At 47.5% G+C, this 71666-nt stretch overlaps 2 protein-coding genes across 4 annotated transcripts; one reads left to right on the top strand and one right to left on the bottom strand.

Moving 5' to 3' along the window:
* Positions 1–26684: 26684 nt before the first annotated feature.
* Positions 26685–40434, bottom strand: Tyw3 (tRNA-yW synthesizing protein 3 homolog). Of its 2 annotated transcripts, none has more exons than XM_040751563.1 (6): positions 40193–40434; positions 37434–37514; positions 36374–36472; positions 34833–34904; positions 32525–32658; positions 26685–27117 (listed from the first exon to the last, which is right to left on the bottom strand). In XM_040751563.1, exons 1-6 carry the CDS (start codon positions 40364–40366, stop codon positions 26904–26906), a joined length of 774 nt encoding a protein of 257 aa, XP_040607497.1. In that variant the 5' UTR covers positions 40367–40434; the 3' UTR covers positions 26685–26903. The 2 variants fall into 2 exon arrangements, with proteins under 2 accessions (XP_040607497.1, XP_040607496.1); XM_040751562.1 differs by lacking the exon at positions 40193–40434 and adding an exon at positions 37700–37886.
* Positions 40435–40480: 46 nt separating this feature from the next.
* Positions 40481–65972, top strand: Cryz (crystallin zeta). Of its 2 annotated transcripts, XM_040751561.1 has the most exons (10): positions 40484–40637; positions 43216–43322; positions 45587–45710; positions 47877–48029; positions 52502–52665; positions 54304–54355; positions 58838–58987; positions 64656–64757; positions 64846–64941; positions 65380–65972. In XM_040751561.1, the coding sequence occupies exons 3-10, from the start codon at positions 45600–45602 to the stop codon at positions 65542–65544; spliced, it is 993 nt and encodes a 330-aa protein (XP_040607495.1). In that variant the 5' UTR covers positions 40484–40637; positions 43216–43322; positions 45587–45599; the 3' UTR covers positions 65545–65972. The 2 variants fall into 2 exon arrangements, with proteins under 2 accessions (XP_040607494.1, XP_040607495.1); XM_040751560.1 differs by lacking the exon at positions 43216–43322 and having other exon boundaries at positions 40481–40637.
* Positions 65973–71666: the final 5694 nt, after the last annotated feature.

Genomic DNA, 71666 nt, shown 5'->3' with positions numbered 1-71666 from the left:
TGTACGTGTGATGTATGCATGTATGTATGCATGCATACATGCATGTTCAGAGCAGTCTAGGGACGTATCAAGACCATTTTTCACTCACCAGCAGCAGCACTACTCTTCATTCAAGGTGGACAGTGAGTTTTACATCTTCACATTAAAGCACAATGGGAATGTTGACTGAAAACTTAAAAGATGGTCCTGCTAGGGTAAGTGACTCCCAAGGGGGTCTTACATTTGTCTGCTTCTTCCTGAGTAGCTTGCTTGATGATAGCGGGGCAGTGATAAGGCCAGCCTCCAGTGCATCAGATGAAGGGAGACGAGACCAGAAGCTTCAGGGGGGAACTAATTTCCTTTTCCCACACTTCCTTCTCACACTTGGACCCATCACTTTTAAGGGTAAAAAGACTCCCTGTTGTGGTTTGGTTTTATTTTGAGAACTAGCCCCATGGATCAAACTGCGGGCCTCCGCAGGTGGAATCGCCCTTCTACCCCAGGGCTGACTTTTTTTTTTTTTTTGCCACAATTCCTCTCCGTGCCAACAAAGCAGAATGAGGTTCTGTCTCGTCACCCCAGGATCTCCAGCTCAGTTTTAGGTTCTCTTGGAGTTCTGTGGCCCCCGGCGGAGCCGTGGGAAGGCTGGCACTAACCTCATCTCCAGCATCTTGTCACTAACATGTGATGCCATGGACCTTTGAATTTCAAGGATGTGTGAAACTGGGAAGCCATGGAGAAAGTGTGGCCAGGGTTTTCTCAAGGCTCTGTCAGGACGAAATCGAGTCATGGCGTTACGCACTTACAGCAAATCTCGACAGAAACAGTCTTTTAGCATGTTTCCACATGTCCAGTTTTTTTTTAACTGGGTATCCAACTGAATACAGAGGATGTGAAAAAATTAGGCAACAGGTAAAGGGTTTTTGAACTTGCAACCAACAGAAATTAATCAAGCCCCTAGCTCTAGTTAAGCTTGAGGTGTTTCTGGCAGGGCTCCTCCATGTTGTCTTTGCAGCCCTGGCTCTGAGACTCAGCATTCATACTTTGCACCGGGTGTGCAAGCGTATAACCGCCACCAACAAATGCTGCCTGAAGCTGCCAAGGCTCACATTTGAAGCTATTGCATGTTGTTAACTGTGGTGCTTTAAATACACATACAAAGCTTCCTTCTCTATAGAAGCAAGATGTTTTAATTACAGAAAGCAAAAGCTTTTAATATTTTCCTACCATCATTCCTTAGCATGTAAGTATCCAATTAGTATTATCTTTGGATTATATTGAATTAGGATGTTAGATTTTAAAAACTGATGTTTGAGTTGAAAACTTGAGTTTCATAAAATATATCTTGGTGGATTTTTGTCTTAGGATTAGAACAAAATAACTGGTGAGTTCCCTAAATTGCCCTAAAGATACTTGCATTATTTTGCACTACACATTTATATGAAGCAGCAGTCTCATGATTGACAATTAGAAATAAAAGTATTGATTCACTCTGAGAAATACTTAAGATACTCTATGTCCTCCAGTATCAAATACTCAGCCAAGATTTAAGTCTTGATGTCAAACCAAACACTCACGCTCATTTCATCACTCTGCAAATCTCTTTCATCTCTAACAGGAAGTAAGATATCTAATAATTGTTTAAATGAGTTTCCTAATGATCTGTTGTCATTTAATATTTGATTTATGTACCCATCTAGCATACCTATATATCTGGGGTGTCGTAAAATGTTCTCTGGTGCAAAAGAGTCGAGATAGGAGAAAGTTTGAGAAACCCGAGTCTAATGTGTTAGAATCTGATCTTTAAGATAAAAAACCACAAGAAAAATAAAAATGAAGGCATGCTTGCTTGCACTTTAACCCTAGCACTGAGAGGCTGAGACAGGAGAATCACCAGGAAGTGAAGTGCAGGGGATAGATACTTGGAGATTTATCTGGTCTTCATCTAGCAAATGCTTTCCTAAACTTGGCTCTAAATAAATCTAACAAAACATGAAAATAAATCATAGCCGGGAAGGGTTTCCTTTCTTAAAAATAAACAGAGATAACACCATTCTACACGAAAAGTACTTGCCATACTTCTGTAGAAGAAAAGAAGTTAAAAGGCTAATGATATTACTATACATCCATTGAAAGGATATTGTCACAGAAAGTCATCAAAACAAGTGAGCAGATAATTTCCAGTGGAAGATATACAAATGGAACAAAGGCTCAGTCTCTGTAATCACCCAAAACAAGCACTGAGGTGACGCTTTGACTACAGGTAAAGACAAAATTTCAACAACTGCCATGGATGAACTTACAGAAAAATGACCACTTAATATCTAACAGTTGGCATTTAATAAAATTATATGATCACTAACAAGTAACAAGTTAAAATATAAAATATAAATATCAAAATAAAATCAAATCAAAACAAGGCTACAAAATGTTACGAGGGCTGAGTAGCCATGGTAGGGCACTTGTCTAGCAGCCACAGGTCTTGGGTTCTATCCCAACACCACAAAAATACTGAGAAAAAAATATTAAGGATGACATGCTTAAGATAACCAAAATAATTCATGAGACTATCTAGGGAGAATATATACCCCAAATCAAAACTCAGATAGCTGTAAAGAATATATACCCCAAATCAAAACTCAGATAGCTGTAAATATTGTTAGCAATGGTTGCCCGTCTTTGGGGAGGGTGCTCCCAAGTGAGGTTGCTACAACAAACCCATCAAATCATGAAAATGGCACCGACTGCTTTGTCTTCATCATTCTCTATTTTGCTTGTGTCCCCAGCAGGAAAAAAAAAACCTAGCTGACACGTTGCGTTGAGTTCTCACGTCCCTACAGCATGCTGTCTTATGGAACAGTCCAACACTTTCTCAAACTGTATTTGGCACTTCTGACCTTGACTCTTCAGAACTTTAAAGGGCCCTTCCTTGATGTCCGTCTGGTACTCTCGTGGCTGTGCGGTAGTGACAGAGTGTCACAAGACCTGGTGCTCTGTTCTCCTCTTTGCCATCTGGTAGCTGATGAGTTCTGTCTGTGAGCACCTTAGATGGTGCTCAGTTTCATTACTTTGCTAAGAGCTGTGTCCGTCTTTGCGCTTCTAAACCATGAAGCTGCTCTTCTTACTTGTAACCAGGGAGTATTTTTGAAGGGAGATACTGCGTGCAATCTAAGCATCCTGGCCTGCAAACTTCAGGTTATTTTTACCTCCATCGCTGTGGGCATTGTTTCTTATTTTATTGGCCTCTGTTGATGACTCCCTTCAGGCTTGGTGCCACGGTCTGCTCAAACAGCAAGAACACGTGTTGAAGTCATTAAATTTTTTTCTTTTTTTTAAATCCCTCCGACCATTGCGGGATGTTTCACTTCCTGTTCCAAGAAGACATTCTGAGCACAATGCACAATAGGGTCATGGTTCTGTGTCCTTACATGTGGTGACTCAGGTAGTTTTGAGTAGAAGTAGGAAGGCAGTGAGTGGGGTCAGGCTGGAGAACTTGATTGCTAAGGGGAAACTGGTCAAACTGCTCTACGTGTTGATCATGAAGTTTTATGTTTATTTGTTCTCAGCTTAACATTTTATGTTGCGTTAGCTGATAATGTTAATTACTCTGATGGGGACCATAGGGTCCCTTCTCCATGTTGGTCACTATTCTAGTCCTGCAAGAGTGTTGTCACAAAATGTTCATATTCACTGATAACACCAGCTCTACCCGCATTTCATATATGACAAAACTGAGGGACAAGGAGCTTAAATAACTTATTAAAGCAACTACTGGAGCTACTTTTTGGTCATAGAGAGTTCCCAGGTGTGACTTCTTGGTCACTAAGGCGATTTTGCAAATCTATCTACTTTTTTAAATTGTTTAATACCTGAGCTAAACCAAGTGTTAAGGCCTGGCTTAGCTGCCCTAGAATCTCAACTCCATCATTGAGGACATTAGGCTAGTGATGTAGATGAGCTCGTCCTGGCTCTTTCAGGGTGTAAGCAGAAGTTTTTCTCCTTGTATCATCTCCCAGGGTAATCTGAATTTCGCTGTTGAATAATGGCCACAGCTCCAACATGTTGCCCGCAGTTCTCAGGCAGCTCGCAACATGAACATCAGCTTCTCTAAGGCCAACAGGATCATTTCTGTGCTGAGTGCCAGCCAGGCGCAGCTCTGCATGTGTGCAGTTGGGTGAGGCCTCAACTTATTAGTAAGCATACATACATACAAGCATGCATGCATACATACATACATGCATACATACATACATGTAGCGAGAGTGCTTCCCGCCAGCCTAGTCCCGGAGTCACATCAACCCCAAATAACACACAAAGCACTGTATTAATTATGAAGCTGTTGGCCATTTGCTATGGTTTCTCATTGGCTAGCTCTGACTTAATTATTAACCCATAATTACTAATATATATTTCTACAAGGACTTATCTTTCTGAGGACACCCTCCTGACATGTCCTCTCCTCCCAGGATCACATGGTGACTCTCCACTCTTGACTACATTTCCCAGAATCCATCTTGACTTCTAGTCCCACCTATCTTGCTTCCCTATTGGCCAACAGTGCTGTATTTATTTACCAATCAGATAAACATATACACAGAAGTACATACATACATACATACATACATACATGTTCATAACAATAGCAATGTTATAATGCAACTGCAAGATGAACTCATTGCCTTTACTAGATGTCAGCCTATTTATGACAGTGGCTCATCCCCAATGTCATGCCCTGCTCATTGGAAGCAAGTTGCCATTTCACTCATGCCCAAGGAGAGGGGCTTTGCTAGAATGTGAAGCTTGAGGGGTAACCACCCTAGAGTCTGTCTGCCCTGGGTAACACCGGAAGAGTAGACTGGGAAGGACAAATAGAAAAATACCATGTTTGACAAGTACCTCACAGAATTCCAAAAACCAGAGGAAGAAATTCAAAGAGTAAAAAGTGGCCTCAGATATTAAAAATAGAATTGAATTAGTTTTGCATATAACACACACACACACACACACACACAATTTAAAGAACTTGCTGAGATGTGGTTAAAGCTTTGGCCGAGTTTCTGGTCTTCAGTATGGAAGCATCCTTCTCTCTTCCTTCAGTGTCCTCACGTATCTGCTCTGCCGATAGGGTCTGGCCAGATGCCTTGTCCCCAGTGAGAGGTAGAATTGCAGGAAACAGAATACATACATATACATATACATATACATATACATATACATATACATATACATACACATACACACACACACACACACACACACACACACACACACACAGCTGCTGGAGAGACGTCCCAGCAGTTAAGAGCCCATATTGTTCTTACAGAGAACCAAGTTCATATTCAGCACCTACTTCATGTAGGTCACAGCCTCCCGTAACTCCAGTTCCAGGGGATCTGACACCCTCTTCTGGCCTCTCTGGGTGCCTGCACTCAGGGGTACATACCCATACACAGACACACATACATGTGACTAATGAAAACATTTAAAATAATTTTCAAGGGGAAAGCGAGCAGACACCCCATAGAATCCCGAGGGACTCCGCCGTGTCTCAGTTCAGCGGGCAGCAGAGCACAGGGGAAGAGGGGACCATGTGGCCTAGCTGTCATCAGTGGCCATCCCGACTGAAGCCCCGCCTCCTTGCTTGAGTTCCCAAGGCTGTTTCCAGGATGGACACGCGAGGCAAAGGGAGCTTCCTCCCCTCTCTCTTCAAAGACGGCAGGGCTGGCTCCACTGATCCATTTGCTTTCCAGCTTCCAAAGTTGTCTGCCCCCTTCCCCTGTCTCTCTGGCTTTATGATTTATGTCTATTTATTAGGAAGAAGAGTAATGGGCTTCGGGGTAAGAATGAATGCAAATGTGAGCTCAGTGCACCATTTTTAACTTGAAATGACAGCATGCAATTTACATCCCTGATTTCATGCGGTGTCCGGTTTCATGTTCCACCCTATTTCTAACATGTCATGTTTTCCTTGCCTGGGAATGACAAGATGCTATGCTGGGATAGCGCGTCCCTAACCACTTCACCCTCCATCTGAACCCAGATCTTCACATGATCAAAAGAACCATCTCTCGTGGCTCTCTAGGTTTTATTCTTCCTTTCTTTCTCCTCTGAGAGACACACTGTCCCCTACGTATCCAGCAAAGGATTTGGGGTCCTATGCTTTTATATCAGGTATCTTATTACACTGCAAGCAGCTGGCCCTTTAAGGGGTATGTTGGACATGCGCACAGTATGTGGAAAGGGCAAATGAGAAAAGTGGCCTCACAATTCTCTGGTGTAGATTCAGAAGGAGTGACTTTGAGTCCCTAGTCTACTGCTTATACTTGCTGTGTGACGTCTCTGAGCCCAGTTGTGTGTGTGTGTGTGTGTGTGTGTGTGTGTGTGTATGGAGGTCTGAGTACCTTCCAGCATTCTGCACAGCCAAGAGTTGTGAATGTTCAGGAATGTCCACATGTAAGGAGAAAGGGACACGAGGAGAAGGGAAGAAGATGTAACTGGAGTAGACGGTGTTGTAATTTCCATGCGTGTCCCCAGGTCCCATGCTGAAACCTGGTTTGCAGTGTGTTGGCATCAGGAAATAAGTCTTGGTGAATGATTAGCTCAGAGTGGCAGAACATTAAGGAATGGGCCTGGCTCCACCGAGAGGAGGCACAGCAAGAAGGCGCTGTCTAAAAACCAGAGCCTGGACCCTTGTCAGAAGGCAGCTCCAGACCTCAGGCCTCACAGTTTCACAGAGAGTAATGGATTTCATTGCTCATATTGGATTAATCGATAATGTTGTGATATAATAGCCCAACCAGACACAGACAGAGGCGATCACACACACACACACACACACACACACACACACACACACACACTACCCAGGACTTCTTGGTGGCTCTGAGCAGGACAGTGGACATAGCAGCTGCAGAGGTCAACAACGACCATTAGCCCTGAGTCTAACAAGAGAAAGAGTTTATAAAATTAGGTGTGGGTGTGAGGGAAGTAGTGGAGTTCAGGAAGACCTGAATTCTTTGGTCTGGAGAACAGAAAAGATGCCTTTAGCTGAGGCAGGGAAAGCACAGGAAAGTGGGCAGAAAAGACAGGAATTTGGTTTGGGCATTATTTGTCAAATCCCAACTTTGCTTGTTAAATTGGAGATGCAAGAAGATTCACGTCAACTGGATGTGTGAATGTGGGACTCTGGGTCCCACGCTAATGATACAAATTTGGAAATTATTGGACTAGAAATAAGTGAGTATATTATATACTGTAGACCCATAAGTGTGTGTGTATGTGTGTATAAGCATGTGTGAGTGTGTATCTACATGAGTGTGTGAGTGTGATTGCATGCACAAGTGAGTATATGTATGTGTGTGTGTATATATATATATGGGGTGTATGTGAGTATGAGTGTGTGTGTGTGTTTGAATGAATGTGGGTGTGTGAGTTCGTGCAAGTTGAAATGTGTGAGTGACTATGGGTGTGTAAGTATATGAGCGTGTGAGTACAAGTAGGTTCGTGTGAGCATGTGAGCATATATGAGTGTGTGTGTGCATGTGTGTGTACAAGTAGGAATGTGTGAGTGAGTCAATGTGAGTGTGAGTTTGGGTGTGCTTATGAGTGAGTGTGAGTGTGCATGTGTTTTGGTGTGAATGGAAGAATTTGTCATGAATTCTAAGATGTAATCAAAGAGAAACACTGACCACTTGAGGAATAAATCGATTAAAACATCATTATGCAACCAAATCTAGGAATGACAGCGAACAGAATAGTCATACAGTCATCATTGACGAGTGATTAAATCACTAACATAGTGGGTTTTTTTAATAAAAAAAAGAGATTCCAACATCTAGAAGGTGCTGTAAATTTGTACAGCAAGGAGAGTTGCCCCAGTGTGTGGATGATGAGATGTCTGCAGAATCACCCTGGCATTTAGGAAGCCTGACCATGTTTGCTGAATGAACTACCACCAGTGCTACATACATAATGACTTTGTGTGTTGTTTTACTAGTTTGAAAAGTGTACATACAATCAGTGGTGTGTGTATGTGTGTGCACATGTGAATGTGGCATGTGTACTGTGTGTGTGTGCTTGCGTGTGGAGGTCAGGGGTGGATGTCAGGTGTCCCTCGCTCACTCCCCACCTTCCTTTTGGTGACATGATCTCTATCTGAACCCGGAGCTCCCTGACTCACCTGGGCTGAGTGACCAGCGTGGCCCAGCGATCCTCCTTTCTCACCTCCCGGTACTAGGATTGCAGGTACGCACTGCTGACTTTGACATTTTGTGTGGGTGCTGGGGACCCAAACTCAGATCCCCATTCCTTTATGATAAGCAAGCGCTTTGCTGGCAGAGCTATCTCCTCGGTCCATAATTAGTACTCTTCATGGGAAGCTTCCAGTTATTTAAAGATCTACTTTTATATCCTGATCACAGGGGCAGATTTGTTAAAGGTGATGTGAAACACGGTAGGGTTCCACCCCATTGTTGTGTAGCGTGCCCGTGACCCATCAGTGCTCGAGGCTTGACCTTTCCTCGGGTTCACGCAGATTCAGTCTTTCTTCTCCCTGACTGACCACAACAGTGGCAGTCACGTGATAACAGTGGCAAAATCCCATTGAGTGCTGCATAAACCTAGTCTTAGTTTTTTCAACTTGGGATTCCTTTTGGGAACAGTGCCTTGTCTATTTATGTCTTATAAACCTCTAGCTGCCTGACAGTCTACTAGGGATGTCCAACCTCTTACACTACAACACCATGCTGTTGTTTACAACGTCCATGCTTCAGAGCCACACAGATGAGTTTTCAGGATGGACATACCCAATGGACCGTCTTATTCTTGACTCACCTGGCTTTGTTTCTGGCAGGACTTGGCAGTACTTAACACGGCTCCATTCGGTTAATTGTGCTTTATTCTTGAATCCCAGCCGCACTAGGAGCATGGTAACAGGCAACTTTGGCTTGGATATCTTCAATTCAGCCTTCTGTACATTGATTTGAACTAATTGCTCAGTCTTGGCAAGCAAGGACTGACCATGCCCTTTTATATTCTTAGCTGAACTTCAACTGAAAGTCATTTTTAATAAAAGGTTAACCAGTTGAAAAGCAATTAAACAATATGAATTACCTGTCTACTTGCAGACAACAGAATTTGATGGAAGCTTCAACCCATGCCACCCTTGCTATGTTTAACCCTGCATTTGCCACAATCTCATATCCATAAAATAAAACAATGGAATCAATGATTTGTACTTTCGTCTGAATTTTATGTACAAAATGCTCTGAGGATCACTAAATCAAATTAGCGTATTGATGTGATTTTATGCACGTTCTTGGCATTGGCAGCTCAACCCCTAGTAATACAAAGCTTGGAAAGGAGTAACTTTTGCACTCACCGGCCTGCATGGAGCTCATTCCTTTTGTGATAAACACATAGAGAGCAAAAGCAGGTGAGCAGAGAGAAAAAAAAAAAAAAGCAGATGAGCGTCTGGACTTTCAGAGTTAATATTTTGGTGAAACTTAATGCTGATGACAATTTTGTTTATTCTGTTTTCAAAAAGATTCGCTGCTGGGCACGCTTAAACTGTAGGCTCGGGAAACAGAGACGTTCTTGCCAGCAAAAGCAAAGCACACATACCTGTGCTACACTGAAACAATGCCGTAGATGTTGCAAGCAAGCTTTAGGTCTTCCGTACAGGTACTGCCCTTCCCCACCCCCAGCAGCTTCTAAATAGACACCTTTGTCACTAACAGTTTCCCCCACGCCACTATCAAACTTGTCTGATAGGCCTGTGTGTTCATCAGCCTTTCCATTGCCATTATAAAACATTCTGACCCCAAAGCAGCTTGGAAAGGTTTGCTTTATCACATTACTAAGGTCAGAGTGCATCGCCGGGGGGGGGACCACGGAGGATGCTGCGTGCTGACTCCCTCAGAAGCTCCTACACTCAGCTGGCTTTCTTACACAGCCCAGGACCTGGGAATGGTGCCATTTACCACGGGCGTGGCCATCCTAAAGCAATCGTCACTCCCAAAGATCTGTCCCTGCACGGTCACAGGCTGGCCTGCTCTAGACAGCTTTTCCCTCTTCCCAGGTGACTCTACATTCATGCAGCAGTGACCTTCCTTTTCAGGGAGATACATGAGGAATAACTCACCACACTGGGCATCTGAGAACAAAGCTTTTGACATTCCACCCATGAGATGAATTTTCTTGGCTTGCTAATTTTCTTAGTCATTTGCTCTTTTTAGCAGTGCTATGACTACTACAAAGAACAGTCGTTTTCTTTTCTTTTCTTTCTATCCTTTTTTTGCCCTAGTTAATTTTATAGATAAATTCCTGCAGGTAGCTTGTGACCTGGGAAAGGTAAGATTTGAGTTTCTACTCTAGTTCCATGATAAACGCAATGCCAGTAGTGATATCCAGCAAATTTGTTCTGCTCAAAACTCTCGGATTATTTTAAAGATGTAAACAACCAATACAGGCTTTCCATTTCTGTATTTGGATACAAGGGTAATCGTTGATTTGCCTTAAATCTTTAACTTGTTAATATTAAACAACATTGTTTAAATCTATATATAAAGATTTATTTATTGTCATTTCATGGGTATATGTACACAGTGATTGTGGAGGCCAGAAGAAGGCAATGGATCCCCTGGATCTGGAGTTACAAATGGTTGTGAGTCACCATGTGGGTGCTGGGAACCAAACTCAGGACCTCTGCAAAAGCAGCCAGTGCTCTTAATCACTGAGCCATTTTTCCAGCCCTGTAATTGTACTCAGAAGTGGTAGAATATTGTGATCCATTAAGAGTTTAAGAAACTTGCTCAAAGATAAAATCTTTGGGACTTTAGAGAAACTAAAAAGAAAGAAAAAGTCAGCTCACGGACTGGAAGAAAATCCACTAATCACATACCTGGTCACATCTGTGTATCCATATGTTATAAACACCCAGCTTAAATATGTGCAAGGGACTGAAAAGACATTTATTTAAAGAAGTATGCAAATGCCTAATGTGATTATAGAATGGTTGCTCCTGCCATTAGTCACTAGAGCGGTACAGATAAACACTACGAGGTCATTTTGTCACCCACTAAATAGCTGTGATGAAGACAGACTGTCCCAATATCAACATGGATATAGATACTCACACATTACTTGTAGGAATTCTTAAGAACGGAGTCATCTGCAAGAATGTTGACAGTTTCTCTCTCTCTCTCTCTCTCTCTCTCTCTCTCTCTCTCTCTCTCTCTCTCTCTCTGTGTGTGTGTGTGTGTGTGTGTGTACGTTTGTGTGTACACATGCATGTGTTGTGCATGTATCTCCACACAGGTTTGCATAGGAATTCTGTAGGGTGTCCTTAATGATCGCTGACATGGAAACATTGTTACATTCGAGTCTCTTACACTAATGAATTAATACAATGTATTAATTCGCAATGAATACAATGTATTCATCCACAAAAGTAAAATAATTGCCCAGGAGTGAAAAATAACAAAGGACAGAGCATGAAAAATGACTGCTATGTCATGGCAAACATCAAAGACAGCCCAGTGGGAGTACCTGATATAAGAAAGCATATACCACACAATTGCATTTATGAAAAATGTCCTCAAACCTCATATCTACAGAGACAGAAAAAAAAGATTAATGTTGCCCAGGCCATGGGTGGGGTGGAGAGGGTTTACAAAGAGAACCTCTGTTTAGGATGACGGAAACAGTCTGTCTTTAGATTGTGGATACCTAATAGCTGAACAATTCACTAAATATACAAAAGTTTATTGAACCATGCAGTGAATGGATGGCAAATTATATGTTTTTCTTTAGTTTTTAAAATTAGAATTAATATGTACTTACATTATTTCTGAAGCTGGCGAGCATTGCGAGTTCAGAGAAACTAAGGAGCAGCAGGGGGCCCATTTATTCATGCTCTCCAGCCTCACCATGCGCATTGTGACATAGACTTGCACAGTGTGTTTAGAAAAAGATTGTGTTTGGAAGTCTTTCTGGCATTTTAGTTTGGGACAACAGGGGTGGAAGAAGAGTGTTGGACTGGTTGGTTGAATGGTTGGTGCTTGCCGACCGGATCCAGAAAGCTTCCAGAACGATCAGCCTTCCAACTTTGAGGCTCCTGTGTTCTTGGGTTTCTCTAACACACCCCAAAGAGTGAAAGACGCCGAACTTAAGAAAACATCTGCCACTCTTATGACAGAAGTGGTCCCGTGTCAAATGTAACCTTGACAAAATAAAACTTCGAGAATTTTAAATCCCTTCTTACTACAGACTTAACGCTTTGGCGAATGTTTATTAAATGCAGCCACCACACCCCGCATCCCTAGACAAGGATAGCAAAATGTACCCATTTCTGTGCTGCTTCACAGAGAAAACGGTCGTGCTAGCACTGTGGGAAATGTACATCCCGGCGCCACAGTCCTGGCTCTAGACCTCACACCTGTTTATTTCTGAAGGGCTAAAGAAATGGAAAAAAATATATATATACATACATATATGCTTCAGGGCTCTTTCCAAACTTACTTATTGAGTTCAAGTTCCAACATGGTTTGTTACTTCAAGTGAAAAACTTCTCTCTGAAAAGTAGAAAATAGGTGCATTAGGGAATGAGTTACCTGCTCCCATCCCCCACCCTTTCTCTACATGATGGTGGCTAAAGGTGGCAGCTGTGCCAGAGCCCTGGACCCTAAATCGCTGAGCAAAAAAAAAAAAAAAAAAAAAAAAAAAAAACCTGGAGGGGGGAGGCTGTGATTGCTCACAGTACAGGGGTGAATATGCACTCTCAACCACAAATCAAGCAGGCTGGAAGGAAAGGAAAAAAAAAAGGCCCAATCAAGGCAGTAATGGCCTCCACTTCACAATCAGACAAGTGCTTCATACTTGAAAAATCCTACCATTTATAGCTGATTGCTAACCCTGGCCTCATTTCTAATCTAAAGGGCGAGTAATAATTTGGACAAGGAATTAGAACAACTTCCCAACAATTTAGCAAATTGTTATTATTTCAGGGGGAGGGGAGGGAGAAAGGAGTTGCTTTTGTAACTAGTGTCTCTTGTGGGTTACCATTCTCCATGACATCAAATCCCATCTCTGCTGTGTTAGCAGAGTAGCTAACAGATAGTGGAAATAAGTGAAATAAAAGAGGGAGGGAAGGAGAGAGACAGAGACAGAGACAGAGAGAGAGAAAGAGAGAGAAAGAGAGAGAGAGAGAGAGAGAGAGAGAGAGAGAGAGAGAGCCAAGGAATGAAGAAACAGTCTGTGAATTCTTTTGAAAACACCGACCTAGAGTATCCCTGAATAAATTTGGAGAACTGTCACCAGTTATTACCGTTTTAGGGAGGGTTTTGACCTTTCAGATGATCTGACTTCTTACGACATCGTAAAGGCTCCATTGCGTGGTTCCTTCAGTAGTGGCAGATTTGACTCAGGAAGTTACTATTTCTAGCAACCCACAATGTAGCATGTGCATGTGCACTCTCATTTTAATATGCCATTTTGTATAGCATGCTTCTTCCCACGTTGTTGGTTTTTTCTCATTAATCTGTGTGCAGACAATTATTTCATTGTCACATTAATCCACAGAGGGGCCTGTGATGTAGGCTTTATTCTGAGATGAATGCAAACTTTCCCATCAAGCAAAGACACGCGTGCATCAAACGCAGTATCGCATTAAAGAAGTCAGCAAAATGCTGTTTTAATTTTATTTTTATTTGTGTGCATGCATAGGCATATGCCACAGCTACATAGGTGTAAAGGCCGGAAGAGGATGTCAGATCTCCCGGAGCTGGAGCTAACAGGCAGCTCTGTGCTGCTCAGGGTGGGTGCTGAAGACAGAACGGGGGAACCCTCCTGATGAACAGCCCGTGTTCTTAATCGTGGAGTGATTTCTCCAGCCCCTGCGAGGCATTAGAGGATAGACAGAAAGACGCACCAACTCACAGACTCTGGAGACACCACAGAGCTGTCTACTCAGCTTCTTAACTTTCCTGCAAACGAAGAACCAGAGGCAGGAGACAGGAAATTTCACAAAGGCCCCCGATGACAGGACAGACATGTCAGCCTGAGGCCTGATGCCCTTTCCCACCACGCCTTCTTCTGCATTGTGTGTCACTTGCGTCTGCACTTTCCCAAGTGTGCCACTTGCTTTGAACTGTGTGGGACACTGGCTGCAGACAGCAGAGACGATGCTTGTTAGGTTAGCACGCCAGCTTACAGCCTGCGGCCAGAATGGCTGGCTGCCTTTTGTTACTTACCTGGTAAGACAGTGATGGCCCAGGGAAGGGTCAGAATACCTTTGTAATCAGGTCCAAGAATATCTAACCACCGCCTTTAGAAGATATACCTCACTTTGAAAACAATTTCCCAGTGATTTAGAACAGAAACTCGGTAGTAGAATCCCCCCAACACAGTGATGTTCTTCCAGGACGCCCTGATTTTCAAGAGAAGGAGCCTCCAGCAGCAGGAAGCTTCTGTGTCAGAATCCTAGGCTCTGCCTCTGTACCTATGCAGAGTTAAGGACATGTGTGTGAAATTCAGGCCACATTTCCAAATTAGAATAAGGGGAAGACTTGGTGAACTTTTAAAACCATTTGTGGACAAAATAACTTTATTTTGGTACTGGTATGTTTAGCAAACAGTAGGTGTGGGAAATAGATACGGGTTTTGAATCCCAGGAAACATTTTTATTTTTGTTTGGAAACGTTAAACATAACAGGGTCGATTCCCAAAGCACAGCAGAATCTACACAGGTCTAAAACTTGAGTTCAGCAAACAAATATAACTTTTTTTCTTTTTTGATGTGGGTGACTACGGTAAGAAGGCTGTGCCTTTGAGATACCCAGAACTGATTTATGGCTAGCAATTACCCACCCCACTCAATGTAAACAGGATCATAATTCATATTACAGAGTCTGCAGTGCACTCAAAAAATGCCCACTGCGAATCTGAAAACAGCATGTGTATTTCTTGCGTTATTTCACACGTCTGACTCCTCTGAGTCATTATAAAGAAATAAATAATTCGTATTGATAAGTTCCAGGTAATGACAACAAAGGCACCTTCTGAAGAGAGCCTGAACTTTCCAACGTCTTTTGGAGTAGGATGTGTGAAGCATTGTAAAGGAAATGGGAATTGTTCTAAGGTGGGCGAACAAAAGCCCTGTCCTCGAGGCTGTGTCCTGCAACAGCGGTTTGAAATCCAGATGTCCCCGGCTCAGGGGCTCAGAATGTCCGAAGTACCAGGTCAACGTGACTGGTAACACATGGGAGTAGGCACCCCTTGCCCCCAGGCCCTCAGCCCCCAAGCCCCGGGTACCTGCCACCTGAGAGCATATTATTCTTTCTCAAGCGTAAGATTAGAAAAGGTGACAGTGTAGCCCAGTTCAGCCAGCGAGGAGATGAGGGCTTGTGTGTCCCTGACGGAGACAGGCCGCGTCCCTAACCTTCTCCTGTAGCCACTACCAGAAACTGAAATGACCCCTAGTGTTAAAACACAGACTTTCTTTTTTAAGAGACCCCGGATCCCAGGCACCAGGCATTTCTAAATGCTTCAGCGAGGGCAGAGCAGGTTTGCCAGACTCAACTCCACTCACTGCCCAGTCAACGTCAGAGACCCGACACGGCTTTTTCTCCTGCCCATTGAACACAAGAGTTTATAAACCCTCCAGGACTCTGGAGGGATTGAGACTTCCTTTCCAGTCACAGTAGACTCTTAGGATTCTGAGTTAATGCAGCGGCGGTAGCTACAAAGGCAGGGGGAGGAAAATGCCAAAACAAAACAGGAGTTCTTGTAGTATTTCCAGCAGCGTTGTTAAGCTCAGAGTGAGGAAAGACAGCCAGGCAGGACCCGAGCATCTCGGCTGTGTAAATCGTTACTTCCTTCGTAAGAAGGCGTTCAGCATTTGTGTTTAAAGGGCTCCTGTCACCAACCATGCACAAATGAATTCTACAGAATCTCCTCAATTGATTTTTTTTTATATCTTAAAGAACAGATTCGGGGAGAGAGATGTGATAGTAATGGATCTGGCTCTCATTCCATCTCAAAATGCAGCAAAGTCATTAGAAGGCGGTCAGTTGTCTAAAACACGGCAGAGAGGGTGGTGGCCAGACTCAGCAGCTGACCCAAGGCCGTCCTGTTGTGTTTGCAACAAATAAAGCTATTAAATATCGGTGTGGTTTTGAGAAGGAAGAAGTAATTAAACACACACACACACACACACACACACACACACACACAACCCTGATTATAACTACGGCAAAATGAAACCAGGTAAAGTACAGGCATACAAGGTTCTTAGAAACAGTCATTAATGAGACAAAACATTCATTAAAAAAACAAGAGATTCAGTATTTATAAAGGAAAAAAATAGGGAGAAGTGAAAATCAGAATTAATAAAATGCAAGTTTGTTCCAGGACAGGCTCCAAAACAATACAGAGAAACTCTGCCTCGAAAAACCAAAAAAAAAAAAAAAAGCAAGTTTGTAATACAGGGTAAAAATGAAAATTACTTACCTAACATAAAGTATGATGTAATTTATTTCAAAAAATTATAGACTTATGAATATCAAAATATAAAAAACCTACTTTCATATATGTGTTTTGAATCCAGCTACAAGTTTAATTTGGAAGCTTTTCTGGAAGAAAAACATGAATTCCCCAGTGTGCTCATTGCTACCAGAGTAATTATCTATGAAGAATACTCCATGATGATAAACTTCATTACTCAATAATATTGGTAAACATTAAAATATTTAAAGAATAATGTAGTGTATCACAGCTTATTCTATTTAAATGTCACAATCGCAGCAGCCTTTTATGCCTGTATTTCTTTGAATTGCTGGGAATTGATGTGCTCCTCATGCAAGCTGATATTATAGTCATACGACCTAATTAAACATTGGGATTCATATTTTAAATATATAATTACCGGAGTCATTATTTTAAAAAATGTAATTACCGCTTTCTGCATTAACAGCAAAAATTTGTATTCAGTGTCAACAAGGCTATGGAAAGTTCCTGGATAATGTTTGTCTTTTCTGGTTGTGAAGAGACAATGGAAATAATTTTGGTGTAGAAACCCGCTTTAAATAGTATTTTCGTGGAACAGATTCCCTGTCCTTAAACGCTGAGGATTCTTGCTTTCAGGATCTTCCAGAATTATCTTACGCCATTTGCCATCACTTGCAAATTCATTCATCTTTGTTGATGGAGGCACATTTTCATTCTGAGAGTTTGGGAAATCCACACTCAGCCTCAGTGACAGAGAGGGGAGTGACGCAACGCTCTTCCGTTATTTTAAAACAGAGCCGCTTCAAAGATTTGGGGCTCCGGAGAAAACGTCTTCATTTCTGAATCGCACAGCATCCATCATAGCGACCTCTCCGTGATTTTAATATTGCAAATCCCTTCTGATTAGCCCTCTTTAAGAGAGAGGTGAACGGGCTTCAGAAATTGTTCGGCCCTGTTGGAAGCCCTGTCTCAGAGAGCGGCAGATGATGTAATTGAACTGAATCTCGTGCTTTCCAGCAGAAAGAAGGCATGATTTGAGAATTGAGTGAATGATCCACTCATTCCTATATTTAGACTGCTCACGTCAGCAGGGGCAGCAGGCCATTGACCAGCAACAAAGGAGCCGGATCGTATGTAGCTTTTTAATTTTAAGAATATGGAAAGATTAAAAAAAAGAAGTAACTAAAAAAAAAAAAAAGAAGGCCGATGAAATGTTCCCGTTTAAAGAGCTATTCTTCATCCCCTTGAGTGAAAGAATGTCCCGTTTCCCCATTTAGAGGATTGATTTACTTAGAGTGAACGTAGAAATGTCTGGGGAAGCAGTTAAGCTTAGGATCCAATAAGGAGCTAGGCCAGAAAGCGAGCCCTGCAAGTTCATGGAGGAGCGCCTGCCAAATTCCTCTGTCAGTTTGTAAGTGAAAATACAAATGTGATATTTAACAAAAAAAAAATGCTCCTTTGTCTTTTAAATGGGACGTGTAAACTAGAGGTTATGCGGGTAAAAGCCAGGTCTTTTTTGAGCTCCGTCTAGCACACAATAGCAGAATTGGGACGACCGCTCCATTGTCAAGAGTGCTCGACGCCCAACCGTGAAGTCCCGAGTTCCATCTCTGACAACTAAGTGTAAAAAAAAAAAAAAAAAAAATCAGGCGCAGTGGTGTGCGCTTGGTAATTCTAGCATTGGGAAATGGGACAGGAGGGTCCCTGGGGCTCACCGGCCAGTCAGCCCGTTCTAGCTGGTGAGCTCTTGGCCAAGTGAGAGACCCTGTCTCAAAATGCAGGATGCATGGCTCCTGGGGCACAGCACCTGAGGCCGACTCCCATCAGGTCTCCATAAGCACAGGCACACAAGGACATGCACGTTCATGGACCCCACACGCACACGCACACACGCACACATGCATACACACATGCACACACACATTCACACGCACACACATATGCACGCACACGCACACACACACGCACACACATACACACGTACAGACACGCACACACATACGCACACATACGCACACACATACATACACGCACATGCGCACACACACATACACACACGCACGCACGCGCACACACGCACGCGCAAACACACATTCACACACAGTGGCTACTATTTGGAACGAACAGCTGTAGATTGTTTAGATTGGACTGTTGAATGTAGATATCGAAGCTTTTAATTTGCCAAGTGTTAAGCAATATAATGAGCATAAAGATAGACAGGCCCCTAGGAAAGCTTTAAAATCATAGAAGAAAACAATTTAAGGTGAGAATACATAGTCCTGACCAATTAGGTTGTAATTATCCACTCTTCCTGGGACACCCACAGATTTAGTACATATATATTGAGAGAGCAATTTCTCTAGAGGCCTACACACACCACACACCACACACACACCACACACACACCACACACACACAGATTCATCTTTTGAAATTCTACAAATGACTCTGATTATGGACTTTTTATTTACATACCCAACAAATATAATATATTTAAAATATGAAGATGAGCAGAACAATTATACATATTATTTATATACATGCATCTCATTACCCAAACGATATATTATACACACACACATACATGCATACGTACATACATGTGTATATGTATCACACTGAAAGTTGGAAGCAGTTGTTCTCGATTTTTGCTTCTTTTTGTGTGACAATTTCAGTAAGAAGCCTGGCATATCCCGGGTAAATAGCTTTTTTGGTATAAAAATACAACATGACTAACACATCATTTGACACTAGGAAATTTCAGTGTTCACAAGTGTCAACAGAAGCTATCTTTGTAATGTGTGTTTAAAAAAAACACAAAACATTAGAATATTCTAGGGTTATAAAGAAAGCTCAGCCATGCTCTGCACTTCACCCATGACTGAGGCCACAGTGTGGACTGTGTGTCCTACTCTGCCACCTGGTGGCCAAGGTGGGTGATTAGACAATGTCTACATCTTACCCCGTTCTGATCCACTTTCCCTTTATTAAAAAAAAAGAAATAGTTTTCATTTTACATACTAACCCCAGTCCCCCCACCTCCCCTTCTCCAGCCCCCACCTCCCCGTTTCCACACCCCCATCCACTCCTCAGAGGGGGTAAGGACTTCCTTGGGGAGTCAACAAAGTCTGAAACTGGTTAATTAAACTTCACTCTGACTGGGTTCCTGCTCCTGTGGAAGCCATTGATAGTTCATGCAAATGATGTATTCCAAAGCAACAAGACAGGCGAGACAGGTGACTTGAGGTGCCTATTGTGTTTTTGTTTTATGCTTCTTGGTTTTGGAGTCAGGGTTTTTCTGTGGAGGTCTGCCTGGAACCAACTCCTTAGACCAGGCTGGCCTCCAACTCAGAGATCCTCCTGCTATTGTCTCCAGAGTTCTGGGATTAAAGGCATGCCACCACTACCTGGCAGAAACCCACTGTAAGATAAGGAAATTCAATAAAATTCGTTGCTCTTTCAATGGTGATGTCTGAAGACATTTTTAAAAATGGTTTATTTTAGTCTCTTGTGCTTTGGAAGAGAAGCAGGGAGGTAGTCATGAAAAACTGAGAAACAGAAGACCTCATTGAGGACTTCTATGGGCATCACTACAGGACTTTAATAAGAACTTCCCACTGCCTCCTCCTAGACAAGAAAGCAGCTGATGGCGTTCCTGTCAGCGTGTCCTGGAGGTGACACAAACTGAAAAAATCTAACCTTGGAATAATTATCATGCATGATGAACAATTTCATGACTACACATAAAAATAGCCCACTGTCACAAATGTGGAACCTAGAGGCACAAATGTCAAAGGGGCTGGGTTCATGGGCTGGAGACTTACAAGATGAACCTGTAAGTGAGTAGCTTCTCGTGCAAGATAAGAACACCTGCAGAACACAGCAGGGACAACCTGGGGACTCCCTTGGGCTACACCTGGGACAATGTAGCATTAACATAAACTGTAACAACAATGACCTTTATGTCATTGATTGGAATAACCCATTTGATAAACGTGTGTGTGCACGTGTGTGTATGTGTGTGCGTGTGCACAGACACACACACACACATACACACATGCTCATGGGACAAAGGAGAACCTTAACTAATAACAGGAAGGAATGGAATAAAAGAGCAACTGTGTAATGACTGATTTGAATATGATTGTGAGAGGATTGTGAAACGGGTGAGTGAGACTTGGATACAACGTAGGGTATTTACAGATTACAAAATGCAAATGTTCAAACAGATTTCCTTTTTCCAGCACTTTACATCATGTCTTGAGAATTCATACATGAGAACTCTATGTCACTTCCACTTTACGCATCCTCCCCTACCCCACCCCCTTTCATCGCTTCTCAACTTCATGACCTCCTTTTTCTTTAATTATTATTGTTACGTATATACAACCTGCTGAGTCTACTTAGTGCTGCCCCTGTTGGTGTGTACTTAGAAGTGACTGCCCAGGATTGGATAGCCTCCAGGGCCCTCTCTGCTGGAGGGGACTGATTCTCCCTCTCCCTAGGGTCAGTGATTACCTGTAGCTCTTGATCTAGGGAGGGCCTTGTGAGACTTCCCCATCCATGCTGGCCTGAGAGCTGGCGGTGTCACTGCACAGGTCTTGTCTGGGTGGCCATGGTGTTGAGATTTCATGGGTGCTACATCCCTGTCATATATAGAAGATGCAGTCTCATCGCTGATGTCCTGGCCCCTGGGCTTTTATAGTCTGGAAGACACTGTCTCCCACTAGGTCCTCTGTCTCTTATAATCGTCCCGCCTCCTCTTCTGTGATATTCAAATTTCTTATTAGTTACAAGAGGAAAAAGTATGGAGAAATTGAACCAACACCACATTAACCAATGCATTAAAGCAGAGGAAACACATTTGGCCGTTACACTGGTAGGCTATGTTTCTGTGAATTCACCAACTGCAGATCCAAAGTACTTGAAAAGCTTTGCATCTGTGTTGATCACTGAGGCCTTTCCTTGTTAATTTTCTCTAGGCATTTATGGGGACATAAGATATTATAAACCATCTCAAACATTTATGGGGAGACAGGCAGGGGGCATATGAAAACACAATGTCATTTTATATAGGAGTTGGAACATCCACTAATTTTAGCGTCCATAGGGATTCCTGATCACAACATTCACCACAGATGTTGAGATGACTGCGTACATTGACATACATAAGAGCAAAACAAAAAAAAAAAAAAACAAAAACAAAAAAACCCAAAAATAACAAAAAACCCTAGGCTTTATTTGTAACAGCCAGAACCTGGAAACATCCTAGATGCCCCTCAACCAAAGAATGGATAAAGAAAATGTGGTCCATTTACACAGTGGAGTATTGCTCACCTGTAATAAAACAATGACATGAGGAAATTCGAAGGCAAATGGATGGAACTAGAAGAAAAATCATCCTGAGTGTGTAGGGAGAGATGTACCTGTAGCTTTAGCCACGCCCCAATGGGCGTGGCTACAGTATGTGAGGGAGAGGAGATAAATAGAGAGAGAGGGGGCCGCCTCGTGCTCTCTTCTTGGATGCTGGCCATGTTTCGGAGAGTTTCCCAGCTTCCCGTGTAAGTTAATTCTCTCTATCTAAATAAATACCCCACTACCTGTGACCGGCATTCTTAGTGTGAGTCGTTGACCATCCACGTGAGTGAGGTAACCCAGACCGGGAAAGATGAACACGGTTTATACTCACTTACAAGTGGATATTAGCTGTCAAAGACGTCCATGCTACAATTCGCAGGCCTAGAGAGGCTGGGCCACAACGAGGGCCCAAGTGTGTGTGTGGGGGGAGATACTTGATCCCCCAGGAAGGGGAAGGCAGAAGGGATCTCGTGGGTGGACTGGGGGCAGGTGTGATGGGACACACAAGGGAGCCAGCGGGGAGTGCCGCGAGACTGGAAATGGGGTGTAATTCAGGGCCGGGTAGAAACCTGTGGCAAGGGAGACTTCCAGGAATCTACGACAGTGACCCCAGCTGAGACTACCAGCAATAGCGGACACACAGCCCGAACTGTGTGTCTCCTGTGACCAATCCAGAGACTTCCAGTGGAGGGGCTGGGACACCAGCCCAGCCACATAACCTGTGACCTACAGTCTGCCCTACCTGTGGGACGTGCTGGGATTGGTGCCAACCACAATTATCATAAGAGAGCCCTCATCCAGTAGCCAATGGAAACAGACGCAGCGATCCACAGACAAACAAACATTAGGGTGGGCTCGGGGAATCCCGCTGAAGAGAGGGAGGGAGGATTGTACGAGCCAGAGGGGTTGAGGGCATCACAAGGGAACCCCAGAAACAACTCACCTGGGCTCATAGGAGCTCACGGTCTGGACGGACAACCAGGGAGCCTGCATGGGACTGACCTAGACCCTCTACGTATGTGTGACAGCTGTGTAGCTTGGTCTGCTTGTGGGACTCCTCGTGGTGGGAGCACGGGCTGTCCCTAATGCTTTGTCTGGCTTTTGGGAACCTGCTCCCCATTCTGGGTTGCCTTGCCTAGACTTAATACAAGCAGAGTGGCTTAGTCCTATTTTGTTGGTATCCTTGGGAGGTCTGGAACTTTCTGAATGGAAACCGAGGGGGGAGCGGACAGGAAGGGGCAAAAAGGAAGTTGGGGTAGGCAGTGGGGGGGGGGGGAGGGGAGGGAGGGGAAACTACGGTTGGGATATAAAATATAAAGTTAATTAATAAAAAGGCTGGGTATGTGGCTTAGCTGGCAGAGTGCTTGCCTAGCACACACGAGGCCAGGGTTTTAATACTCAGAACCATATAAGTCAGGTGTCGCGGCACAGAGTTTCCACCCAGCACTCAGAGAGGGGAGACGGGGGAAAAAAGAAGCCAAGGTCACCAACAGCTATGTGTTGAACCCAAGGAGGAGAGCTTGGAGATACCCGAGGTCCTACCTCAAGAAGAGCCGTCTATCTGGGAAATATTCCGAGATGTTTACACACACTTGATTATGCGTGTGCGTGCGTGCGCTGTCTATATACTCATGGGAAGAGGGGGCAGAGTCAGCCTGGGTGGGGTGTATGCAGATTCTTCATGACCATTGCTTTTCTTCAGTTTTGAAAGTATCTCAGTACAAAAAAAAAAAAAAAAGGTAAAAATGACTGCTGAAAAAAGAAAAATCAGAAAGGCCACGTCACGTTAAGTTACAAAGCACAGCTTAGAATTCTAGGGTCTGGGACGTTTTGTCATTTTGTCAGGAAAGTGGTTATTATTTTCTTGGCACTCTGATAAGATGCCTGAAGCCAGGGCCTGAGGGAGGAAGGAACTTTGTGGCTCATAGTCTGAGGTGATACAGCCTACCATGGTGAAGCCTGGCAGACTTCACGATGGCAGGCTTTGAAGCTGTGGGTAGAGGACTTGGGTGGGAACCAGGGCCTGACTGTGATCTATAAATCCTCCTTTAAAATAGTCCACTTCTTCCAGCATGGCTCCGATGCCTAAAGGTCTATGTCCTCCTCAGTGCCTGGGCAGCCAGGGACCAAGGGTTCAAGGAGATTGCACGCTCAGTTGAAGACAGATGCGAGCTAATATTACGCAGCAAACAAGTGACCTTGTACCTTGTCAGATCAGCTCAGGGCTTTAATTTTATTAACCACATTATCAAACTTGAGTTTCTAAATAATAAACTAAATAATGCTTCTGAATAATCATCCACACAAAACATTTATTTATTTATTTATTGGTTTTACAAGGCAGGGTTTCTCTGTATTGTTTTGGAGGCTGACGGTCCAGCCCGGCCTCGAACTCACAGAGATCCGCCTGCCTCTGCCTCCCGAGTGCTGGGATTAAAGGCATGCGCCGTGCACCACCACCGCCCGGCCACAAAACATTTATCAAAGCAAGGCGTTTGTTGAGCACCAGCCGTTATCAAGGACAGGGATACGAAAGGACAGAAGCAGTCTACAAATCCACGTTAGCTTGGCCGCAACATGGCTGAGAACTTAGGGTCGCTCGCTGGTTTAGAACTTCAGAACCACAAGCACAACCTGCCCCCTCCTTGTGTCTCAGCAGGCCTGACATTTGTGTCTCTTCCTCTTAGATACTAGCTCGTTCCTTGCATGGTGCAGAGGGTTCAAGCCTTGGGAGCAAGTGGCTGCCCCAGCCTGGGGAAGCGGGAACTTCCTTCTAGTTCAGAGGCTGAAACCTGCGGTGTGTATCATTGCAGCTCAGGTGCCCTGCCTCAGGGTGGCCCCTGATTACTTTTCGTCCCTCCTTCTACCCACGTGCCTGGCGGATCATCCCGATTTTATTCAGTAAGACATGCCCCAGACGTGCTTGAACTAAGTTTCCTTTCCCTGCCTCAATTCCCTACCTGGCAGGGAAACTGTACACACACACACACACACACACACACACACACACACACACACACACACACACACACACACACACATGCACACACACACGTGCACAGCTGCACAGTTTCAGGAGTGTCATGACAGTGCAAGGGTCAACTCCCATAGCGGCACATGGTGCCAGAGTGAAACCCCAGCAGTGAGCAGTATAAAGATGGTGGACAGTACCAGACCCCCCTGCTCACCCAGTGAACACACAGAAATCTACAGGTCTGTCAGCCTCTGACCGTGCGGCTTGCTTTCATGCTGTCTTGAGTAAGGGAGTGAGTGACCAAAGTGCTGAGCTGATTTTATTAGATTCATATATATGTATATATGTATATACATAATAAAGATGACTATTATGGTTAACCTTCATTGACCTTCATTGTCAGTGTGCCAGCATCTGGAATCACCTATGATGTACCAGATGTGTTTGTGTTACGGTTGCCTGCTCCAGGGTATCTGAAACCTCTGGCCTCCATGGGCAACTGTGCTCATGTATGCAAATCCGCACTCATACATACAACTAAAAATAATAAAATCGATCTTAATAAAAGGATAAAGGTAACGTGCTTGGGGCATCAGATAGACAAAGGTTAGACTTGTGATGACAGTTTTGTCACTTGGAGGAGACTCAAGATCACTCAGGAGGCAAACCTCTGGTGTCCTTGAGTTTTCGGAGACGTTTAACTGAGGAGGGGAGATCCACCCTGATGTGGGTGGCTCATCCCACGGGCTGGAGTCCCAGACTGAATAAAGAGAACGGAGCCAAGCACCTGTGACCACCTCTCTCTGCTTCCTGACTATGCATGGAGTGTGACTGCCTCCGTCACTGCTGTCAAACCTGGAGATGCTCTCTGCTGCCACCGTGCTCCAGTTGTGATGGCCGAGTGTCATCTTTTCCTGGAGATCTCTCTACTGCCACTGTGCTCCAGTTGTGATGGCCGAGTGTTATCTTTTCCTGGAGATGCTCCCTGCTGCCACCGTGCTCCGGTTGTGATGGCCGAGTGTCATCTTTTCCTGGAGATGCTCCCTGCTGCCACCGTGCTCCGGTTGTGATGGCCGAGTGTTATCTTTTCCTGGAGATGCTCCCTGCTGCCACCGTGCTCCGGTTGTGATGGCATGAGTGTCATCTTTTCCTGGAGATGCTCTCTGCTGCCATGTGATGGCCGAGTGTTATCTTTTCCTGGAGATGCTCTCTGCTGCCATCATGCTCCGGTTGTGATGGCCGAGTGTCATCTTTTTGACTGGTATATTTGAAAGTGTGTATGAAGTCACCTTCCTTTTTAATGAGCATACGTCGTAACACTACAGTGGACTCCGCTGGTCAATGTTCTCCCACTTCCAATCTGACCCAGTCGCACTGAAGTGTGAATACAGCAGGAGTTGGAATTTCTGTTGTGCAGAAGAAATGGAAACCCAAGGAGCTGATTAGGACCTCTGACAGCAGAGCTCACGCCCAGGGCTTCTGAGTCAGCAAGCTGTTTTAGCACACTTGTTCTGTTTTACAGGGTATCTGCATCTCAGTGCTCATTTCCAAGCGAGGCTAGAAAAAGTTACCCCCATGTGTCTCATGGGCCACCAGGAGCAAGCTCTGGTGATGACAAAGCAGAAAGAAGGCTCAGGTGTTTCCCTGAACAACATTGGCCATTTTTATCCACAAGACCAAGTGGGGAGGAAACACTTTTTCACGGCAAGAAATGCAAACTCAGACCTTCACATTACATAAGCTGGAGTTCAGGAGAGGTCGTTCTACGGTTCCCACTGCAAGGCTCACGCTGCCGACACTGCCTCGGGAGGGAATTAGTCTTGCTTTTCCCACTTCACAGAAACAAACACAGGAACCAAAAAGACAGGCATTAAAATCTGTAAGTTTATTTGTGGAATGCTTTAAAACAAAACAAAACAAAACAAAATTCAAAGAGCAAATACACACAAAGCTACTTTGCAAAGCGATTTACACGTAAGAGTTTCTCTAGGCCAGAGAAACTGACTCTGCCCCTGCAGGGCTGATACAGACCATGGCACTCTTGTGAAGAGCAGCTTTACAGTGTGTCGGACACGAACAGTGCCGGACCTTAGTCATCCTCCAAGAGGAATGCAGCACTGATCCCCAGGCCATCGTCGCCTTCCAGCTCCTTCTCATAGTCTTCAGTGACAGATGGGTCACGAGCTTTTCCTTGGTTCCTGTTAGTCTTATGAGTACAGAGTGCGTTGTTTTTCTCTTGGATCTCAGAATGTGAGCTGGAAGTGGCTTTTCTCTCCAGAGCATGTTGTAGGCAGCTATAAAACCTGTAAATAATTAAATATATGGTTACATATATGGGCATTCTGAAAGTGAATGACTGAAACACACCTAGAACTGATCTATTTTTTATGCTTGATGGTGTCGTGTCCTAGCCTTACAAATCATAAAGTCAAATAGTTAAATCTTTCTTTGCCTTCATCACTATAAAAATGTGTTTTCTCTCTTTAAGAGAGACCCATCTGGTCCAGTGCTGTTCCCGTCTCTGCATGAGGCAAGCCCCCTTCTCTCCTTCAGCTCCTTCCACCACAGGGATCTTCTTAGAAGCCTTGCCCCAGGGCCTGGCAGAGGTTCCCTGCACCACACTTCTAACTGCTCTGGTGACTTTAACAGCACCTCCTCTTGGAGACTCGGTGACTCCCAGGCCCGTCTTGGGCATTCACCATTCCTTGGACAGAGCTGCAGTTCCTCGGTGCCCATCAGAATGCCCAGCTGCGCTGCTGCAAAAGCTAAGGCTCTACCCTGGCCTCATTTCTCAACCACAGCGCTGAGCAGTCCTTCGCAGTTCACGGGTGTCTACGCGAGTGCTTTCTGTAAGAATGCATACGTAGATAGCCATCCTCACCCAGTCTACTTCTTTTATGACAATACATGGGACACTGTTAATTTCTGGCGTCCTAGTGACAAGAACCACACTGTCTAACCTAGGAGAGACTGAGGTCAGCGCTGGGATGGGTTAGCTGTGCAGTTTTCGTCTGATGTGGAGCAGAGATGGGAGCGGCAGCGGACAAAAGGACGGCCAGAAAAGTTTAGCAACGCTTGACTTACTCAGTCACTTACCGGTGTTGAGAGCACCTGCTAGTTACAGCAAATACCCGCAGAGACTTAAATACAAGAACTCAAACAAACAACAACAAAATAGGGAAACGTCACCAGACCGAATTTGGCAATGGTTTCTTTCTTGGGCTTAGTACCAAAAACAGGCAACAAAAGAAAATCAGACAAATAGCTTCATAAGGATCTAAAACTCATGTAAACACACTGCTGATAGTGAAAAGGAAGCCCGCAGGACCTGCCAATCACACATCTGCTGAGCATCCAGCACACAGAGGAAATCCTACAACTCGGGGGAAAACAACAATCCAATTAAGACTTGGACAAGGACTTGAGCAGACGCGAGTAAAGATGACAGATATACGGCATGTGCTGAATATCACGAAACGCCAGAGAACACAAGCTGAGAGTCTACTGAGGCGTCTCCGCACACTACCCTGCTGCTGTTGGCAAGGACGGAGCTTGGAGTTCTCACGGCTGGTGACGAAGCAAGACGGTGCAGCTGCTGTGGATGGCGGGGCGTGGCATGGATGGCATGGATGGCGGGGTGTGGCTCCTCAGGAAGTTAAATGTGGACTTACTACGCTATTCCAGTTCTGAGTGCATACCCAAGAGAACTGAGGGGAGATGAGTGTGTGTTTGGAGGCCAGTCCTCGGGGCAGCGACATTCCCCACAGGTGAAAGCTGTAAGCAACTGTCTGTCAACAGATTGCAGGGTATTGTGGCTTCTTCTAATGCTTTATTATTCAATAAAGCTTGGGAGTCAAATGTTAGATCCACGGAGTGATGGAGGAGCAAAGATCACTTCTCCACCTTTCCTATCAAAAAAGACCACGCATCTCTTCAGCCTTGTTCACTGTGCCCTTCTATCTCCTCTGAGTTGAGTAGGCCAGAAAACTCAATGGACTACTCCATGGGTGGTCCCGGGGTGAAAACACACAAAAAGTCCCCAGCAACAACAGGGAAACTAAATGTGGCCCATAAGCACAATGGAGGTTACCAGTCTGAAAAGGAGTAGTGACTGATGCATGGGACAGTACAGTAGAGCCCCTAGGGTTGGCTGATCAGGGAATGTAGCTCAGTGGTAGGCCTCTTATAAAGCATGCACAAGGCCTCAGGTTCAATACCCAGTACTGTGACAAACAAAATCACCACCACAACTTAAGGCAGTAGAATAACAAAGGACAGATTGCACAACCAAGTGGTAGACTAGCCAAGCTCACACACAGAAAACGGCATGCTCAGAGCAGCTGCAGGATAGAGAGGGAGGCCGTGCTCAGTGGACACAGCTTCTGTTTACGACGATGAAAGTCTGGAGATGGATGGTGGTGACAGTTTCTAATGGTGCGGATGCACACAACGCCATTGGTTAAAATGGGAAATTTCTGTTACACATATTTTACCACAGTAAAAAAGATTAAAAAAAAATCAACCACTGGAAACAGATTCAATTACTTTGCCTTTCTGATTTCTTTATTCTTAATAATATTATATGCCAATATATTCAGCCCTTTATTCTGTTTCATTTAATATGTTATTACACAGTTGACGAAAAGAAGAGCATGGGTAACTTCTTTCTAGTCAGGGCTACATGGCTTCGTCGGACCCAGGTCCAGACCTGGTGTTAACAGACAGAGACCCCTCCGGAGGCAGATCTACAAACTTGGAGTTTTCCACCTGGAAATCATTATGTTTGAAACAGTTTTTGGTGTCTGTTGGTCCCTGTCTCTTCCAGCCTCCAGATGCCACAGGCTCTCGGCTGTTCTGCCGGCTGAGTCCCCACAGAGAAGCAGGCATGGGAGCTATTTTTCACAAACATGACCATGACCTTTTCTCTATTAAAAGTGTTTTAGGGTTTGAGGAGATGGCTCACGAGTAACAGTGCAAAAGCATCAAGGCCTGAGTTCAGATCCCAGCACCCACATCAAAGGCTCGCAACTGTCTGTGAGCCTGCAGCAGCCCCGTGAGAAGCAGAGGCTGGAGGGCAGCTAGGGCTGTCTGTCCCCATCCCAGCCCCAGGTTCAGTGAGAGACCCTGTTCCAAGGCAGACAGTGAGAGAGCAGGACACAAGACTTCACATACATACGCATGCTTGCACACATGTGCAGATACCACACACATACACAGGCACACCGGCACACATGTGGAGATACCATACACACACAGGCACACTTGTACACATGTGCAGATGCTACACACACATATACCACACATACATAGGCACACCTGATCATATGTGCAGATACTACACATACACACATATCACACATACACAGACAAGCTTGTACACACATCATAGACATACCTATCACACAAAATGTACATATCTGCACACTACACATACTACTCTCATTCATACATGTGTGCACACGTGACCAAACAGACATCACACTCATGCAAATGTATGCACACTGACACATGAGCATGCCATGTACACATATGTCAAACCCACATGTATGTATGCACACATCTAACAATACACACAAAATATTTTTAAGTACTTAGCTCCTAACTATGTGGTGAGATGAGACTCTTGTAGCTATCTGAACCATGATGACTTGTCCCTGCCCCCATGCTCACCCACTGGTGTTGATTTGACGGCCTTTCTTCTTCTAAGACCGGCGTTCTGTCGCTGCATCTGGCTGATGTGCAGATAGCTCCCAGGGGAGCACCCTAATTTACTCACATGCTCTGAATTCACACGTAATCTTGTAATCAGGATCTTAAGACACTTTTTACCCTTCTTTAATTTTTCACTGATTTTATATGATGAGTCTAGCTCTCTTGATAGCGGCACGCAGACTATCATCTCAAAATACATTTTTGAGTCAACGGATTCAACTCATAATTTGATTTTATGGTTGGTGAGCATGGCTCAATTAACTTCCCCAGGTGTATAGTTAGTTGGTCTTGGGCTATATTTATAATCTTGTTGAAATTCAGTGCAGAATATAGAGAAACTGAGCCATCACTTCTTGTGTCTGCACAAACAGCCCCAGGGGAGCGCCGCCTACAGACATTAAACTTTGTTGGCCGTAAGCATCTGTGTACAGTTCTTGTCTGCAGTCTGGTGGTATGTGTCAGGTGACTAGCTGAAAGATTCACTTTGGTTAGAACGTCCATACTCTGCGGCCAGGGTTTATGAGCAATTTTTCTAAACAAGTATCTGCCTACGACAATGCTCTGAGATAGCCACTGTGTGTGAAGAATCGGCCTCTGTCCCTGCGTCTCGTCTGGCATAGGTCACACAGCTCTCCAGGGGAAGCTTCATTAATTCTAGGAATTCTATGCTTCCAGGTGGAGATGAAGAGAAGGGCTCTCCTGTCTTGAAAGCCCACAAGAGTCACCGAGCAAGGCCTGCCACAAAGCACACGCTGTTCAATGATATCAGAAACGGTTCTCTGAGCTAGCATTTCCCCAGGTTAGAGATGACACAATCAAAAAAAAAAAAAAAAAAAAAAGACAGTGACTTGGTAGAACTGAGTGACTGAGTGGAGGAACTTGGTGGCATGGATGGGGGAGAACCCAGGCCGCTGTGGGGACTAGATCCCACTGCTATCACTGGCCCCTTCTGTCTTAGCTGCAGGTGGAAATCTCTAGGTAGTTAAGGGGTTCAGGCATGGGTCTCTTTTGCAGTGTATGGACACGACGTTGACACCAAAACTGACATGAGAGACAGATATCCTGTGTCTCGTTCTGAGATCAGGTCTGGGGCATGGGGGCTGCACAGGTCTTGAATAAATACAGAGGCAATGAAGATGGAAAGAAAAGTGAATGAAGAGATATTTAGGCAGTGATGGGATGGGAGACAGGGAAATTACAAACAAGGTCAAAATGCCCATCACTCTGTAACCTGGAAATGTACAGCTTGGGCTGGTGAGCTACAGGGAGACAGCTCACGGGTAAAAGCACCTGCCACACACATCTGATGGTCCGAACTTAGTCTCTGAAACCCACGTAACCCACAAAGTTGTCATCTGACCTCCACCACAGCATGCTTTGGTACATACATACACACACACACACACACACACACACACACACACACACACACACACACACACACACACACAAAGCCCTCAAACGCCAAAACACACATGTACACCCTCACTGGAGGATCCAGAGGCGCAGTTTGCCCACATGGCAGGCAGTGTTCACAGAAAACCCTGCTAAAATGGAGCTGTGCATTAGCCCATTTGCCAGATGGTACAGTGGAGGAGCAAGAACAGAGAGATGTGAATGGAAACCCAGTCTTCCTCCCTATGACACAATTCCATGTTGGCTCTATGGCAACCGCTGCCTGCTGAACTATCCCAGGGTCTAAGATGCAGTGTGCGCAACTTCCCTTCAGTGTGTTCCTACAGCTGTTGGAGACGTTCCCAAATGGTTGGTCACTCTCTCTGTAGTAGTGTCCTGGTGGTCACGTCTAGCTGTCTCTGCAAAGCCTCCTTTGCAATTTTGGAGTATCCATCAACAGCATGCTCCAGCCACACTGATGGCCTCAAGCATCTTTCTTTCCACAGGAGGTATACAACTGCACAAGCAGTTCGGATTACAAACTTGTTTTTCAAGAATGACATAGGCATATATGAATAACATAGAAATAAATCATTATCTTACCTTTCGATTCTTTTCTTGTTTTCCTCCATTTTCTGATTTGCTATAGTTAACAGGAACTCAATATATTCCTCTGTCACCATCAGTTTTCCCTTATGGCTTAAGGGGACTTCTAATCCATGTGTACTCCGGACAGCCTAGAAGAGAAAGCAGCATAGACATGAAGAACAGAGCCCAGGGAGAGAGAGAGAGAGAGAGGTCTGAGACAGGGCTCAGTTAACGCCCATTAGGGCATGGAGGCCCTTGATGTGACATAATTTAGTTAAACTCAAACAAATCAAAAGAGATGAAACAGATTTCTTATCACCTGCAGTGTCTTCTCCAGAAGGGCATCTATACATCTTTTTTCAGGGAATCGGGTAATAGCAACGAATTCAATAACTCTGAACAGTTTCAATCCCACTACAGCTAAGAAAGCTTCAGCCCATGGTTTAAAGGAAAGAAACAAACCATTCGTAGAGGACTCGAGGAAAAATCCGAGTCTCTGGAGCTGACTATGGCAAGGGGCAAGCCATGCTCCCTCCATAATGCAGCACTGTGGTGACATATTGTCTGTGATCTAATAAAGTTTGCCTGCTCAACAGTCGGGCTGCCAACCTTAGGAACTCTGTCGAGGAAACAGTCGGCATATCTATTCCCCTGTGCATCCAAAAGCTGGGAAGAGGGTCGGGACAGAGCAAAAATCCTACAAAACCCACCAGTACTGAAGAATACAAATTCACATAGTGAGCCTTTACTGAGCTTCTCTGTAGCTGAGGCGACCCCCAAAGGAACACAGCCTCGCTCCCAATGTGGGAGGTCCTTCTGTAGGCTGCAAATATATGCTGCTTTTATTGGTTGATGAATAAAGCTGTTTTGACCAATGGCCAGGCAGATCAGAGCCAAGGGGAAATCCAAACAGAGTTAGGGAGAGAAAGAAGACAGAGTCACAGAGAAGCCATGTAGCCGCCAAAGAGGTAAGCCACAGACACAAGGTGATACACAGATCATTAAAAATGGGTTAATTTATAAGAAAGAGCTAGCCAGTAATAAGCCTGAGCCACTGGCCAAACAATTACACTTAGTATCAGCCTCTGGCTGCAGGGACCCAAGAGTGGGAGAGAAACCGGTCCAGGGGGACCAGCGGAAAAGAGAAAACTACATAGTTTCTGTCTCTAAGAGAGACAACCACACAGAACTGCAATGCAAATCGAGTGTTATGACAGAAAGAGCACATGAATCCACACACGCACAAACACAAGTGAAAAGTGCTCATAGCATGGCGCGCGCGCGCACACACACACACACACACACACACACACACACACACACACACACACACACACACACACACACACAGAGGTCAGGGAGGGCTGGGGAAGGCAGCCGACAGGACACGACCAACCACAGAAAGAGGAAATGCATGCTGAGCTCTGACTCAGGCACAGGGCCTGGCTGGCACAGAGGCAGACATGATCAGACCAGTGACTAACTGCACACGGGGGACAAAGGAGAGAAAGGTAAAGAAATGTCTGCGCTTTCCCTTGGGGACCAGAATCGTTGTGGAGCGAAGGCTTTGGTTTACTGTGTAGATGTTTCCTAAGTTCTTTGTAAGCCACCTCTATAGGGGAAATAAGCCATGTGTTAAAAATAGAGTCAGGAGAGCTAGAATATCAGGAATTTGACGTGCTCAAATATAGTGAGTGCTGCACAAACAGTGAACACAACAGGAGATCAGAAAGGGGGAAATTACTATGGACTGGATTGGCCAGAAAAGACAAAGAAGATATAGGATTTATATCTATAAAGGGGACCTTCTAGATTGAGGCTGGCAGACTTTTTCTGTGACACGCAGTGTCTGTTGCTACTCGCTTCTGAGGAAGTGGGCACAAAACAAGCTGTCCCCGTCGTGAACAGGAGGGAAGAGTCTGCTGGACCTCTGAGCAGACAGCGGTGTTAAACAACTCACTCAGATTACAAAGCACAGCTGTGGTCACAAGGTCACCAACACGGAGGACTTGATGCCCGTGAGGCTCTCAATGTGGCACAACCACATTTATTCCATTATCCCTTGATGACCCATGGTGCAGCCAGGAGAGCAGAGAATCAGGTTCAAAGTAAGCAGAGAAGGGGGGAGAGGAAACAGACCCAAATATAAATCCAAATTCAGGACTTTCTGGGGGGGGGGGGGGGGAAGAGCCTGCCACCTAAGGTCTGGGGACCGGATAACATGAGGCCTTCAGAGGAGGGACAGAAAGAGCAGGAGTGACCACAGGCAGCTCCAGTGACCTTATGCCACACCCACAGAACTGCTCTTGCCACCCGACCTTACCAGCATGGTCTTTCCTCGCTTCCCCACTGTGATGCCAGAGTTCCTGAAACCAGACTCAATGGCCACGGAATGCTGCAAGAAAACACAGCACCCCAAGTTACGCCAGCTAGCCAGATCCCCAGTTATGCCCCGTAAGTGGCGGGAACAGGTAACTGCAAAACCACTACTGTGTGGCCTTAGAGCCCCATCGTAATGCCTGCTATACATCCCTGAAGAGCAGTTCCGGAGATGTCACCAAGAGAGGGTAAAACAGGCATCTGGCCAGAGACCACGCACTAAAGCACATGACCAAACTGTTTGTGTTGGCAATGCAGAACGAGGTGTCCAGCTTGCGAACCTGAGTCAGCAGGGCTGATGTCCCCATGAGAGATCCTAGTGGAGTTCACCCACAGAGGAGAGGCCATGAGAGACACAGGAAGTAAGGCAGAGGGAGAGATCTTAGGAGAAACCACCCCTGACCTTTGACCTCCAGCACAGGAGAAACAAAGCATCCTTTGTTCCAGATCACTTACTATGTGGTATTTTATTATGGCATCCCTGCTAGACAGGCGTCCAGCATTTAAGATGCATGCCTCAGACATGCTATTCGCTTCCTACACTAACCCCTTTAAGACACCACCTGGCTGGCAGGTGCTTAGGCCAGACCTAAGACTTACTCCTTCACTTTTTCTATTTCCCAGCAGGCTGTCTGATCCCTGACAAATCAGATCCCTGTCTGATAAACCAAAAACTAAAACTGACTGTCACCTTCTCATGTTCTTTAGTGTCGCCTCAGGCCAGGCCACCACACTCCACGGAGACCCTGACTATACTGTGGCAGAATTGGGCTCTCAGAACACAACTGCACTAACCCCTTGCAACTCCCCCTTGACAGCAGGAATCTGACCTCCTCATTCTGGCCTACAGGACTCAGGTTCCTGGTCTCCATCTTTCTCTCTTCCTTCTAGGCCCTGTTCCTTCGGCTCCGGGAACACACCCAGCCCTGTCTGCTTCTGAGATTCTGCATTAGGAAATCTGAATCTGCTATAGGCCTAATTTTTTCTATTCTTTTCCAGTCTTACCTCCAGGAGCTTTCCTCAGAGGGGTTTGTGAGAGGCGCCTGCACACAGCTCTCCTTAGTTGCTCTGATATGCAAGGAACCGAGTGCTCTTGGTAAATTATATTTGTAATGAAACAACTCTGCATGTAAGCCAGTGACAGGCATAAAAATGCACAGAGAGACACCAAACGTGCAGTCCCTCAGACTGTCCTCCTAAAACTGGGCAAGGAAACCAAAGACACGGGCCTGTGAAATGTACATGTGGGATGCTGAGGAAGATGGTGGCCATGTGTGGGTATGTGTTTTACTTTCCCAGAGACTACCAGGAGTCCCTGCTCTTAATGCTCAATATAAATAGCTAGACTGACCAACCAGATGAAAACAATTAAATCAAAACATTAGCTGAATAAGCCAAAACCCAGTAATTTTACAGGGTGGCATAAGGCCTAAACTTAATTTTACCTGCAGATGTCTAAATTCAAGAGCAGGCATGAAACCTCACCAGGGTCTGTGCGTCCTGCAGTGTCCGGCACTGCACATGGAGGATAAATGGTTCAAACTTCAGGACAGCATTGCTGGTCGCACCCTTCAGAGCTGCCACCTGCATGAACCAAAGGGCAGCGTCAGGCTCCGCCCTGCCCCACCCTGCCCACTGTTTCCCTCTGACCTTCCCTCCGCATCCCTGGAAACTCTCACACTCACTGAGCACACATTGTCTATAGTAACTGTTTCCTCTGCTTTCTTGGCATTCTTCCATTGAAAACATTACTATATTCTTCTTCTTCTTTTTTTTCTTTTTTCTTTTTTTGAGACAGGGTTTCTCTATATTGCTTTGGATGCTGTCCTGGAACTCACTCTGTAGACCAGGCTGGCCTCAAACTCACAGAGATCCGCCTGCCTCTGCCTCCCGAGTGCTGGGATTAAAGGCGTGCGCCACCACTGCCTGTTCTTTACGTTTATTTATTGGATGGGGCAGGGAAAGACACCTGCCTGATACAACCTTTCATGTGCTCACCTAAGATTTCAGTCTCAGAGAACAGACAACTGAGCACAGCCATGAAGGCTGTGAAATCGATCCGCGACGTGTCATTATTTCTGGCACAGAAGCCAGCAATGCAGAGAGGGTGAATCCCTTCTTCTCCTTCCGTAACTTGTCCCAGGTTGCCAAAGTTACTGAATAACCGACTTGGAAGACTTGGATCCAATGTGTCAAATGCCTACAGCCTCTCTGCTGCTGACTCAGAGGCATGCTCTGCTGAGCTGCAGGCACACGGCCACTTCACACCACCGCCGCCTGCAGCCCAGCTCTCCACACCACCACCGCCTGCAGCCCAGCTCTCCACACCACCACCGCCTGCAGCCCAGCTCTCCACATCACCTCCTGCAGCCCAGCTCTCCACACCACCGCCGCCTGCAGCCCAGCAGGGCCAATGGAGTGAAAGCTCTCCAGGCTTCATCATCTTCAACCATTACAATAATACATGTTAATCTTCTATTCTTTCCGTACATATTTAATATAACAATGGATCTTAAATTTTATCCTTTAAACATTAAAAACTTACCACATCATCTTTCACACAAGGTCTGTGTGTGACCAGGAGCCAGCGGCAGTGCTGTTTCTGAATCCCAGAATCGTTTGTGCTCTAAAACAACAGACAACTTAATTATGGTATTTAACAAAACAAGTACACTGCGTTGCATAAGATGAGGGTTATCCTCAAGTTAATACTCATAAGGATTAATAAAAACAATTTGATATATTGTGGGGCAAAAATAACCTAGACGAAAAATCAACTCAAATAGCTTAGGGCGTGAATGGTAGCAGTACTTGTGTTTTCAGAAACACGGCCATGTTTTTTGTTGGCTTCCATTGTGCAGTGATGTTAGGGATGGAGCCCAAGACCTCACGAGTGGTAGGTGGGTACGCTTGCCACGGGGTCACATGCCATTTGGTCATGTTTTTGTTGGAAGAAAAGGATGCTGAAGGGTTACATGCTAACAGCATCTGATCATGAAGGACGAAGAAGGGAGGCGGCCACTAATGCTACATTAGACCCACCTGCAGAACAGTGACTAACCGTACATTAGACCCACCTGCAGAACACAACTAATGCTACGTTAGACCCACCTGCAGAACAGAACTAATGCTACATTAGACCCACCTGCAGAACAGTGACTAGCACTATGTTAGACCCACCTGCAGAACAGTGACTAACCGTACGTTAGACCCACCTGCAGAACAGAACTAATGCTACGTTAGACCCACCTGCAGAACAGAACTAATGCTGTTAGACCCACCTGCAGAACAGAACCAACCCTACGTTAGACCCACCTGCAGAACAGTGACTAACACTATGTTAGACCCACCTGCAGAACAGAACCAACCCTACGTTAGACGCACCTGCAGAACAGAACCAACACTACATTAGACCTACCATTGGCTGATACCTGTGATGGGTACGCCTTTGAACACTTTCCTTATCACTACGGGCGTAAATCTGTGGTTTCTATGACGGGGGATGTCCTGTATATGTTTCTCTTATTGGTTAATGAATAAAACACTCATTAGCCAGTAGGCAGACAGGGAGTACAGGCGGGATTACCAGACTAGGAGAATTCTGGAGAGAGGAAAGCAAAGACGCCAGGGAGTTGCCATGTAGCCACCAGGAAGATAGGATGCCTGGGCATTTATTCTCCAGTAAGTCAAGACCACATGGAAATACTTAGATTGCTAGAAATGGGTTAATAATTAAGAGAGAGCTAGCCAAAAAGAAGCCTGAGCCATCAGCCGAACAGCTTATAATTAATATAAGCCTCTGTGTGTTTACTTGGGACTAAATAGGTGTGGGACCAGGCAAAACAGAAACTTCTGTCCACAAATTCTACATTAGATTGTACTGGTAAAGAAGTTAGGACTAAAGGGTCAAAGATGTGAAATAGGTTATCATTACAATAGTGACATAAGCATTTTTTATTTGCAAATCCTAGGTATATACAAATCCTTCCCCGAGATACTTGGAAATAAAAGCAGGGAACCTGGTACATGGAGATGGCTGTACCTCTACCTATACAGGGGCTCAGGAGGGTACTCTGCCATCTGGTCTCGGGAGCACATGTTCTGAGTAGCTGGTGCTCGTAGTAGACTTCAGTAACCCGTACTTGACCTTGTGTTGGCTGCTGTAAACCTCAGAGTCACGTGAGTGGTCTACATATAACAAATTTACAGACTCTAATACCATGACTTGGGAATGCTCATCTGTGTTCCTCTTATCCTGGTTTTCAACTTTCCTAATAAGTCAGAGTGAAAATGAATACCAGTGAAGTATAGGACACGTGAGCCAAAAGGAGGCCCAAGAAAGGGTGCTAAGAGTAGCACGGTTCAGAGTGAGCAGTCACTGAGTGGGTGTCTACACCTCTGGGTGTTGGTAGAAGGGTGGAGCCGGGGGACTCAGGTCTCAGAGAGTGCGGGTACAGGGGAAGCATTACAGAAGAACTGCTATGCCAGAAGCTGAGGCAGGAGGATCACAGGTTCCAGGCTTCCTTGGTCTCGGGCATGTGTTCAAGACCAGCCTAGGCAACTTTGAAAGGTGTGAGGCCAGGAGGGGCTGGGGAGGCAGCTCGGCCGGGGGGCACCTGCCCGAGCACAAGCCGGGGCCAGGTTCACCTCTCAGGGCTGCACTCCAGGTGAGGACCCGAGCAAGACCAAAGCAGGAGAGGAACGAACGCCAAGGACACAGGAGTGCGGTTTTGGCAGTTAGTTAGAGCGGGGACCCGGCTGCTGGAGTTGGTACAGCATACAATTGGATCTTCTGGAGTCGGAAATGTGTCACAAAGTTCCAGCGAGAAAAAAAAAATCCTGCCTTACAAGGTCAAAAAAAAAAAAAAAAAAGACAAGCGTGCTAATGTGCAAGATGGTTTGGAGCAGAGAAAACAGTTTCAGAGACTCATTAGGAAAGGTCTGGAAAAAAAAATAGATGGGGCAGCGGTAGAGGGGGTGGGGCAGCGGTAGGAGGGACGAGAGGACGCATCCTTGGGGCTTCAGCCCGAGGCTTGGCCGTGTCCCCAGCCGCGCTCAGCCGCAGCCCCCCAGGGCCCGGGCCGGCCCGGCGACGCTCGCCCCGGGAGGGCGGGGAGCGAGGCCCGGGTGTGAGCCCCGCGGGCTGCCCGCACGCCACCCTGCCCCAGCTCCCACGCTCCCTGCGGATGGAGACCCCCTTCCCCCCGGCTGGGGCCGCCCGCGCCGCTCTCCCCGTTCCGGCAGCACCGACTGCCCGAGCCCGAGCCGGGCGGTGACGAGCAACCCCGGGGCCCGCTCACCCACCCCGTCCAGGAGGAGGACGCGGCCGGCGCAGGAGCTGGTGGTGAAGAACTCCTCCCGCGCGTTCAGCCGCTCCACCACCGGCGCCGCGTCCGCGTCCACGCTGCCCTTCCGGCTCAGGTCCGCCCGGCCCAGGCTCTGCGCCTTCCATCGCCCGAACTCCGCGAGGCGGGCCATGCGCCAGACGGCAACGGGCCCGTGGACGCTATGGGCGCGGCCATATTGTCGACCACGGTGGCCGGCGAGGACCAAACTTCACCACTCGGGCGACCCGCCGGTTCCGGCGGCTCGACCGCTCCACCTGCCCGCCCGCTCCCGAGCGCAGAGGAGGCGTCCGTCCTCCCGGCCAGGTGGAGCCTCCGGAAAGTTGGAAAAGGCCGGCCCATCTGCTGTTTTGCCCTGGAGCGCCCGTGGCTTAGGAGGTTTCCGCTTCCTACTCTAGAGGAGGGTAAGTGATTTTATTTTATTTTATTTTTTAAAAAACGTCGATCTCTTCCAAATGAGCGGCCCTCGGGCTGGACGACTTGTCTTTCCTTCCCTCTCTGTCCCGGGACACCGGCTCACCCAGGGCTGCAAGCTCCCAGCCCCGTGTGTTGGGAGGCTCCCAAAGAAGGACAGGACGTAGAATAAAACTTCAGAACCACCGACAGCGGGCGGCCCCGGTGGTCCCTGCAGCCAGCGAGGCCCCAGGCGCTCGCCCAACTCCGGGCTCACAAGTCCCCAGCTCCAGCGGGAGGACTTTCTGTCCTGAGGCCTCCAGGCTGGGGTCGTTCATTGCCTTCCCTTAGACTCCATGGGCACCAACCCACCTCTGTCTGCAGAAAGGAAGAAGAGGGACAGAGAGGGAAAACCTGGTGCTTTTGCTAACCACATCTCGCAAGGTCACAGCTTCCAGAGAACCTCAGCCCCCGCGATGTAAATGATTGCAAGGTGCAAAGGCCAGGTGTGGGCTGCCTGCTCCCCAGAGACACCGTGACTCCCCTTTGGCTCTGCTCTTGGGAATGCTGCCCGCTGCTGCAACCTCTCTCCACTCGTGTGTGTGTGTGTGTGTGTGTGTGTGTGTGTGTGTGTGTGTGTGTCTGTCTGTCTCCCTCTCTCTCTCCCTCCCTCCCTCCCTCTCTCCCTCCCTCCCTCTCTCTCTCCCTCCCTCCCTCTCTCTCTCTCTCCCTCTCTCTCCCTCTCTTTCTCTCCCTCTCTTTCTCTCTCACTCCCTCTCTCTCTCCCTCCCTCCCTCACTTGATCCTGGTGATTGATACCTAAGAGAGCATCGATGACATCACCCAGCCGTGACCACTTTAATTTTGATCATCTGTTGGCGTTTGGAGGTGGATAAATAACCCACATGCTCTGAAGAGCCATTCTAGAACGTCTTATAACGATTGGGTCTCCTTCTTGGCCTTCATTTAAAAGTATCTCCAGAAGTTCTTCATTTGTTTTATTTTGTTCTTTTTAAACATCTGCTTATTTCGTGTATGTAGGCATTTTACCGTGCCAGTGCCTAGATCTCTCAGAGGACAGAAGAGGGCGAGGACCTCTCCGACTGGAATTAGAGCTGTTGTGAGCCCGAGCCACCATGTGGGTGCTGGGAATCCACGTGAAGGCTTCCCAGGAGGACCAGTGCTCTTTGCTGCTAAGCGTAGCCTCAGCCCGCTCTGCCCTTGGCTAGAAACGTGTCATTGCTCTGAGTTTGCGAACTGGCCCATTAATTATACGTTAAGATATACTTCGAACATATTTCCTGCCCCTTTAATTTCCACTTAATCCTATGAATGAGTTCAAGCATAGCCAGAGGTGTATGCTCTGGAAACAAAAGTAAGATTAAAAAAATATACCAACTATAAACAGTTTTCTTTACATAGGTATTTGATAAATTGAAAAGTCACTTGAACCTCAGTGTAGTTGAAAAAAAAAAAACAATCAAAGCAGCCAGAGTGGGTGCTGCAGGCACTAGGAAGGCTGAGGCAGGAAAGCACCGAGACTCCGGTCTAGCCTTGTCTACAAACTGGGTTCTAGTTCGGCCTAGGCAACAGCATGAGATGCTCCCAGAGTGTCAGAAAGCTCTGCGGTGTCCAGCGTGAGACCTCAGGAGCTGCTAAGGCATACTGTGTCCCAGGCATCGCATTCGGGGTTCTCTGTCTGCTGTTGCGGGTGATCCCCACGGGCAGCCCGTGCAAGGAGGGCTGTCCACGCAGAACCGTATCCTGTGTGCCTCTACTGTGTTTCTGAATGTACAGGCATCTGAAGAATGTCCAAGCAGATGGCTTCATTAGAATATATGTGCTCCAGGGAAGTGATCATCAAATCTTCATCGATAAAAATAAAAAAAAAATAAGGAGTCAGATGTGGAGTTAGAACCTGCACGATCAGAGAAGTGACAGGGAAGCCACCAGTGACCTCTCTCTTCTGTTCCTCAACCCAAAAGGTTGAGATCCTGTCTCAGACCAGCCTTACTACTTCCTGTTTCTCTGTCTGTCCTTAGTCCAAGACCTCTATGGTTAATTTTGGTCAGCTCGTGGCTAGTCCCGCCCTCTGGGTCAAATCAAACTTGATTGCCGAAGCGTGATCAAACTATCACACAACACCCCCAGCCTGAAGCTTGGTGACATTTCCCACCCAGTTCTCATCCATTCCAGAATTCATGTCAGAGAAATTTAAGGCCGTCTAGGCCAACATTTCCGACAGTGAATTTGGAAGATCATAAGTTAGAAAAACAAAATCAGCCAACGTTTAAGGCTCAGGAGTTAGCGCTACCTCTGCTAACCTGTGTGACCCTGTCCGGGTCCCCAAACCTCCTCTGCTGTTTTCTCACTCATAAAACGGGGCTTTGCTTTTAGTTCTGCGTAAGGTAGCAGCTTTAGTAACTTTTCGATTTTGCCTGATGTGAAGATAATTAAATGAATGGAGGTTAAAAAAAACAACAAACCATATACCTTTTAGGAAAATCTGGGTACTATAAAGGTTTGAGGAATTTCTTAGTTGCTATTAGTATATCACACTGTTTTATTCTTTGTGATTCCCTTTGATAGGGCACCACTGGGGTGATGATCGTGTGGCTGGGCTCAAAGATCAAGAGAGGCAGAAGGGTGGCGGCATCTTCTGCAGCATCAGGACACGGTGGTGGGCAAGTGAGGAGGTCTGTCTCCTAGGTCCAGGACAGAGTGGGAGTCTCTGCCTTCCATCTCCCCTCTCCCCTCTCCCTCCTTCCTTCCTGCCCTCAAAATGTAAGGAAATAAATGAGTTAGCGACAGGATACAGACCCTGGTTCAGAACAGTTTTGATTTTATTGTCACTATAGTCTTTTCAGGCTAACAATAGGATAGTTGTCTGTTCGAAAGGTAGATGTGTTGGAAACAGGAGCTAAAAGGGGGAAGAGCCGACTGAGGTCGCCCGTGCCTGAAATCACAGCATTCAGGACGCAGAGGCTGCACGGTGGAGACTTGGAGGCCATTCTGCGCTGTGTAGGATGTCCAAGAACCACCCTGGTCCCCATAGCTATATCCTGTCTCAAAAGAGCCAGACTCAGGAGGTAGAGCCCAGTTGTAGATGCTTAGCCGGTTCCAGCCACAGCCCAGCAAGAAAACAAGAAAAAATGAGTTTTGTGTGCCTGCGGTATGTGTGTTATGTGTGTGTGTGTGTGTGTGTGTGTATCCATGTGTGTACCGTTCATAGGTTATGTGTGGTTGTGTGTGTATGTGTGTGTATCCGTGTGTGCACCGTTCATAGGAGCCTTTATGTTTTGGGGGGTTTAGCGCAGTCACTTGCTGTTGAAAGTGCCATCCTCAGGGTGGAGCAGCTGTGACCTGAAGCAGAAAGCTGTGACTACTTACATGAGATCCCTCAGATCATGACTGATGACTGTCGAAGTCCCCTTATAGGAAGCTGGGGTCACTGAACCCTTAGTTGATATTCCAGCCACTCCCCTTCTGTAGCTCAGGGCCAACTGTATGCAGTTCTGCCCTAACTGCTCTTGGCCCGGATGTCCCAGGAGGCATGGCGTGTTTGTCAGATGGAAGGATAACTGGAGAGGGTTTCTGTCTATCCACCCATGCTGGGTGAGACTTCCCAGTGTTGGTTGGTTTGGAGTCATCTGCACCCCTGTAAGCAGCCCCTCCCCCAGGCTAATGCAAGTCATCATTATGGAAGCCGTGTATGTTGCGTGAACAAGGACCACGGCATGTGTGGCGTTAGAGTTTTGTTTGACTTCTTTCCTGATCTGGGTATAAACAACTGCGCTGTTTTTTTAGGTTTTCATTTTCCTTCTCCTTCTGTCACAGTGAACTTCAGGGGGGCTGTGAGGGATAGTCCAGTGGGTACAGAGACTTGCCCCCACACCTCACCTCAGTTAGATCCCTGGGCCCTATGTGGGGAAGGGAAAAACTGACTCTTGGCTGTTCTCTGACCTGCACTCTGGTGCCCTGGCATGCACTGGCACCTTCTTTTACACGCTTACACGCATACCTAAGCGAATGTCATAAAGCATTTAAAAGACTGCAGGAAGAAGCCGGGCGTTGGTGGCGCACGCCTTTAATCCCAGCACTCGGGAGGCAGAGGCAGGCGGATCTCTGTAAGTTCAAGACCAGCCTGGACTACCAAGTGAGTTCCAGGACAGCCTCCAAAGCCACAGAGAAACCCTGTCTCGAAAAACCAAAAAAAAAAAAAAAAAACTGCAGGAAGTCTAATGTCTCTATAACCTGATAGATTTCAAAAAAAAAAAAAAAAAAAAAAACCTGGATGCTAAAGGGAAAAAGGAAATAGCTTAATTCAGTACAAATAAATTCAGTCCAAATAAAGTTAGTAAATATACAAAGTAATTGTGTTTGTTGCTCCTGGATACATATAATCACGCTGGGCAATTACTAACGTTGAATTTGCGGTACCAACCAACTTTACAAGTGTGGCCCAGAGATGATTGGAGGGGGTGTGTGATAGACTTCAGTTAAGTCTATAATGGTTTACAGTATTAAAAGCTAGGCATAAATGTTTATTCCTTGTTTCTCTCTGTATGTTTGCAGCATTTCATAACCTCACTAATGATCCCTAAATCTGATGTTTGTTGGTACAAAAATTTTAAGGCACTGCAGCCCGAGCTTATTCAAACAAACAAACAAAAAAACTGATCCGATATGGTATCCTGCTGTGTTGGTGCAGATGTTTTTGTTTGCATGTTTGAGTCCCTTGTTGAAGGCATTCAGTCCCCATGGGAAGTAGTATAGATTATTTTGCTTTGTAGCTGAGGGATTTTCAGGGTGAAAGTCCTTAAACATGAAGTGAGGTCAATGGAAAGCTCCTGGTTTAAACTGTTGTTTGAAAACTTGTTTGATCTGTCCTCTGGGGAGTGGGGGGGGGGAGAAAACAGTAATAGCCTGGATACAATATGATAATGTTATTTTTTTTTAGTCTCTAGATCACCATGGCGACCGGACAGAAGTTGATGAGGGCGATTCGAGTGTTTGAATTTGGTGGACCAGAAGTGCTGAAACTCCAGTCTAACGTGGCGGTTCCTGTCCCAAAAGGCCATCAGGTGGGGATAGTTACTCACTGCAGACAATGCTTGCCCAGAGCAGAGGCACATGATCTACAGACATGCTGGACTAGGGCATCTGTCTGTCTGTGTGCATCCTGACAAAACAACACACTCGATGACACTGAAGTCGACATTTGAAAAGGAGTACCTTCTGGCCTCCACAAAGTTTCTAATGTTGAAAGTCAGCTTTGTAGTTTAGCCATGGGATCTTATTGCAGTCATGGGAATTCTGGATAAGTTTCCCTGTCACGATTTTTATTTCTGACACGGTGGAAAAGTAGTTCCCCCTCTGCATTAATGCTCTGGCATACTGTGATGGGGGAAGTCCTGTGTATATGTCAATAAAGCACTGTTGGCCAATAGGGAAGCAAGATAGGTGGGACTAGGAGTCCAGAATGACTCTGGGAAGGAGAAACACAGGGAGTCATCATGTAGCCCGCCAGAGAAGTAAGAGGTCTGTCCGGTAAGAGAAATACTTAGATTAACAATTATGGGATAAATACTTAAGTCAGAGCTAGCCAGTAAGAAACAAGCAAGGCCAACAGCTTCATAATTAATAAAACATCTTGTGTGTTATTTGAGGACTACAATGGGGCAGAGCCCAGGAGACTGGTGGGAAAAACCAAGTCAAAGACAAGGAAAAGCCTCCTCTCTCCAGTAACTTGAGAAAATTCAGTTGTAGGATTTAATTGTCTCTAGTGATTTTTTTAAAATCAATATCCTTTTGACTCAAATTGTATATATTTATTAAGGTACATTCCATACCCCTAGTCTAATATAATTAGTAAGCCTTAGAAGAAAAAAGAATTCTTTTCAGCTTGCCCGTAGCTCATCTTTCCAGGTTCATTTCTTATCACCTACTCAGTATATTCTAACAACCTTAAATTTACCCAGTTTCCCACAGAGACTCTCCTTCCATCATTGTGAATATTCCTTTGACCTGCAAAACACCACCCCACCATTCCTACAGAGTTTCTACCTATTTTCCTAAGGCCATCCGTAAGACCTCCCTTCACTCTTACAGCAGAGATCGATACTAACCATGTTCTGTAGGAAGCCGCGCTTTCCTGCAGTACGGGGGCTCGAACCGGGGGACTCCGTCACACTACATAAGCATTGTACTGGCAGTCCACACCCCAGCCCCCAAACTCTGCTTCTTCGATAGGCCTCAGAATCTCAGTGGTTCAGCAACAGAAGATTTCCCCAGACCCTGCAGTGCTGGTGTGGACCCAGGTCTCTTCCGTTGTAGGTTTTGTGGACTTTAGCATGGAGAAGAGAGGGTTTGGGGAGGTTTCACCGCACTGGGCCTGCAAGCGACTCTAAGTCCTTTGGGTCACTTTCCTGTGGCTCCTCACATGTGAAGGAGGACAGGTGTCTTAGTTTCTTTTCTACTGCTGTGAAGGGGCACCGTGGCCAAGGCAGCTACAGGAAAATGAGTTTACTGGGTCCTACGGTTCCAGAGAGTGAGTCCTTCTGTTGCTGTGAGGAAACTTCAGGAACAGAAGTAACGTGGGAAGGGTGGGTTTGTTTCACTCACACTTGCATATAGCGGTTCGTCACCCAAAGCAGTGAGGGCGAGAACTCAAAACTGGAGGATCCTGGACGCAGGAGCTGATGCAGAGGCCAGGGAAGATGCTGCTTCCTGGCTTGCTCCTCATGGCTTGCTCAACCTGCTGTCTCATAGAACCCAGGACCACCTGCCCAGGGGCGGGCGCCACCCACCATGGGCTGGGCCCTCCCACATCAGTGTTTAAGAAAATTCCCTCAAGGCTAGTCTACAGTCAGACCTTATGGAAGCAGTTTCTCAACTGGGGTTCCCTGCTCTCAGATGACCATAGTGTGTGCCAAGCTGACATAGAAACTAGCTGGGACACTGGGAGATCCTATTCCCCACACACACCGAAGAAACGGAAGTGGGTCTTGTGGACACATGGAGTTTGCTGAAACACACCTCCGTGAGCCCCTTCTGTTGTTCCTGAATAGTGTGTAAGCCAGTCTACGTCACTTCTTACTGCAGACGTAGAGAAGAGGCTGGTTGAAGGCAGGGGCTTGCTCAGTCTCGCTTATTTCCTCAGTTTTTCTTGCACCATCATTATCCCTGCAGCATCTTTGTGAGGCAATGCCGCAGTGCTTGGTGTGAACTGTATTGTATTGTCATTGCAGGTTCTAATCAAAGTCCATGCCTGTGGTGTCAACCCAGTAGAGACATACATTCGCTCTGGAACCTACAGTCGAAAACCCACCTTACCGTACACTCCAGGCACCGATGTGGCTGGGGTCATAGAATCTGTCGGAGATGGCGTGTCTGCTTTCAAGGTAATTCCACTCTTGATTATTTCTATTTTTGACTTTACTGCATTCTCTTGAAATTTAATGATAGATTTTAAGGCTTTCAAAGGTACCCGTTGCATAGTTTCTGCCAGTTCTAGTCCAAAAAGAAAACGTTTCTTATCCAGAGGCCTTGTTGGGAATCAGTACTGGGTAGTTTCTGTGTCATCACAACTCAGTGAACGAGTTGTGGTGCATTTAGTCCACTAGAAACTTGTGATCGGAGAAAACAAATAGGGAGATGACAGATGACTCAACTTGTCATACACAGAATCTTTTAAATTCCTTTTCACAAGGTAGAGGAAAGGTGAACTCTTTTGGGGGATAAATAGACCCTGAGCATATGCAGAGTCACTATGCCGTTTTGGGGTCGAGATCGGGGCTTTGATCATGGCTGTCATTTTACTGTCCTGCAAAAGACATGCCCAGCATGGATACTGTCTTCGTAGCATGCTGATGGCTACCCTCTTGCCTCCTAGTTTCTCGACCTGCTCACCCCTGGCACCATATTCACCAAACCTGGACTTAACTGGAGAAACCTACCCTGCCCCTGTGTGGGAAGCGGGCAGACTCCTGCAGCTCTCTGCTCCTGCAAACGTGCCGTCTGTCCCACAGTGCCTCTGACACTTTCTCGCCAATGCCCCTGTTGGTGACTACCCTCCCGGAGCCAACAGTCCCTTTTACGGCATCATCTGCCCTAACTTCCCATGGCATCTGACACTTTCAGTCAGTTAACTTTTTTTTTCTTTTTATTTTCATTTTTTATTTTAATTTTAAATAGCTTGTTTTACATGTCAATCCCAGTTCCCTCTCCCTCCCCTCCTCCCACACTCCCCTTCCCCCCCACCCTCCCACCCTATTGCCAAATCCTTCCACATAGGGGATATCTAGAGTCTGTCATTTCACTCAGGGTAGGGTCCAGGCACTCCCCTAAGAGTCCAGGCTGACAGAGCATCTCTCTTTGTGCTATAGGCACACGATGACTGTTTGTATTCCAGGGATAGACACTGATCCACAACTCAGGGCCCCATAGGTTGCCCATGCCTTCTAGCTGACACTCACATTTGGGGGGTCCAGATCAGTCCCATGCTGGCCTCCCCACTGTCGGTCTGGGGTCCAAGAGCTCTCCCCTGTTCAGATCAGCTGTCTCTGCTGGTTTTGCCAGCCCAATCTTTGCCAATTTGCTCATCACTCCTCTCTCTCTGTCACTGGGTTCCTTGGGTTCAGTTCAGTGATTAATTGTGTGTTTGCCTCTGCTTCCATCAGTCACAGGATGAAGGCTCCCAGATGGTTATAGACATCAAGTTCATTATCAGGAATGGGCATTCGAGGTGGTCTCTCCACTATTGCTTAGCTTGCCAATTGGTGTTATGCCTTTAGATCACTCGAGGTCACTCTGGTGCCTGATCTGTCTTCTTTCCTATGATTCCCTCTTCCCCCTATTCTACCCCCACCCACTCAACTTCCTGATCCCCCATGACCAACTCTCTTCCTCTTCACCCCCTCTCTTCTTCCCAGCTCCCACTCCCCCCACCCCTCGCCGTGTTCCCCATCCATTCAGTTAACCTTTTCTTAAACAGCAGCAGCAGCAGCAACAAAACCAAGGCCCAGCTTTCACTTTGGCGCCTATGGTGTCGCCTGCGCTGCTGTCCCTTTCTCTAGGCAACCCTCGTTTCCCACCCCTGCTCTTCGAATGCTGCCTTAGTCCTGTTGAGCTCTCAGCCCCATCCAGACCGGCTGTCTGTGCATATCCTCTCTCCTCCGTGGTCCATAGCCACAGACAACCTCTGTTTCCTGACTCACCCAAGTCCTGGGACTGTCTGACGTGGCGTTCTCTGGCTCTGTCCATCAAACAGTTAGATTCCCATTATACGTCTAATTCCTATGCCACAGTTGTAGTCTTTCAAGCGCTTAACAGTCCCGTGTCTCTAGCTGCCCCCTTCCTAGACGGGGCGGGTGTAGGATATGCCCATCCCACAGACTCTTCTCTTATACCGTGTCCCGCTGGCTGCCCCCTTCCAGGAGGTCCTTCCTCAGATCATCTGTACTCACTGAGGTCCTCCTGCCTTGGTGACGGCTGGTGTTTGAGGCCCCTCTCAGCCTGCCTGGCACCTCTCCCCACCCCCTGCTGTGATCCCTGCCTGTGGCTTGGTTTAGGTTGTCTCTCCTATTGAAGTAACGTGACTGTAACATGAGTTTCCTTGGCCCGGCTAGGTCCTGCCACCCTTCTCTGCCCCAAAGAAGCACACGGACACTATATTAATTATGAAACCACTAGCCAGTTTCTTATAGGCTAGCTCTGTCTAAATTATTAACCCGTTTCTATTAATCTGAGTGTTTCCACGTGGTCTTCTCTTACCAGAGAGAGGGTCCAGACCTGCTACTCTTCTTGCATCCTACATGATGACTGACTCTGCCTATGTTTCCCAGAATCCTCCCCCTCTCCTAGTCCCACCTATCTTGCTTCCTTATTGGCCAATGGTGCTTTATTTATCAACCAATAAGAGAAACATGTTTACAGACTGACGTCTCCCATCACGTAACCTGTAATTTATAGGCACCTGCTGCCTTCTCCTGTTCCTGACTTACATGTGTTTGTTGCGTGTTTTGGTGTTGATGTGAAGCAGGACTGTGTCAGTTTTGTCCGTCCTTGTCCGGCACTCTTCCTGTGTGCTGTCTTCAGGACTGCATACTCCATGCTCTCCTGGCTGTGCCTGTGTCCGTGCCGTTCCCAACACTCGGCACGGTGGCCCTGGAGCACAAATGTGTCTTCAACGGCCTCGAACCCCCTCTTTTGTTTCTTTCCATGTTATTTCCTGCGGCTATCAAGTGCTGTGCAGTGTACGAAACGCCTACCATTTGGGGTATAAACTGAAGTTCCCAGAAAATAGCCCCTTGCCCCATATTGGTGATGGCGCAGACCCAATGGGCTGGTATAGCCTCCATGGTGGTATAGAGCGAGGATGTTGTGGGCCCTGGGCTGATTTATCTTGGTCTGTCTAAGCCCTGCCACTAACCTTCCATTGCCCACCTCTTTCTTTGACCCAACATCCATCTTTATGAGTATCAGGAAAGCCCTGTGGGAATGCACACACAGACCCACAACACAGCGTCTGAGGCCCATAGCAGAGAACTCCCCGCTGTGCTCTCACCGCCTCCCATGGCGTCCCCACTAACGTGTGAAAAGCGCCTGATTTGATGGCTGTCGTGGTTGCTTGCTTCACGGAGCTGTCAGAGCTGAACTGACTAGAACCTCTGTTCCCAGGCTGTGGTCACTCGAGGCTCCAGGATGAACTCTTGCTCCCTTGGAGGTAACAGCTTTGTTTCTGCACAAACAGAAGGGAATGCTCGCTCTGTCTCAGCATTCGCTATTGGCCGACTCCCCTGCCACCAGGCTCCCTTCACCGTGCTGCCTTGTCCTCGTCCTGTTCTTCGGATCTTGCTGTGACTTCCGCTGCAAACTCCCCGGGGAGCTCCTTCAGCTCCTCGCTCCCCTCTGGGGCCCATCCCAGCACGTTTACTTCCTTTACGACCGCATGTCTTCCCTTCCCTCCCCTCCTGGAGGCGCGCATGCTTGACACTCGGGGCAGTGTGTCGCCGTCACCACTGGTATCCCTCACAGGACTCCGAAGCAACGCTGTCCTTCTAGCAAGTTCTTAATGTTTGAATCACGCGGAAGTCGAGCCGTAAACAGGGGCCCCTCCTGCTTAGGCTTCCTTGCCGTCCCCAGGCAGCACTGCCCAGTGCTCGTCACACTTGCCTTGGCTCTCCGTTTCCTCCCAAGCCTTTTCATGCCTACACCGCAGCCCACCGCGGTTAGCCTTTCCTAGTCTTTATCGCAGGACAGCTGGAGTACCGAGGCCACCACTGCACAGCCTTTCCGCTCGTGGTCCCTCTACTTTCCTTTGTCTCTTTCCCCCTGAAGACAAAGGCCAGGTGTTCAGGCTGCCAGCACGTGGGGCGTGTGAGACTAGGCCGCACACGTGCTTTTCCGTGACCGGGTGCAGCAGGCGGCATTATTGGGGCGTTCGCTTCCTGCTGTGAGAGGTACTGGTGTCTGCTCTGCCTCTCTCTGCTACTTCAACGCGATGCTTAATTGGATGAAAATAGGACACTTGCGTGCACTTCAGTTTCCCCATCTGTAGTGGGGACGGCAGAGCACCCACCCTCCCCAGGTCACCGTGGCGGTCACGTAGAAGGATGCAGCGTCTGTCTTAGCAAGTACCCAGCAAAAGTAAAATAGCACTCCTGTCTCCTTTAATGCCTCTTTTTGTAAGTCCCAGCTCAGAGAACACCTATAGAGGGCCAGGGTTTCAGCTGTGTTCGTGGGACGCTGAGTTGGAGACATCCGTGTGTAAATGGTTAATTCTCACTGAAAGGCTGCCCCTGTAAGAGTCTCCTCCGTCCATCTTGGCCCAGCGGGCGTGGCTGACTCGAGCCTTCGCTGACCTCTCTTTCAGAAAGGCGACCGCGTCTTCTGCTCCAGCACCGTTTCCGGCGGCTACGCTGAGTTCGCCGTTGCAGCGGATCACACTGTCTACGCCCTGCCCGAGAAGCTGGACTTCAGGCAGGGGGCCGCACTTGGGATCCCGTACTTCACGGCCTGCCGAGCTCTGTTCCACAGGTGAGGTGGCGCTGTGACCCCGCAGCCAGCCCACGGAGGCCGCTCCCACTGCCTGCCCGGTGGCTGCTTGTCAGAAAAACGGCTGCTGGGCCGGGCGTTGGTGGCGCACGCCTTTAATCCCAGCACTCGGGAGACAGAGGCAGGCAGATCTCTGTGAGTTCGAGGCCAGCCTGGTCTACAGAGCGAGTTCCAGGACAGCCTCCAAAACAATACAGAGAAACCCTGTCTCGAAAAAACAAAACAAACAAACAAAAAAAGCACTGCTGGTCATTTGCATTTCTGAGGTCATGACCATCACAGAGGGAACAGAAGAAGGAAGTTTGATCATTTTGGGTCAAAAAGAGGAAATCAATCCCTTGAATGGAGATCATTTTCCCAAAAAATTGGGAATCAGGAGGGAAATATCAGAGGGCACCGAGGTAAATGTTTACCTGTGTCTTAGTCACTGTTCTGTGGCTGAGGAGAGACCATGGCCACGGCCACTCTTATGAAAGCATTTAATTGGGTGCTTACTTACGGTTTCTGGGCATTAGTCCCTGTCGTCATGGCAGCAGCCAGGCACCATGCTGGAGAAGTGGCCGAGAGCAACACTCTGATGCACCAGCAGAGGGAGGGGGCGCCTGGGCCTGGCTTGGATTTTTGAAACCTCAGAGTCCACCCCCAGTGACACCCTTCCTCCAAAAAGGCCACGCCCCCTAATCCTTCTAACCCTGTCAAACAGTGCCCCGCCCTGGCGACTAAGCGTTCAAATGTATGAGCCTATGGGGGCCGTTCTCACTCAGACCACCACATACATTTGCCGGATATGTCAAGGGAGTCGGGTTTTCTGATCAATCCAAGGCTGTTTGGTGGTGAGCTAAAATCAGGAGAAGGCAGTAAGAGCTCTAAGAGAAGGAGCAGCCAACGGGGCTAGTTGGTTCTCATTCTAGAAGGGGCAGGGTCTCCACAAAGGGGGTCTTCCTACCGTATTCCCCGAATGAGCTGGGTCACAAGGTGGTGGCGACACGAAGGCTCCTGAGTTTGAGTAATGATGCACGCCCCATGCTGACTCGGTGTCCGTCCCTCACGTTCAGGGTTTTGAAAAAGATGCAGTAACACTGCACAGGTGACAAGCCCGGCATTTTACGGGGTGGCGCGGGGACCCTGGTGGCTCAGCACTGCCTTTTCCGGAACTGCTCAGATCTGATTTTCAGAGGCGCTGAGAGGCGAGGACATTTCCTTAGCCCTGCCAAAAGCAGCCCACCTGCTGTGACCTGGGTAACCCTGAGCCACATGTCTGGGGACACTGTCTGTGGGGACACAATAGGCACGAGGAACCCCAGTCTTCCTGGTTCAGAAGTTCCACCGGTGTACAAGGACTGTAACCTGAGAACTGCGTCCACCCTGGACAGAGGCAGGCAGCAGACACCCATGCCGTCTCCAGAGTGGGTACTGCATGGAAGGCCTGTGTTCATCGCGGCTCCGGGGAGCCTCCCTTGAGCCCTGGGGTCGGGACTTTTGACCCCGTGCCAGGGTGCAGTCGCTGTTCGGGTGCTAGCAGAAGCAAGGGCAGGGTAGGGGTTCCTCAGAGATGACGGGAAACACCAGCTTGTGGTTCGCTGCGCAGGAGAGTGATGGTGCCTCTGCTTTGTCCTGCAGTGCCCGCGCTCGAGCAGGGGAAAGCGTCCTGGTTCACGGGGCCAGCGGAGGCGTAAGTATCTGTATTTTCACGTCTGTGTTTAGGTGAGCATGGAGTTAGGGGGTCCCTATGATAGTTGCTGAACTCTCTTTACCTTCTTGTTTTTAAAGTTGAAGAAGCTATTCTTTGAGGATTTCACGCATGTTCTCAGGGTGTTTGGTCTCACCCCTCACACACCCACGTCCTTCCCAGCTTCATGTCTTCTTCTTTAAAAATAGCCCACTGGGTCCAAAGTCAGTGATGCCTGGATGAGAAGCCGTCTGCAGGAGCACAGTGGGCCCAGGAGTGCCAAACCCCTGCAGACAATTGTCCCTTCCTCCCCCGGCCACCGCCCGCTGCTAGTAGCTCCTCGGCCAAGACACGGCCCTGTCTGTGCCTCTCTCCTCCAGCCAGGCTGCGGTGTGGACGTTGTCCGCAGTAAAGCCAATTCGGAGACCACCTTTACAGTCACGCTCCCCTCCCCTGCCTCTAAGGCCACGAAACTTCTCCAGATGCAGTCCCTGAGTGGAAATGATGGCTGATGCGGCAGCATTTCTCACCCAATAAATTCATCAGGATGCCTCATAAGAAGATTAACTGGTGGGTTTTCCACCCATGTTGGGAGCGCACCAAGACTGGCCTTGTCTTTGCCTTCAAGTGGCAAATGTTACTATTTTTAGAATTATGTGGCATTTTAAGCTGTTCAAAGCTTTAAGTTGCTCCGTATTCCCTCAGATAGCAGAGTAAGGCTCATTAAACCTCCTGGGCAGCGGTCAGCTTCTCTTCCGCCCGCTCCCCTCCCCAGCACACGCACCCTGTGATGACACCCAAGGAGTGCATGGTGTCTAGCCGTGCGCTCAGTACCAGAACCCAAGGCTGCCAGCGCCCACATTAGCGGGAAAGGATTCGGAATTTACCCCTAAGCCCCTTTAGGAAATTGCCAAGCACAGCACTGCGAGACTCCTCAGGATCTTACTGCAGTCTGTCTCCAAGGAACACGGAGGGAATACTAGAGCCACGCATCTGGGGTTTAATACTCCAGCACAGAGAGACTTTGGAAATGTTAGAGACAAGATCTCACGCTGTTGAAACTCAGGGCCCGGGGCACGATGATGGCTCACCTTCAGGGAGCTTGTCACCCCTCAGTCCTGGGAGTTCTGGGGGGACACATGGAAAGGGGAACTCATGGGAACGGCACGCCCCATGGAATGATGGTAGTGACCCTGGCAGCACGACTCTTCCTCTCAAAGTCCCAGGTGACTCAAAAGGTCAGGCCACTTTGTGTCTTTGGAGATGAACTTCCTCATTTCATCTCCGGCTTCTTGGATGACTCGAGGAAATCAATCCTGGGGGATTTCACGGATCAGATTGTTTACCAAGAAGCCCGGGGTGTCTCCACAGCTTGAGAAAACACAACAGCTGGACTCACTTTTTACCATCACCGAAGGCCGGTTTTGGATGAGGCTTAAATTTAGCCTAATAACCAAAGGGTTGAAAAGCGCATGTGTCTGCTTAAATTGCTGTGGCTTCCTGAGAGCCCGGAGCTCTGTAGAAAAGAAAGCTTTTGGTACAGTGGAGAGAGAGGAGTTTAAAGGAAATCTCTTTATTCCCATCACCCTCCCGTAGAAAGCCCTGTCACCTCAGAGGGATTGGTTTGCTTTTTTAAAAGGTAAAATCCAAACTGTTGGTTTTGAGAGCTGGCTCAGCCTGCTAAATCCTGGCTGGCCGGGACGTGCTGTCCGCCTGGTGTGGGAAGTATCGCTAATCCCCCTGCCCCATCTGAGGGAGACAGCACTGGCTTTCGCCTGGCTTGCCTCTGTACTTTCCGTCCTCACGTAATTCTCATTCCTGCAGGATTATGTCGTGGGTTCAAAATGTTGTGGATTTACGAACACAGCCATTGTCCCAGTGTGTTGGTAGGGAGTGCCTCATTTTAGCGTTAGCAAGATGAGTTGGAGAAAAATAGCTGATGGACAATGGCACACAATCTCTTGGAAAAATACTGTGCGTCTAATTGCTGGCAAGAAAATAGCAGCCAGGGGCATTCGGAAGACCACTGAGTAGCCCCTCAAAGAAGAGTATGAGGTGATGTGTTTTTGTTAAATGTGAGCCTTAGCATGTGATTTTATTAGAGTCACGGTGCTAATAGGAAATGTGAGTCATGGGAGTACACTGTGATGACTCCACACTGCAGTGTCTTAGCCGCTGGGCTGGCTGTCTTCTTCGTTAGATGGAGCCCTGCTCACTTGTTTTGGTTTGACTGTGGAAACCGTGCCTGACTTGCACAGGCTCATCCACCCCAGGGGCCTCACAGTCTCTGAGCCTGCTCTAGCCCAGATGGCTAGGAGTCCTCCCGCTCCATCAAGTGAGTTTCTCTCACTTTTTATCGTAATTATCTTTCCTGTTTTACCCAGTCCCGTTGGCCTTCCAGATCGTAGCTTCACTCTTTAATTGATTATTTGTCTGTGGGTCTGTGCACGCTCTGCGTGGTCGGGGACAACTTGCTTGAGTTGGTTCTCGACCTCTCCCACGTGGTTTCTGACTTGGCTCAGTGGAAAGCAGTCTAACCCGCTGATCCTGGGTCGGCGGGTATCAAGCTGATGTTGTCTTTGGAGTGTATCGTGTTAGAACGTATGGGTTTAACAAGATGGTGCGGTACGGGAGAGAATGCACTCGTTGCTGGCCTCTGTAAGTGCACTGCATACATACACTAGCACATACACACATGCTCACAAAGAAGGCTTGAGTTTAAAAATGGCTGTGGAATTGCTGCCTTGAGTTTCATTAGAAAACAATTCAATAAATTTTGACCTGGGAGTAGGAAGAATTTTCACCAGTTGCTGACGTGGCCCTAAATACGTCTGCTACTTCTGTATTACATATGTTTATGTAAAGTGTCATTCTTACCCTTGACGATTTAAAGTCAGAATAATGGGGTCAAACCCCGAGAGGTCTGATTTGTATGTCTGTTTCATGTGCCTACATACCTAAGGTTGTGTAAAAACTTCTCAGGCAGAGAGGAGGCCTGAGCGGAAAATGCTGAGGAAGTCCTGTGTAACTCAAAAATAAAAACCCCAGAGACAGGTATTGGGGTTCAAGCTTCAAGAATACCAGAAATGCAGCGTAGCCAGGTCACGAGCTCTTAGCCTCTGCCTCAGGCTGAAAGGGCTGCCCTTTCCTCAGCGTGACTGGAAACTGCAATCCCAGACTGCTGCCTCTTCCTTTTTTTTTTGTTTTTTGTTTTTTGTTTTTTGTTTTTTGTTTTTTGTTTTTGTTTTTACGAGACAGGGTTTCTCTGTATTGTTTTGGAGGCTGTCGTTCCAGCCTGGCCTCGAACTCACAGAGATCCGCCTGCCTCTGCCTCCCGAGTGCTGGGATTAAAGGCGTGTGCCACCACCGCCCAGCTTGCCTCTTCCTTTTATACCTCTCAGATCCTGGGATTGAAGGCATGGGATCCCAAGTGCTGAGATCTCCTTTGTGTGAGCCTTTAGGACTGGACCAATCTCATGTAGCTCAGTGTGGTCTTGAACTCACAGAGATCCATCTGCCTGTGTCTTGAGTCCTGGGATTAAAGGTGTGCGTCACCACCGCCTGACTCTGTGACTTGAGGCTGACTTTCCTGTGCCCACAGGCAAGCTTTAATATAATTATATTATATTTAATATAATTACAAATAATATATCACCATAGTCCTGGTCGGGGTGTGAAATGCTGACCTTTAGTGGAAAATGGCAGCCGAACGTGGCGGCACATGCTGAGAATCCTAACTTGTGGGAGGCTGAGGCAGAGGCTCACTATGACTTCAGGCCAGTCTGGGCTAACGATGAGCTTCTCAAAAGAAAAAGAAACGGAGGGCTAGAGAGATGGCTTGGTGGTTAAGGACACCGACTGCTCTTCCAGAGGTCCTGGGTTCAATTCCTGGCACCCACGTAGCAGCTCACAACTGTCTGCAACTCCAAGATCTGACACCCTCACACAGACACACATGCAGGCAAAACCCCAACGCACATAAAATAAAAGTAGTAAGTGACAGAAAAAGAAAGAAATGGCTGAGTACTCATCTTCTTTTCAAGCTGAGTGCCTTTCTGCATCTGACTTAGGATAAAGGAAGGGTCTGTTTCCCTTGGAAAATGGGAGTGAACAGACACAGTCAGGAAACCCAGGCCCTGCTCCGGGTCGGCGGTTCTCAGTGGGGTGACTTTACACATGACCCAGCAGAGAACAAAGTCGGCCGGCCAATGTCCAGGGCAAGGTAAAGGCTCAGGATGATACTGAGAGCCACAGCAAGCACCGGAGACTCCAGGCACTCATGGGGTGCTGACAGCTGCAAGTTCTAGACTGGTCTCCCCACACGGAGAGGCGGAGCCCTCCAGACACTGACAAATAAATCCACAGCTCGGCCTCCAGGTTGAGAAGCACTGCATTGGAGAACCACGGTTCCCTGTAGGCACCGAACGATTTTCGGGAACACAGAGAATATGTATGTAACGTCAGGCCTACGCTTCTGTTTTTCAGGTTGGGTTAGCTACGTGCCAGATTGCCAGAGCTCATGGCTTAAAGGTTTTGGGCACAGCTGGTTCTGAGGAAGGAAAGAAGCTCGTTCTGCAAAACGGGGCTCACGAAGTGTTTGATCACAAGGAAGCCAATTATATTGATAAAATCAAGGTAAAGTTCCCTGCAGTTTTACAAAAGCCAAGCATCGTTCCTTGGAGATTTACTCGTTTCAGAAACAAGTTATTTTAATTCCTACCCTTTTAATGAATAAGTAAGATTCTGCTCAATCAATAAGACGGCTTCCATTTTCATGTCTATATGCGCTCTCAGCCCCGTGTGTGTATTAATTGATTTAAGATAAGATTCTGCTCAATCAATAAGACGGCTTCCATTTTCACGTTGGCCGTGTGCACGGCGCTCTAAATGAGGTGGAGCTCTCTAGTGTCGAAAGATCGCACCATAGGTAAAGTTTGCAGTTGCAAGATGCTCTTAGGGCAGCTGCGATGATGGGAAATTCCCATTGCAGCCCAGGTTCCCAGAACCGCAAATCAGATGTATCCGTCCTGGAAAGACGCTGCTTGCTAATGGGGTCCTTGGGGAGGAATTGTCACCGTCCCTGCCACCACGGTGAGGAGCGCTCAGGTAGGGGTGGCATATGGCACAGTTCATACAGGACCTTATCTGTCTGCCCGTGTTGCCTGCCAGGCGCCCTGACACTGACTTCCACCCCAACCCTCCCCTGGACCCTCAACCAAGCCCCTGTCTGTATACTGCTGATAACTCACTCAGGACCGACTCCCCTGCTCACCTTCAAAAGCACTTTCTTGAGCTAGAAGAATGAGGATTTCCTGGGCACTGAGCGCTTTATAGAGGTCATGACCCAAGGAGGAAGAGTGAGTGTGTTTGGGGGGTGCGCCATCCGTTGAGGCTGTCCTTTGTACCTGTACGGGGGAGCGGGCACTGTGCTCACCCGACACCTTTCTTAGGGTGTTTACAGAGGCTGCAGAAGGCTGGCTCCTGGGGGACTCGCTGCTTGTCTGTCCAGCACTGGGGTCTTGGCTCCTTCACCTGCCCTGCTGGTCCCTCTGTCCTCCTGTTCTCAGACTTCTCCAGGCCCCTCCCCTTTCCTCCCTTCTCCTCCTCTCCCCTCCCTTCCCCTCCCCTCTTCTCCCCTCCCCTCCCCTCTCCTGTTCCTTTACTGCCTAACTGCTAGAAACACAGGGAGGCTCACTGCTCGTTCCATCCCTCCCTCTGTCCCAATGCAGCCCTGCGTTTGTGCAATTTGCCCAGGCTGCTTCTCAAGGGTCAGAGCTGAGCCCCTGTTACGAGGCTGCTCTTGTGTCTGTCTCCATCCTCGGGTATGCGTCTCCTTGAAGCTGGTTGTCTCCCTACACACTGACATCACTTGAGCCTCCTCCCCTTGGTGTTGTCACATACTGTGTCTCTACACCCTCGTTGTCTCTCCAACCTGAGTTCCATCCCTTTGAGCCACCAGCCTAGCAGACAGTGTCATTCATGTTACCAAGACAGGAGCCCTTATCTCCTTGTCTAATTGTGTGTGTGTCTGTAACCTGTGAGTGCGTGTGCGTTTGTGTGTGTGTGTGTGTGCATGTGTGTGTGTGCACGCGCTTGTTGTTTGCATGTCTGTGACCTGTGCGCGCGTGTGTATGTGTGCATGTCTGTGCCCTGTGAGTACGCGTGTGTGTGTGCATGTCTGTGACCTGTGCATGCGTGTGTGGAAGACGGAGGTTGACCCTGGTGTCATCCTTTGCTGACCTTCACCTTGTACTCTGAGACAGGCCTGGGTGAACCGGAAGAGCCCTGTGTACGTCCGTTGTAAATCACCACTGCCCTCTAAGCTGCCCTCGCTACTCGGCCAGTTTCACCCCTGCAAGCATCTCTCAAGCCCTTGTCACCTGCTGCTTAGGCCTCACCGCCCCAATGAGTCCTTGTAACCGAGCTCAGAGCCCCTCTATCGTCTGCTGTTCCCGTGGTATTTGCCCCTTTAAACGTATCAATAAATAACCGGAATGGATCTCCATTCAAAGAGGAATTTTGACTTCCCTGTCTGTTACTGAGCTCCTAGTACTTAAGATACCGAGTTATCGAGCACCTGGAAAATAAAGCAAGAGCAAAGCATTTAACCCTTTGCTCACCGTGCTGCTCAGCGGGGGCATTTGCACTCTCCTCTTCCCACAGTGCTGTGGGTGGGGAAGGGTTCCAAGGCCCGGGTGTGTGGCTTTCCCTCATTTCCCTCCCATCCCCTACCCTGTCCTGAAATACCTGTGACCAGTGTAGGCGGTTAGACTTTCGTCCTTCCCTCCTGTAACTCATGACTGTCTGCCAACAGGGTACTCAGGCCTCACGTAAAAGCTGTGCTTGTGGTGTTTGTGACTGCACGGCATCCATCCTTTTCTGTCCACTGCCTTGGTGGAAGTATTCACTTTTGTCAAAATAAAATAAAACAAATGTAAGATAAAGTAGCTATAATATTGCTGACTCTTCAAGAACCATTTTTAAATTTGAAGACTCAGTACCCCATAGTGCATACAGAAAGAGTTAGCGTAGCAAGCAAATGATAAGCCACTCAGAACGGCACTGACTATGCACACAGAGAAGTACTCACCCAGCCCCATCCACACACATGTACATACCCCAGCCCCATCCACACACATGTACATACTCACAGCCCCCATCCACACACATGTACATACCCACAGCCCCATCCACACACATGTACATACCCACAGCCCCCATCCACACACATTTACATACCCACAGCCCCATCTACACTCATGTACATACCCACTCACAGCCCCATCCACACACATGTACATACCCACTCACAGCCCCATCCACACACATGTACATACCCACAGCCCCATCTACACACATGTACATACCCACAGCCCCCATCCACACACATGTACATACCCACAGCCCCATCTACACACATGTACATACCCACAGCCCCCATCCACACACATGTACATACCCACAGCCCCATCTACACACATGTACATACCCACTGCCCTCATCCACACACATGTACATACCCACAGCCCTCATCCACACACAATATACATACCCACAGCCTCATCCACTCACAATATACATACCCACAGCCTCATCCACACACAATATACATACCCACAGCCCTCATCCACAGATGTACATACCCACAGCCCCCATCTACACACAATATACATACCCACAGCCTCATCCACACACAATATACATACCCACAGCCCTCATCCACACATGTACATACCCACAGTCTCATCCACACACATGTACATACCCACAGCCCTCATCCACACACATGTACATACCCACAGCCCCATCTACACACATGTACATACCCACAGCCCTCATCCACACATGTACATACCCACAGTCTCATCCACACACATGTACATACCCACAGCCTCATCCACACACATGTACATACCCACAGCCCCCATCCACACACATGTACATACCCACAGTCTCATCCACACACATGTACATACCCACAGCCCTCATCCACACACATGTACATACCCACAGCCCCATCTACACACATGTACATACCCACAGCCCTCATCCACACATGTACATACCCACAGTCTCATCCACACACATGTACATACCCACAGCCTCATCCACACACATGTACATACCCACAGCCCCCATCCACACACATGTACATACCCACAGCCCCATCCACATATACATACCCACAGCCCCCATCCACACACAATATACATACCCACAGCCTCATCCACACACATGTACATACCCATAGCCCTCATCCACACACAATATACATACCCACAGCCTCATCCACACACATGTACATACCCACAGCCCTCATCCACACACATGTACATACCCACAGCCCCATCCACACACATGTACATACCCACAGCCCCCATCCACATACATGTACATACCCACAGCCCTCATCCACACACATGTACATACCCACAGCCCCATCCACACACATGTTCATACCCACAGCCCCCATCCACATACATGTACATACCCACAGCCCCCATCCACACACATTTACATACCCACAGCCCCATCCACACACATGTACATACCCACAGCCCCATCTACACACATGTACATACCCACAGCCCTCATCCACACACAATATACATACCCACAGCCTCATCCACACACATGTACATACCCACAGCCCCATCTACACACATGTACATACCCACAGCCCTCATCCACACACAATATACATACCCACAGCCCCATCCACACACATGTACATACCCACAGCCCCATCTACACACATGTACATACCCACAGCCCTCATCCACACACATGTACATACCCACAGCCCCCATCCACACACATGTACATACCCACAGCCCTCATCCACACACATGTACATACCCACAGCCCCATCTACACACATGTACATACCCACAGCCCCCATCCACACACATGTACATACCCACAGCCCTCATCCACACACAATATACATACCCACAGCCTCATCCACACACATGTACATACCCACAGCCCCCATCCACACACATGTACATACCCACAGCCCCATCCACACACATGTACATACCCACAGCCCCCATCCACACACATGTACATACCCACAGCCCCATCCACACACATGTGCATACCCACAGCCCCCATCCACACACATGTACATACCCACAGCCCCCATCCACACACATGTACATACCCACAGCCCCATCTACACACATGTACATACCCACAGCCCCCATCCACACACATGTACATACCCACAGCCCTCATCCACACACAATATACATACCCACAGCCCCCATCTACACACATGTACATACCCACAGCCCCCATCCACACACATGTACATACCCACAGCCCCATCCACACACATGTACATACCCACAGCCCCCATCCACACACATGTACATACCCACAGCCCCATCCACACACATGTGCATACCCACAGCCCCCATCCACACACATGTACATACCCACAGCCCCCATCCACACACATGTACATACCCACAGCCCCATCCACACGCATGTACATACCCACAGCCCTCATCCACACACATGTACATACCCACAGCCCCCATCCACACACATGTACATACCCACAGCCCCCATCCACACACATGTACATACCCACAGCCCCATCTACACACATGTACATACCCACAGCCCCCATCCACACACATGTACATACCCACAGCCCTCATCCACACACAATATACATACCCATAGCCTCATCCACACACATGTACATACCCACAGCCCCCATCCACACACATGTACATACCCACAGCCCCATCCACACACATGTACATACCCACAGCCCCCATCCACACACAGGTACCTACTCATACACACGCATGCATGCATGTACACACGCACACACACACACGTGCGCATGCATGCACACACATGCACGCATGCACACACGCACATACGCACACGCGCATGAGTGTGTCCCTGGAAGCACCTATGGGAACTCCTCAAGTTTGGAAACTTTTGATTTGTTGTTTACTCTCTGTGAACATTTTTAATGATAGGAAATTTTTAAGTAAGGAAAAGTGTTTTATATTCAGGTTGACCAGCACCCACGCAGAGAATACATGCAGGTTGTATCTTGCTGTGGCAATTTATCTGGTGCCTCTCAGTCTTCACACCACAGAGCGTGGCTGCTTGCCTGGCACAGCATCATTGCCTTGTAATCGATCACTTTAATGCGTGCATTGCTAGTCTTAAACACATAGCATTTGCATGCCACCCGAAACACATTCTGTGAAACATGCTGCTGGAGACACGACTTTACAGTTCCCACATTTATCTCGCTCCTTTCTTTATGCAGCAATCTGTCGGTGACAAGGGGGTCGACGTGGTTGTCGAGATGCTGGCCAACGTAAACCTGAACAACGACTTGAAGCTTCTGTCCCGTGGAGGACGGGTGATCGTGAGTACCGTCCTTGGTCTCTCTCTGGCCTCCTGCCTTTCCACCCCGTGTCCCAGTAACCCTCACTCCCCCGCTGTTTTCACAACAGGTTGTGGGCTGTAGAGGTTCTATTGAAATGAACCCGCGGGACACCATGGGAAAGGAGACGAGCATCATTGGAGTTTCTCTCTTTTCATCCACCAAGGTAGGGAGGGAAGGGGCGGTGCTGATGCTGCTGTCGGAAGCTCTGGGGGTTCTGTCCAGTCAGCAGATTGACAGTCAAAGCAGACGTCACCCGACTCAGAGGTAGATACCAGTCAGTCACTAGATGGTCTGGGAGAGTGGCAGCATAATTCCACTCGTTGTTTGGGAGAGGACATGCCGATTGTATGTGAAACACCTTTAAGACAGCATCTCATATACTAACACTGTCCCAGGCGTGTGCAGTTGACAGAGAATTAAAAGGTAGTCCTGGGAAAATTGAATTCTGCACATTTGCAAGAGGACCTTTCTGGAGTGACTCTCAGATATCGAAGTTCCTTACTATTCCATACCCCCCAGGACATGAGTCACGTGGTCGTCTACTGCTGAGAAACAACAACACAAAAGACACTCTTTAAAACTTTTTATCTCTTTCCCCTAGGAGGAATTTCAGCAGTTCGCAGGCATCCTCCAAGCAGGAATGGAGAAGGGTTGGGTGAAACCGGTGATAGGTTCTGAGTATCCACTGGAGAAGGCAGTCCAGGCCCATGAAGACATCATCCACCGCAGTGGGAAGACGGGGAAAATGATTCTTCTCTTACGGTGACCAGCTCCTTCCGGGACACCCTGCGTCGATGTGACGCCTTCTTCCCCAAGTCTTTCTTATGTCGCCTTTAATCAGTATTCATGCCACGGAGTTTCATGCACTAAAATCGTGACTGTAGGGAGCAGACACCAGGAAGTGACATCATAGCGGACAGCAGGGCGTCGTCTCATGTGCTGGCATGCATCTCAAAACTTCCTGCTTCTCTCTCTTTGCTTTCTCTGTTTGGTTTGGTGTTTCACTGTTGTTTTGTTTTTGAGCAGGATCTTGCTCTGTAGTCCGCACTGGCCTTGAACTCACGGTGACCTGTCTGTCTCAGTCTCCCAAGTGCTGGGATAATAGTTATGGACGGGGCCACACACATCTTCATTTCAGAACTTCTTTCTTCATTCACCTCAAGCCTTTGAATAAAATGTGCTAATTCAAAGTAAGACTATTGGTCTCCACGGGCTTCCCAGCCTACCTAGCTTTATTGAAGGTTCACCAGTCCTCTGATCGATCGGCCATGGTTGTCGTGGAGTCTGAAGACTTTCCGGGATGAAAAAAACATCCTTTTAAAACTAATACCATCTCAGTCTCTAGGCCCCTGGGAAGGGCAAAAATGAGCAACACCTGGGAAAGCTGTCCGTCAGTTTTCCTAACATTTCAGAAAATGCTAGCACACTCACTGCACGCTGGTCACCAGCCATGTTTCCGGAGGCCAGCGACATTATCCTGGGTCTGTGGCATTCAGTACAGTCACCCATTAAATGCTTCCTGGTTGTAAGTTCACAAGTTTAACACACCAGGAAAGGTCTGCTGTGGCTTTTGGTGTCGTGTCGTGACGGAGTGAATTCTGTAGGGCACTGAAGCCTGTGTCCATCTTCATTTGCGGATGATGCCTCATTTCTTGTAGCTCCCATTTCTTGTGGCTGCTTAGGAGGCCTGTTCCATGCTGGAGTTCCTTTAGACTAAACAAAAGGATGGTCGTCTAGAAATCTCACACCAGTGTATGACCAAGGAGATAGATAGGCTTGGTCACTCCTGTTTTTGTTTTCTGCGCATGAGCATATCACCCTGTTTCTTGTTGCATTATGTGGGCAACTGTCACGTTTCATTTGTTCTGTAGGACAACCGTTTGCACTCTGTACATGGACCCCCGAGAAGCAGTGAGCAGAAATCACTGTCCATGCAGCTGGGGGGGATGTGGCTACTGATGGCTTGATGCGTGTGCCATCACCAGAGCGTTTCAGCTATTAGCCTGGCCTACGCTCAGCCACTAGTATCCTACTGCTGAACCAGCCTATAAAATAACATTTTAACAAAGTTCAGAAAGACAAAAACGTCTTGGATCCTTAGGATAGTGGGTTGGTTTTTTTTGTTTGTTTGTTTTATTTTATTTTGTGCTTCCTAAAATGGAGAGTCCTTTTTTATGCAAAGAGATAAAGGCATGATGCTTGCACGGAGGACTTGAGATGTTTGCACATTTGCCTTGCGAACAGGGGCTAACACACACAGACCAAATGCTGTAGGCCAGTCTCTTCTGAGGACAGAAGCAGCCACGCTTGAGTTAACCGCCAGGTGTAAGGTGTTGCAGGACTAGGTGCGGTTCTGTACGGATCTCTCTGTAATCCTGGCTCTGGTCCCTCCCCCAACTTCTGGACCACTGCAATGACTAACCAGGGCTCAGGGCCCAGGTCACCTTGGGCTGTCCTCAATGAAAGGCAGATCATTTCGATGCTGAACCCTCTGGATTTCTGCTCTTGGGTTCTATGCCCAAGACTCATGTTAGAGAACAAAGGGATAAGCATCTCTGATCCCCAAAGCTGTAACAAAAATACTCACGGGCACGTGACCAGGAGTGGAGTGGAGTTTGTTTGTTTTTCCCTCCTCTGGTTGCTATTGGTGTTAAACTTGAAGCTCTTGAACTTACCTCTCTTTCACTCACGAGGCCCCTGGCTTCCGTAGACATCAAACAGCCGGCTGCCCAGCTCCGCTCTGTATGGGCTCCTCTTGTTTTTTTCTGGCTGTCCATCATCCTCACCCGGCTTCGCTTAACTGCTGATGGGCGCGTAGTCATTGGGGGCTCAGTCTGTTCATCAATAGCTCAGCAGCCGTCAAGTCTGGGAAAACACTGCTGGAATCGGAGGTGACAAAGATACATAAAACATGACCCATGTCCCAGCGTCCATTGTTGAATGGGGCTGAGACCCTGTGAAATAATTCTCACCTCTGAGGGGGGCGTCTGTCAGGGATCCCCAGGCAAACATCGTCATCACCAAGGCACATGTTAAGAGAGTTTGAAGGAATTAGCTCAAGGCAATTGTAGGGGCTGATGTGTCAGGGGCAGCAGGTCACAATGTAGGTTGGGCGTTTTCCTTTGCGGTTCTGAAACAGAGTCCTCTCTATGGAACTTCAGTTTTCACTGTTAAATCCTTCAATTCATTGGGAATGGCTTCCCTCCCTGTGCTATTGAAGAACTTTCCTTAGACTTGCTATAATCCTTTTCTGTAAACAGATAAAACATGACTGTGTTGACATGCAGCCAACCATGAGAGGTGACGACACAGGACAGTCAATGTCACTCGGAAGTTTTCTGCCTGTATATTTAACTCTTGCGACGCTCTTTTGTCAGCTTTTTATGTCTGCTTTGGCCATAGAACCACAGCCGGGGACAAACTTAGAAACTTCTGTAAGAGGAAAGGAAACCAGGAAACCTTCCATAACGTCATTAGGTAAACATTAAAGTGGGAAATTACACGTGTCCCTGGGATGCCCACGATTCTCAGGATAAAGAGGCCATTCTACCAGGTAATTTCCAAGAACAATAGAGCCTGTCAGGTCATCCTGACCTGACTAAGCTTCCTCGCTCAGCCACATCACAAGGCGGGAAAGCGCCCCAGCACAACACTTAGTGCTCTCTTAAAGTGCCAATTTTGAGTCCGGGCGCTTTTAAAAATGCCATTTAAAACGGATGCGGAGGTTTTATCAAAGAGCCCATATTTTGGGAACTTCCTCCACTCAAGGCTTAGGGAGTGTTACCTCATAGAAACCCAAGCTCACCGTTATCTGCCAGTGGCCGGGCAGACCAGGATGGCCCACCTGTGTCCCTTCAGAGTAAGCGTGGACTGATTCCCAAACCGGTGTGTGATGCAAACATTCATTAAACATGGGCTGAGTGTGTAATGGGAAGAAGTCCCCTTCAGCTGAGAATTCACTCTAAGATGCAGAGATGCCAGGGGAAGTTAAGTCTCCAAGCGAGCAGCAGGACCACGCCACAGCCAACGCATCACAAGCCGCCCCTGACGACACAGAGCCGGGAACTAACAAGGGTTGGGAAATGTTGTCATAATCCTGTCTACAGGACCATCCTAGGGTAGTCTGCTCTTCCTACCCTAAACGAGATTTTCCTCTGGAGCTAAGCAATGTTTTCAGAAGCAAAAATTGTGGGTTTTTTAATTAGGACAGTTTATCTAGAACGTCAGTGGGTTTTTTTTTGTTGTTGTTTGTTTTTTCTTGGGGGGGTTGTTTGCTTGTTTTATAAAGCAACCAGAAGTACCAGTTCCTGGTTTATTATTCTACACACACACACACACACACACACACACACACAACTACCTACAGGGCTGGAGAGATGGCTCAGTGGTTAAAGTGGTTAAGAGCACTGGCTGCTCTTCCAAAGGTCCTGAATTCAATTTCCAGCAACCACATGATGGCTCACAACCATCTGTAATGAGATCTGATGCCCTCTTCTGGCCTGAATAAATAAATAATTTTTAAAAAATATTTTATTTATTTATTATGTATACAGTGTTCTGCCTGCATACCAGCAGAGGGCACCAGATCTCACTCAAGGTGGTTGTGAGCCACCGTGTGGTTGCCGGGAACTGAACTCAGGACCTCTGGAAGAAACAGTGCTCTTAACCGCTGAGCCATCTCTCCAGCCCCAAATATATAAATGTTAAAAAGCAAAACAAAACTGCCTACAAAGACTGTAATGCTAGATACTAAAGCAAGACACACAACACACACCACCATCCACCAGGAATTTCTGAATCCATGGTTGTTTGAGTCACTAGTTAGGAAGAAGTTCACATCCAGCATTGCCTCTAACCTAGGACACAGGAGCTACAGTCCCTGGAAATCGGCACTCCTGTCACCGGAGGCAGGGGTGCCTAACAACAGTGCCAGGCCACGGTATCCACCAGTGCCATTTCTCCGCACTTTAGAATCAATGCCGAAAGCCGTGGCATTTGTGACCTGCAGTGTCTCCCAGAAGCCCAGGCGTCAGCTGCTTGCTTGGTCCTCTGCTTGGTGATACTGAGAGGTGGCAGGGCCTTCAGCAGGAGGAGCTGTTAGAAGTTCTGCGTCACAGGGGTGTGCCCACAAGGGGACGGGGGGGGGCGGGGGACGGGGATGGGGCTTCATCTGCCACATGCTCCCGCCGTGATGAGCGTCAGGCCATGGGCCCCACAGCCACGAAGTCAACCACTCATGGACCGAAGTCCCCAAAGTGGGTCTCAAACAAACCTTTTCCATTTCAGTGGACTGTCCGGAGTGTCCGCAGGGGTGGAAAACTGGCCAACCCAGACTGGCAATAGCGACCCACTTTGCACACAAATGTTAATGGGGGGATCCCCATGCCGCAGTACAGGCTGGAAGGGAAACCACACTCCAGCCACGGATATCACCTGGCAACTGCGGCCAGATCACCCCAAAACTGAGACGTCGCGCCGTGGCGCAATACGCACAAGGATTGACTCGAGGAGTTAAGAGGCTGCTTTCCCTACAGGTACAGACTGGAAATGACAGGAGCTCCCTGTGGACAGGAAGGAGGGGCCGTGTGCATATGTCACCCCGGCACAGCTAAAATCAGGGGTTCGAAAAGGCACAAAACCCAGCTGTAAATGCCAGCTCTACTGCTGGCCGGCTGTGGAACGGGAGGCAATGATTAAAAATTAGAGCCTCAACTTGGTAGCAGGCAACGTGGGTAGAAGGTGAAGACTTCAGAATGGGAGAATTGCCATGCAGTGCCCTGTGGCCTGCCTTGCGCAAAGACGTGTTTCAATGGTGCTCAGTTTTCAGGAGCCAAGAAGAAAGGATACGCTGAAGAAAAAGGAGAGGAGTGAAGAGGGATCTCCCTGAAACAGAACCCAAAATGCCAGTTCCCACAGGAGTTAGGAATGAGAATGACTGCAGAAAACTGTATCACACGGAAAAACTCGGTACATCTCCCCTCACAGAAACGTTGCAGGTGGGGGGGAAGGAGTTGAGAATAAATATGACCCAAGGGACAGCTTTTGAATTATGGTAGTCCATAAAAGAGCCACACTCAAAACACAGATCTCCTTTGGTCAATGCAGTTCCCTCCACAGGAAGTTCTCCCAGAGAGTCAAGCGTGTCTGCAAGAATCCGTGTGAAAGTGATTTTCATCTCAGCCATGCTCACAGTAAGATACAGGAAACAACCGGGTTTCCGTCAGTTGAGTGATTAGCATGCTATCACACTCCCTTCCCTCTCCCACCGTGATTTCCAGAATATGATTCTCCTTCTCCAGAGCTCTTTCTCCTCAGCTTCTAGGCCATCTCTTCCTCTCCACTCACTTCATGAACCTCAGGGTGCTTTCCTCCTGTGTGTGTTACCTAACCTCGCTTCTGGACCCAGAACGGGTGTCACATGTGTGCTGACACCTAGGACCTGATTCTGACCTGTCCTGTGTCCTGAGGCCCATATGTTACCCCGAGCACCAGCCATAATTTAAATATTCCCCGAACTGCTCAGAATTGCTGTGTCCCTGAGCAGTGCCCCATCACGCCCTCCCAGTGTTCTCTGTGGGTGGTTAGCGGGGCTTGAGTTTGTCAGTCTCCCCCTCACGCTCCCGTGTTCACACTCAGATTTTGTGGTGTTCACACTCAGTTCCTGCGGTGTTCACACCCAGATCTCCCCCTCCAGCTCCCGTGTTCACACTCAGTTCCTCCCCCTCCAGCTCCTGTGTTCACACTCAGATCTCCCCCTCCAGCTCCCGTGTTCACACCCAGATCTCCCCCTCATGCTCCCGTGTTCACACCCAGATCTCCCCCTCCAGCTCCTGTGTTCACACCCAGATCTCCCCCTCCAGCTCCCGTGTTCACACTCAGTTCCTCCCC

This window comes from Mesocricetus auratus, unplaced genomic scaffold, assembly GCF_017639785.1.
Source record: "Mesocricetus auratus isolate SY011 unplaced genomic scaffold, BCM_Maur_2.0 Super-Scaffold_100009, whole genome shotgun sequence".
Taxonomy (NCBI): domain Eukaryota; kingdom Metazoa; phylum Chordata; class Mammalia; order Rodentia; family Cricetidae; genus Mesocricetus; species Mesocricetus auratus.
This window is presented reverse-complemented; position numbering and strand designations above follow the sequence as displayed.

Bases quoted from the DNA above. Each gene is read 5' to 3' on its own strand.
- Cryz (XM_040751560.1), top strand. From the start codon at position 45,600: ATGGCGACCGGACAGAAGTTGATGAGGGCGATTCGAGTGTTTGAATTT. The intron at 52,666-54,303 runs GTGAGGTGGCGC...TTTGTCCTGCAG, and splicing joins TGCCGAGCTCTGTTCCACAG to TGCCCGCGCTCGAGCAGGGG. The intron at 54,356-58,837 runs GTAAGTATCTGT...TCTGTTTTTCAG, and splicing joins TTCACGGGGCCAGCGGAGGC to GTTGGGTTAGCTACGTGCCA.
- Tyw3 (XM_040751562.1), bottom strand. From the start codon at position 37,876: ATGCTGTTAGCATGTAACCCTTCAGCATCCTTTTCTTCCAACAAAAAC. The intron at 37,515-37,699 runs GTACTGCTACCA...CTGTTGTTTTAG, and splicing joins CCGTGTTTCTGAAAACACAA to AGCACAAACGATTCTGGGAT. The intron at 32,659-34,832 runs GTAAGGTCGGGT...TTTCTCTTCTAG, and splicing joins AGCGAGGAAAGACCATGCTG to GCTGTCCGGAGTACACATGG.